Raw genomic sequence first — 72,089 nt, 5'->3', positions numbered from 1 at the left:
TTAATCTGGTCCCATAGCCCAGAAGGATAAAGAGAATCTGATGCTTCGCGTGCATATTCACCGCTACCAGGACGTGCTGCGCTGTCTGGCCTTGTATCATTTATAAGATCAGGATTAATACCTCCGGAAACCGTTGGAGATACTGCTACCGTCCCTCCTGTGGTGACAATGCTGCCTCGACCGTCGTAATGGTTCGTCGTATAAGGAATATCATTTGATCGAGGTGGTTTAATTACTGAATTACATTTTTGATCATCATAATTTGGAGATTCTTGTCTATTTGCTAAAACTGCTACATGCGGTCTATCCGTAACAGTTGGGTGCACTTCATTTCCAGATACGACTCGATCTAAGGTATTTGGTGTTTTACTCTCACACACTGGTGTAGGCCGAAAGCGAACAAACATAATAAGTAATCCCAATGAAATAACAATAACGACTAAGAACAATGCCGCCCCCAAACTAGCAATTTGAGCGCTACCTAAAGACGCCATTCCAGCTGCCATCTGAGTGACGTGGACTGTAAAATTAGCCTCGGCACTCCCGCCTTTATTGTCTGCGACACAATAAAACTCCGATGAGTCCGATTCTTGTGTATTAGTCAAAACTAAAGATGATTTCTTTTTAATATCACCGGCTTCATAAATATATATTCTTTGATGGGAATTGAAATGACTTCCATTTTGCAATAGTCGACCGTTCCAATACCAATTAATGTTAGCACTTGGCACAGCTTCTGTTTTACATACAACCGTCGTATTTTCTCCAACAGTTGCCTCAACGTGTCTGCTGATGGGTAAAATTTCTGGCTTACAAGCAAATTCGTCTAGCGAAAGATCTGAAAAGGCTTTTTCTGCTAATCTAGGTGGTGATGCACAAGATGGACTTGAGAATAACTTATGATTCGATAGCCACATTTTAAGGTCTCGTAAGCGACAGTCGCAAATCCATGGGTTGTCGGATAAATCGATTACCCTTAATTTGTCAAGCTTTTCCAAAGAACTTAACGGTAAATCTCGAAGATTGTTGCCATTTAACTTTAAGGATTCCAACGAATGTAAGTTTCTAAACACGTCAGCTGCTATATCTCTGATTTCACATCGTGATAGGTCAAGTTTGACTGCGCTGCCAAGGTTACTAAGAGCGTCAGAATGTATTTTTAAAATGGGATTATTTGACAGGGTGAGATCCCTGAGAAATGGAGCATCCTTAAAACTACTAGAAGGTATTTGTGTTAGCAAATTATTTGAAAGATCCAATTCTACTAAATTGGTTAGACCTTTAAACGCTCGGTCATTTATTTGACCTATATTACAGCTTCTTAAATACACTCTTTGTAAGTTTACAAGTCCCGTTCTTGCAAAAGCCTCCTGCGGAAGTATTTGCAAATTATTTCCCGAAAGGTCGAGCACTTGAGTAGCTGGGTCGACAGGTTCGGGCACAGTGATTAGAGCCCGATCCACACACTCCACAGTTTGTTTACCACCCTTCCATTTACATACACAGACAGCAGGACACGATCCAGGGGGCGCAAAAGCAGCCGAAATCGTTTTTAACATAATCACAGTCACAACCACTATTAGCCACTTCATTTTTATTTTATTTTAAAATCCCACTATAAATCATTCTTTAAACGTTTATATTCACTTAACTAATCACTGTTGTTGTATTTATTTTAAAATCCTGAAGGTCCAAAACTTAGATACCTAATGTACAGATATCGTATAAAACCGTATCACATCACTACTCGTGAAAGTTGGTGAGCGCCGCATCACGACACAATGCGTTCTCACGAAGGTTGTGAATCAACTGAGAGGGAGGTATCGTCTGTAACGCTTCACGCATGCGCGCCGATAGCACCCCACGCCCCGCTCTGCGGCTTATCCACGGCCACTGAGTTGAGTAGCCATACTCAGCGTGTTGAAAGAATTCCAAAAGTGTAATTTTCTACCTGGCTGTGGCTGCGGCCGACAATCCCACTCGCCAGACCGTCACGTTCATTCATAAATACCTGAGTCTGTGTGGCTGTTGGTGGGAGCGATAGTTACAATAAAGAGCGAGAATGTAACAATGCCACGCTAGGTCCGTTTAGACGCAAACCGTTTCGATTGTTATGCTGTACACATTTTTTTGTTAAACTCACGTCGAGGCTTACCTTCAGGTAGAGAACTAATTATTAATAATGGATAAGGACAGCAGGTGGTAGAGAACTAATTATTAATAATGGATAAGGACAAACGGCACAGGATGTGACACAATAGACACTTTAGAGGCTATTTCATTCACAATATTCTTGAAAGGAATTTATTTTGTTAATTTGAGGACACGTAGGGATTTCTCGGTAAATATGCAGTACCTACATATATTCAAGATTTGGTTGCATATTCAAACGTACAATAAAGGTAGTTAGAACATTATCATAAAATAATTTTCGTTGTTGGAAACTATATACGTCATATAATTATATATATAGTTGCTGGTTTAGTACGGTTATCTTTTAAATTGTTATGAGTAATAATCACACATGCAGCTATTAGAAAAACAATGCACCGGGCTATGGCACGCGGCTGGCACGCTTCGCCATGTGTCCTTATGTGGCCCGTCAGCTGTCTCTGCACCTGGATAGGCAGACTCGTGGCGAATACCTATCATCCAGATGGCATTTTAGTACGGCTTCCGTCATTACCGTCACTTAGAAAAACAACAATGGCATATGTATTGCGCTTAAGAAAAAAACATTTCACCAAATGCATTACATACAATTCGTAAACAAGTTATAATAAAAGCAAACTGTAAACAATTAAATACAAAAATAAACTAAAACGCTTGGACGATCTCATAGCTGTTTGGATGATCGTTATAACAACAACCATTGAAGAAAACGGAAGCAGAATAATAAACTGAATCATTTATCGGTATTGTGAATTCAGATTTTTAAATATTAAACTCAAAACATTTATAAGAAACGTAAATTAAATCTTACATTTATATTTCACGAAAATTTAACTGAGTAGAATTATTATTTAAAGCTACCATCTGTATTGTCTTAAGCTTTTAAATGAGTAAAGCGTCAACAATATAATTAACAAACGGGCACAGGCGTCCCAATTTAATGCTTATGAGCTAGTTCCGGCGGTCACCGCTCGCGACAATGCCCATTATCAGCTTTACCTTGATTTTATTTTGAACAATTTGGTAATAAAAAAATATCCGAAATTGCTTCAATGAAAAACAAAAACTAAATTGACTTCAAAGATTTAGAATGAAGTTTTATCTTATCGCTGGCAATAAATAAAATGTGTACCTGGCGCACCAATTTATTTGTTTGTTTTTACCAACGAGCGGCTGATACTGATCTTTGAAGACGTTGAAACCCCATTAATTAACAGCTGGAGAGCACAAACCCAAATGCACACCGATCGTATTCTAACGTGTTGTGTATAATCTAAATAAGGTCATTTAAGATTAGCCCAACCATTGGAATGGAAAACTGACTGCCCGATACAATCAGCTACGGCGCCACTAGGTATGTGGATAAAAAAATAAAACCATAGACTATGGCCTCATACAATTGCTTTTAAATATCGAAGTAGTGGTATTCCCTAGAACGGAACTCATCCATCTTGCTGACCATTAAAGTATCATGATCGATAGAGTATAATATGAAATATACACTATAACACTTACTAGGTGCATTAGGATGCATAAATTATATTAAAATAGTATCGCTACGTTCCTCTTGAAACTAAAACGATGCCAATTAGGTAATCTTGCAGAGACCAGATACAAACACTGACGAGACAAAAAAATCGGCATTTGTTCCATTCAAATAAATATTCCTGTCTTCTGTAACGCTTGATTGTTTATATTTGCACACGTGATAATTTAAATAATTCAGCGCCAGATTTGATGTAAAATATATTATACTAATTACAGCGTTTCAAAAGTTACAAAGTGCTAAAGTCATGCTAACTTTTAATTGTAGGTACCTATTTATTATATAGGTATTTCAGAGTAAATGAATATGAACACAGTTTTAGGTATAAGTTTATTAATGACTGGTGAATTGTGTCATACTCTAATTCATCTTTTTAATGAACGAGTGACTAATGTCACTTGTTAAAATTTTATTTTATAGGATGTGGGTTGAATCATCACAACATATTTTATTACTCTAAAATGTTACGAACTATATATCTATGCAATTTCGTTAAAATCCATGTTACAAAGCGCATTGAATAAAAATTAGGTAAAGGCAATATACAAGTAGGGTGAAAGAGAAATATTTGCAATTCTCAGCACAAAAGGTATACAAGGTACCGATGCAGAGAACAAAATCAACATCCTTCGTCTCACGTCACGTATTTATAATCCCCTATCCGCTTCCTGCTTTTTGTACTTTTCGGTCGGCGCGGCGGTTAATAAAAGAAATGAGCCCGAACTGGCATCTATTGTTAATTTCAAAAACAAATAAAGTAGTGAATCACATTTTATTATCAAATTCAACATAAAGATATTGCGGGCAAGTGACCATACTAATTATGGAAACAAAGCATTTTAACTCATATGAAACAAAATCGTGTCTAGTATAATAAATGGCAAAATTTATTTATTAGTTTTTTTTTATTATTAATCATATTAATATTATGTTATAGCAAATTTTATTATTTTAACAAAATATTTTCTCATATACAGTTAACATAGAATTTATCTCTTAATGTTTCTTATTTATACTAATTCGTGAAATTTCATACACACACTACATAAAAAAAGTTTATTAAGATACCCGGCTACCGTGGCTCGGGTAAAATTGCGCTCCAGTCCTCAGTTGGTACATTAAGCGGGAAAATGAGTCGCATTTTTGGTGAACAAATGCTGTCACTATAGTCCACTTTAAATATTCGCAAATTTCTCCCTAACCGCGTGTAAACTTTAAACTACACTAACAGAGAAAATGTTGGTAGCATCCGTGTCTCATGCAAATCACGCCACATTCTATTCCCACGCGCAATTTCAACTAATAATAATATGCACGCGGTAAATTTGAGATTGTTTAAATCAACCCACGTCTTTTATTAAATTCTGTATCAAAAATAATCCTCTTCGTTACGTACTTCCCAAAAGTTAGAGATCCCATTGAAGCCAATGAAAATGAATTTCTAATTCGGCGATATTCGCACTGAGTCGTATAAATTTCCACCCTCTTCTTTCTATATTGATCTGCAGAAGCGACTTGAAACACATACTTTTCATGAAGGGATATTTTATAGATATTTACTTTTGCTTATGCGAACATTAAGTCGACGTTATCGTTGAATTTTGTATGAAGTGACGAAAACGTGGTCTAGATTGCTGCTCCCTAGTGACCTTATTGAACCTTTAAGAAGGTTCAAATAAAATTCGATCTCTGAAGGAACTTTTTAGTAAGCATTAGGTACTATTTATTTTAAATGAACGGTACAATTTAGTGATAACTTACATTTATTTTCTATTGAAGAAAAGTATTGTTATTATCTATGGTTATGGGACTAAAAATGGTGCTCTACATTTTTCCCTGTTAACTACATACTTTAAAAAATAAGAGCGTGTTTGCCGAGCATATGTGTTAGAAGTGAAACTTCTTTGGCAAGATTTAAAGATACCAAAATCGTCGCCTTATTCCATGACGTGACGATAATGCCATGACGCGACCTTGAAATTTTACTCTCAACGCACCTAAAGAAGTTTCACTTCAAAATTAAAATTCTACACGTCCCAATTTTTTGGTACCCTTTATAGGGGAATCTATTTTGTTTTTTTATAATGTTCCAAGTACATAATACATATATGGAGATTGTAGAGTAATGGGATACATCATATAGACATACTAAGTTTTTCAATTTGTACGTTCTATAATAATATGTCCTCGCTATCGCACTTGTTACCTACTTAGGGGAGTTAAAACATATTATTCATGTTATGTTATGACACACTATTCAAGACTTATCTGCATTTAAAACGGGTTCTACACTCACCGGCACGGAATCTTGGCCACTTACAAATTTGCCGATAAAAAAAGTTTGAAGTGTTTTTCACGATTTTTTTTGTATGCAGATATGTTAACATATTATTTGTTTAATTTTATGGTAAGAAATCATTGAGTTTGAGAATAATCTTTTACCACTTTTGAAGAGTTATTCGAAATTTGTGATTTGTGCGGTTAAGCCGAAGTTACGAATTGTTCGTTTTAAACTTTTTTCGATATCTTTTATGCCGTTTTAAGATATTGTTATTGTTGTACTGTAGTCAATGATCATAACAAACAATTAAAAATGCCATTAACATCTGAACAACCTACTCAGGCCATCACAATGTTAGACCAATGACTGCCGCAACGTAAAGTACCTAATGTACAGTACGTACCTCGTTCAGCGATGCACTATGCATGGAGAAGATACCAAGAGACTGGCAGCCACATGTGCAGACCAGGAAATGAAGGTGTGAGGTGCACATCAGCTCGAGAAGACCCGTTTATTATTCAAGAGATACTCAGAAATGGCTTTCTGACAGTTTTTAGGATACGCCACCGGCTCTAAAACACCAGGATAATAAATGTGAGTGAGAAATCGGTGAGAAGACTAATGAAAGAAGTTAATTTGAAGGTTTTCAGACCAGCACGCCGTCCAGAACTCCTCAGACATCACAGAGAAGCACGTCTTCGTTTTGCACGAGAACATGAAAACTGGACCCACAGCCAGTGCGCTCGTGAGGTGTTCACAGATGGCTGCTAAGGCACTTTACGAGCTTCTGATAGCCAACAGTCAGTATAGAGGAGACGAGAAGAGAGGTTTTCACACATCACCACACTCAAAATGCGATCTTTCATGGAGGGTCAATAATGGTATGGGGAGGTATAAGTTTCGATGCTCGCACGGAGTTATTTATCGTAGATAATGGCTTAAATTTGATCAGGTACATCGAGGAAATTCTCCAGGAACATTTTCAGCCCTATTACAGGTTTATCAGTGAAGAAAATTTGCTACTTATACACTATAACGCACGTCCGCGTGTCGTACGATACGTATAAGAGTACCTTCAAGAGGTTATTATTGAAAAATTGGAGTGGCCAGCTCGTAGCCCGGATCTTAATCCAATAGAACACATCTGGGACATGCTTAAAAGAAACATAAAGTTCGATTCCAACCCAGCACTAATGTTAGATGAGCTTAGAAATACAGCTGGGGCCGTTTGGTACACTATAGCTCAAGTGGTCTCCAAAAATGTCTTCTAGAGTATGCCAGACTGGATGCAAACAGTGTTTAAGGCAAGAGAAGGAAACACCCTTTATTAAAAGGTTCAATTTTTTTTATGGAAACGTTCTTTCTAATTTTTTAGCATTTTTTAAGAAATCATTTAAATTTCACAGGAAAAACGTAAATTCTTGTTTAATTCATATCTACTCGGTAGTACTTCTTATTAACTTCCAATTATTACTTAAAGTTAGTAAAAACATTAAAGTAACTAGTTTTGATTAAATTTTTATTGAATTTTGTAGTAGAAAAGAAATAGTGTTATTTTACGCAAAAATTTGCAGTGGCCAAGATTCCGTGCCGGTGAGTGTATTTACATACGCCCATTTTTATTATGACTCAGTGATATCGCCACAAAGCCGGCACAATGATAAACCGCAAAGGTAGGTAGGTTGAATAGACAGGTTGATACAAGTTTTAACAAGAACTGATATGAAACTTATACGTTGACTCACACGGACTAGAGCTTACGACAGGATGTCTCTTGTGTTTATGCTAAATAAAACTCGTATTCGTTCCTTTAGCGAATTAGTCTCATTAATTATAGAAATATTTTTAAAACTTTAATAATCTTATGCATATGGTATAACATCACTGAAATAATTATTTATCAATATAATTTCATATATTATAGATATAGAGTAAACTGAATAGTAGAGCTTACAATTCTTTTTTACAAAATTATTTAAACTCAACCTGCACTCTTGTTAATCACTAAAATTTTGATATGGAAAAGATAGCCGACTGCATAATACCTTAATATAATATTTTTTAATTTTCATGAACAACATTTTTCCCCGCGCATTTATCAGGAACGATAATCTATATGCAATATAATCAAAAAATACTTTAAATGCTTAATTTTTCAAAGCTAATTTAGTATAAGTATGAAAAATAAATATCTCCACAATAGTAATAGGTTGTTTGATAACATATTAAAATTAATTAATGTTATTTTTCATTTCTTGGCGGTACTCTTTCAATTAATTATTACTCTCTACCAGTAACGCGATACATAGTTGTGACCTTGTCATTTGTCAAGCCTCATGAAATAAAAACCTATTGAATACTTGGGTGCTTAGATACGCCCGTAATAGTATCGATCCACGGTTCATTCATAAATTAAGATTCTTTTAAATGAAGTTAAAAGGGAAATGGTGTTGGAATGTCAGTCGCGGCATTAAGTCCTTTTCAAAGCTTCGCTCGGCGCTCGGTCGCAGGAAACCGGTGCTTACTAACAACAAAACCAGCCAGTCACCCATTTTGTGAGAAAAAATGCATACAAATTTTAGAATTAAGCAATCAGAGTTATACAATGCATAATAAATTCCTTATAAAGTGTTTGTAAAAAGTAAAAACCTCTCGTTCCCTACGTTTTCGATGAGGTAAGACCAAAATATTAATGCACTGTCGTTTTAAATTTTATATTAGGTATATTAATAAAATTTCCTTTAAAAAATATACTTTAACTACAGCCCGACAGTCAAACATTTAATTCAGTTGACTTCAATTGTATTGGCTCAAAACAATTCGATGTAGGAAATAGACAAATAGTTCGTCACTTAGTAGAAACGGAAATAACTAATCAGACACAGTTTTGCTGTTCCCTACCGATTAATTAATAGAACTAGTCTATGCTTCTCCCAAGTTCCCAACGATACACACAAAAAATATACAGCTTCGACTCGCTTATGACAAGCTTGTGCCATCATGCGCACTATGAGACACCAAGATTATTCGTGGATTTGGAGCAGGTAATATTGCGAGGGATGCACCCTAGTAACAATATTTCTTTCATATCGATGTTTTGCCGTATATTTTTCAATTACACATCACAAAATATTTCATTTTTATACTGATGCACATATCCTACCACTGAATGTAAGGAATTACGTCTTCAAACATGAAAGGCTTACATTAAGCGAAAGAGTATAATAAAAAAGATGTTTTACATTCCATAAATCATCATAACTGCGCAGTAGAGAGTTTAAGGCACGTCATTCATAACAGCATCGATAAAAATAACAGAAATCTCTAACGAGTGAGCAATATCGCAGCGCCGGTATGTGATTGGCGCGTGGCGTGGGCGGCTGCATAATGAACCGGAGGCAGAGGGAGGGCGGGGGACAGGTTGGGGGGCGAGGGAGGCCTGAGGATGCCGTCGCGTCATGCGGACTCCGCTTACCGCTAGATTGGAATTCGCGCCAACCTCGTGCCTTCAAACCCGTCAACGTCTGTTACAGGATATTGTTTGTCGTCAAACATATTACGTGCAACGTAGGGCCTAAATTAATTTCTTTTTAAGCCCCCTTTATCATTCATAGATTAAAAAATATGAAAAAATTCAAAACAATAAAAAACTTACTAATTATGTTATATGGAAGCAGGTATTGAAAATTAGTAGTATAGCAGATATTATAGTATTACACGTCCTTATCTTTAATTGAAGATAAAAAATACCTACCTACCATCATAGACAAAGGTAAGGAAGTTATACCTATCTAGATACAAAATTGATTTCCAAAATTATCCGCCTCTACAATTTATATTTGAACTAGATTTCCGCCCGCGGCTTCGCCCACGTTTGCAAAGGAAAACCCGCATAGTTCCCGTTCCCGTGGGATTTCCGGGATAAAAACTATCCTATGTGTTAATCCAAGTTACCCTCTATATGTGTGCTAAATTTCATTGTAATCGGTTCAGTAGTTTTTACGTGAAAGAGTAACAAACATCCATACATCCATACAAACTTTCGCATTTATAATATTAGTAGGATCTAATACTACGGACTACCCAATATACTACCTGTCTTCGTGGACACGTGGGAGAGCAATGTCTTGCTGCAGTGTGTGTGAGTGAGAAAGAAATTAGAATCCATGTCGCAAGATAAATTATAAACTAATGTTAATTCAAATTATAAAATTATTAATTGTGTAATTGATACTAACACTTTTAAAGACTATACTAACAAAATATGGATGTGTATTATCTAAATTAAAATACATACCTAAATGAAATAAATATACAACAGACTATTTCCAATCTTCGCTTGGTAATAGTTACCAGTTAACTGAAACTTAATTTCGTGTCAAACAGTTGAATCTGAGCAGTATAAAATAAAAACAGAAAATGAAGAAGTTTCGATTTTACGAATGGCCAGTCAAAGGAGGGTTCTGTGCGAGGTACCTACTTTTCTCCTCGATTGCGGCGCCGTTTCCGACCGCCTTCCGCCGAGCTTCCTCACACAACTCAATATATCTGAATGAACGTTATCATTTATGTATTCCGTTGAAATATTTAATATTGACGCTTAAATAACGTTTTACCAGGTGCTCAGGACAATTTCTAATAATAATTAATGGAATTCCCTTTACATATTAATTTAATGTTATTATGTATATTATGATGCTCGTGGAACAATCGCTATATATGTAACTTATGTAACCGAATTGTATCGCAGATCTTTACATAATCTAACAGGCTTGGCATTACTCATGATAGCTATGCGATGATCATGCACGCGTTAGGGTAAACCGCATAGAAATCAATGACAATATATTCCAGTTAACGTTATAGTCTGTGGTATGCTATATGATTGCAAAGTGTCACTGGCTATGATTACATTTGAATTTACACTGACAAATTCAACTGGGCTAGCTCTATTATCGACTGGAGTATAAATTATGTTATCAAAGTGGATTTTCGACCTGAATGCATGTGTAACTTTAGTAAAAAATGATAAAAATATATATTTTATTATGAAACTTTTATATTGACTTGTAATGCGATTCTTTTCAAAAAATTCTATAGATAGGTACATTTCTTCGCATTTTTTCTAAGAGCGGCATAATTGAATGACACAAATATTTCCATTAACATTGTTACACTGTTACATTTCGTTCATTCATTTTTTTTAAATCCTGACAACTTTAATTTTTTGCTGCTTGATGATGACATGATATCATTTGTATTTACAACCACACGTAGTCATATGAAAAACACTCCCAAATATCAACTAATATTGAAACATGATACCCAGCAAGTTATAAAATTCGTAATGAGAACGAATTCTCGAATTATAAGCCCCTCTCCAAAAATAATTTAGAAAATGGAGAAATAAATACTTCATGACAATAGTAATTAAATAAAGTACAGTCGCACAATTTCAACATCGTTTAGGTGAAATCGTTCTGTGAAGCCAAATGTTGTAGGCATCGGAGCGAAGAAATGATTTGCAAATATATCCATAATATTTACAAATAATTTGCGTTGCTTCAAAGCAAATTCAATAAGAGTATGAGTATCAGTAAGAAAAATGGTACACGGTATGAATAAGATATGAATGAATGAATTAATGAAAGATATATAAGATAAGAATGATAATGAGATATGTGTGTTACTTCTATCGACTATCCTGAAAAATCTTCGGCTCTTTATTAAATATGTTATGGAATCATATATTTTCCGAAGTATATATGTAATATTGTAGCTAGATTCAATAAGACTGAAATTAATAAAAATGTTTATGAGGTGTACAAATGGTCCAGAATAAAAAGTCCTTACAAAACATTTGCATTTTAAGTTGTTTTAAGATTTATCTTAATAGCTCACCACAACATTTACCCAAGAAACGAAATGAGATGGTAATCTTAACTCGACAATAATTAGAATTTGGCAATTTCGGTAGTTCTTTTAATCTGCAGCGACTTCCGTAAAGTCCACTGTCCAATTTTGCAAACAACTGCGCTTTTTCTGAATATACCGCGTATATATATATAGTTACCGCGTGAAATCTGTTATTTTATATAAAATATTTTCAGTGTTATATAACCTGATGTACAATTAACTATAAAAGTACATAGGTATACATAACGTTAATAAAAAAAACTGAATTTACTGCATTTGACATGTTTAAAGTTACTTTAAATAATATAAGAATTACTTTCTGAATACGGACATGGAAGATTTAGTCAACGAATTAAAAATGTGATAATATTTTAAACAGAAAAAAAAATTCAATTAGAAGTTTTCTTTGGAACATCTCACCTCTTGCGTGTTCTCAGACAATCTGAAAAAAGGAGGTTAAAATAAAATATTAAAATACGTTTTGATAGACGCTTCAAAGGGAATGTTTCATATCGAACAGCTAGAATTCTCGGTGCCCATGGGACTTATTTGCAACATCTTCGTTCCGCAAACACGATTACAACACCATCTAGGGAATAACTTCCCTGATAACACTTCTGTACCTCATTCATAATGTCAAGATATTGAAATTGAAGCTTAAGTAACCCTAAAATTTGTTGTATGATTTTGGCTTACCATTCATGATTTTTTATATTATTTTAGGTGTATAGTTGATCACCAATGTAGGTATACAACTCTTATACAATGTGTAATACGGTATCCATTAATTCACCCAATCAACAGTGAGAGCAAAATAAAGTAATAACCGGGTCTAATTGTATAAAATAAAAACGTAATATAATTAACAGCGGGTGCGATAAAGGGTTCCTCTTATCAGAAAGCGTTAGGATACTCTCGGGTATCACTTTCATTTTCACTTAGAACCTCCAACGGCTCCATAACCATTAAATCCTCTTATTTACTGCTACCGTTGGAAGAGAACCTACATTTTGTTCACCTCACTTTCTAACTTATTCACTGAGTTAACTAAATGTCAAATGGCAATCCGTTTGTGGGAACTTTATTTTGTTACAATAAACTATTATAAATAAAGTTTTTATGCTTTATATGCACTCAGTGTTATTAATAACCATAGGAAGTGTTAGCTAAGCTAGATGCCTTTCAACGTAAATATGACACATGATTTAATTTTAATTCAGTTATCTTATATATTTATATTTATAAGCTATCATCCGTTTTTACTATTCGAAATCTCTATTAGGTACACTTATTAGGTTTAGTGGTTTAGACATAGAAAGCTAACTCACTAAGTAAAGAGAGATTAACAACGTAACTGCTTGTTATGTCCACTTAAAGTTTAACTTTGAATAGATTCTTCAAACAGTCTTGAAACAAGAGTGATATTACAAAATCAACTCTCTTTATATTTTCGTTGATTACTCAATTCCACGGCTTTCTAAAAGTTAATAGAAAGCATGAATTTTGGTTAATTTAGATAATGATGCTTAAAATAGCACATTTAGCAAAAAGTAAACATGAATTGCACATTTAATGTTCACGGAAAATTCAAAGGAAACTTTGAAAAGACTGAAAACAGCTCGTACGATCCTCATTAAATTTTGCCGGCGACAGCTCTAAATAACCCTCACACGCTATAATCCATAGTAGGTCACATTGAATGGTACCCAAAAGGACGGGAAATTCAAAAATCTGCCTTATAAAACACATATTTTCTGTAATTGTGCTCTTTGTGACGGGAATAAACATAAAACGGTATCCTTATCTCGTTCCAAACATCGGGCACGTACCAAACTCATAATTTCACGATGAAGTACCGCATGGGCAAAAGCGCCCTTTGCAGTGCTGATTCACTGTTGCGATTACCCGTATGTTCCGGAACTCTGACTGAGTCGCACCTTCCTATACAATAGACAGGCGAGTCATAGTTAAAGCTTAGACAGCTTAAAATGTGCCATCCATAAAATAGAAACGGAAATGGATTTAACAACGTAAACACAGTATGCATTTAACGATTTCATCGACATGATATAATATCGAGATAGATTTTAGGATATAGATTAAGTTACAAACTCGTTATATGATAACACTAGATTTCCGCCCGCGGCTTCGCCCGCGTTTGCAAAGGAAAACCCGCATAGTTCCCGTTCCCGTGGGATTTCCGGGATAAAAACTATCCTATGTGTTAATCCAAGTTACCCTCTATATGTGTGCTAAATTTCATTGTTATCGGTTCAGTAGTTTTTACGTGAAAGAGTAACAAACATCCATACATCCATACAAACTTTCGCCTTTATAATATATATATTAGATATTAGCTGATATATTAGATTTATGTGCTCTAAATAATTTAGAAATGGACTGAAATATTCATAGTTATTCATTGTACCTTATAGTAATAATATTATTAAACTCTGAAATTCGCTTTAAATCTGACAAAGCTATCTATATATATATAAGGAATTTATTTTGATAAAGGAATAATATTTGAGTGAATATTTTGTTGTTTTATTTCCTTTTAACATTCGAGAATAACAGAAAACGGATCTGCTTTGTACTCTAAATTAAATAAAAAATATTTTAACAAAACTCTTTCTAAGACAAAATGTAGCCTAAAATTAAACAAATAAATATAAACGTAAAGAGACAGTGAGACGTGTACTCCTCGTCCTCTTGATTATTCAGGTCCTTTATTAATTTTATAACTAAATTTTTAAGTACTCCTTCAGTGTTAAAAGTCCATTTTATGAAAAAGGGAAAAATCGGCTCTTGAAACAAAAGTGTCGACAAATTAAAACGCTTTCAAGGCACGAGCTTCAGTAGCCGTCACGCAGTAAATAATTAATTAGCTTATTGCTGGGATGTTAATATTTTATGATACTATTAGAAATTCTTTTTCAAGAATAAAATTATTTTTGCATTATGGTTGAGCTTGGAGTTTCGTGGTTATACTCTGCATTAAATCTTTAATGAAAATTAAGTATCCTTATGGATAATATTTCGTTCCGCTTTAGAAGGATCAAAAGTAAATCCGCTAGATACAAAATTAATGAATAAATGAATACGACTCGTCATACGTTAAGGTATTATCATTTTTTATACAGATAATGAATTCAATTAAGCAAAAATAAAAATCAGTTTATTTGAGTTTGATTCTCTACTTAGGTTGATAATTCTCTTTCGTTCGTTTTTATGTTTTCCTTTTACGGCTATATGTGTATATTGAATATATAAATATAAATAATTAAATACATAGTTATATAGGTACATATTGTGGTTGTTTACCCACCGGAAGTTTAAAAGGTGTCTTATTATTTATCACTCTGAAACAGCTTTTGCAGAAGCTACTAAGTTTTAATTTATTCAGGAAAACTTGAGAACGAAAACAATAAAACAAATACCCACCCACATAGATTGCTATTTTCTCATGAACTTCACTTGAAACTGAAAATAAAAATAAATAGCTAGGCTTTTAATTGGATTTAAATTTAAACTATTAAAAAATAGCTTTACACGAAGACATGCACTATTTAATTTAGTATTTAATCACACGGCCGCGGAGTGCAAGTCGGACTCGCGCAACGAGGGCTCTTTCAAACCTCGAAATTTGCAGCATATAAACCGCTGTATCTTTTGATTGTGTTGGCTTACAAGTTTGTTTTTTTCTCAGGTTTAACGGCGGTTTGACTAATTCGAATATACAATATTAATTTCAGCTTGATACCTCTACGCGTTCCTGAAAAAAGGGTCTTGACATAAGATAGATAAGAGATTAAGTAGTAACGAAGTGAAATGGTTTAATTTAGATATTCTAAAATGCATCTGATTGTACTGACAATAACACAATAATTAATATTTTGCATTTCAATTGGATGGTAAGACAAAACCGCTGGCTCTGCGCCCACTCCGTTGCGGCTGGCGACAGTCTCAACACATTACAACGATTTATTAAACAAGAAACCAACATTGTTTCGACCACGAAACAGTCACTATATCTGCTGTTAAAACGACGATTCGTTTTTAAAGAAATTACTACTGCTGTTTGTATCGCGCTCTATATATTGTCTCGTAGTTTCATTATAAATAGTTTTGATACCCAACTAAACATATATTAATGCTACGATCAAATGAAATCTGTCTAATAAAGTACATATTAAACTCGACATAAGTCCAAATACACTTTTCAAATGGAGAGCAAAAAATAAAATCGTAATTACAATCGATATTTACATTCGTAATATTGAAAGGTCCAAATTGAAAGGTGGTCTCACAATTTTGGTATCGTTTCTCTATCTATATTATTTTGTTAAAAGTAAAACCTTATTACAATTACATAATTAAATAACATATTACTCTATGTAAAATATTATATATAGCTGCCATATAGTAGGTAGGCATCTAAAAAATTAAATGGTTATGTACTATAAGTACATCATAAATGTGCGAATTTTACGTACGGTAATTTCTTGAAATTATTTGTAGTTGCAAAATTATAAGCTGGTCCAAAGCAAAATAGCACCAATTGGCCGGTTGCCAGAGCGAGAAAATGCATTTGTTACAAAAGTGAATATGAGTCCACTTATTGTGAACATAGCAGCGCTAATTCGAATAATTAACAAAATAGTTTCAACGGTACTGCGAGATATTGTTAAAGGTAAAATAATGTTGGTACGCTTTCAAATGGTATATTTGAAAAGGAATTTCATATAGCCTGATACAAAGTAACCGTATACAGTTACGGTCCTACAGGCAATAATTCATGCTACTCAGTGAAATATAATGCGGATGTTCTCATAATGTACGACGTGCAACTTAATCCCGACGCGACTTTTTCCGCCTCAGCTACGTATTTATACAAATGGTCCGCAATAAAAGTAATAAAAGCATCTCTGTAAACCACGCGCACATACTTATCCGAGGATAGAAGAGAATTATTGTTTTCCGTTGTTCACTTACTGACTATATGACCCCCGCCTGCCCTGACGGTTAGTTATTAGTCTAAGGGTTCATACGCACTATGCGGGTAGCCGCATTGCGGGTAGCCGTCCGGCTGACCGCAGGATGCGGTTGCGAATGCGGCCAGCCGGACGGCTATCCGCAATGCGGCTACCCGCATAGTGCGGTTGAAGAACCGTTGCGATTTGCGGTCATGTCGATCCATTTCAAAGATGGAAATGGAAGAAGTTGCAGCTATTTACTATATTTACACACGTTACGTAAAGAAGAAAAGCAAAGAAAGAAGTACTGGGTGCATCCTTATTCGCAAACACGAGATGTGTGCAAGCATTTTGCAACCACGTGCACACACTCACTCAATGGCGGGCAGCCGCAGACTGAACCGCACAGTGCGTATAGCAACCGTCCGGCTGGCCGTCACTCGGGCCGCAGCTCTCCGAGCAACCGGAGCGGTCTGCGGGTAGCCGCATCGTAGTGCGCATAGAAATGAATATTACGTACATAATTGTGCTTGCGGTCAGCCGGACGGCTACCCGCAACGCGGCTACCCGCATAGTGCGTATGAACCCTAAGATGGTACGTAGCCTGTTTTCATGTAATTTTCACAAGATTTCAAGTGTTGAGCGAACATTAATAAATAGCCCGATAGCTATTTGGGCTATTTGTTAGTTTCTTCTCTGCTCTTCTTATACACCAAAAGAGTAGTAGTGATACAACTATAATACATATACCTACACTCTATAAATATTAATAGGTACACTCTTGTTTAAATTTATTAGTTTATTTCAGCAAAATAAGCAAATAAATTTATTGAGACTATTGAGTGTAAACTACATAACTAAACGAAGTGTCTGACAGTCTGTGTTACTTTATCTACTTAACTAGAAAATCTGGATTTAAAACAAATAACATGATTTAGAGATTTATGAAAACTATAAGCTTTAATTGATCCATAAGTATTGTTTAGGCTAGCACTAAAATTAAGGCCAGTAAATTAGTAATTCATTGGGGCTGAGGGCTGAGGATTTAAAGCGTTTTACAGTTTAAGGGCAACGATATAGAATTAAATAGCGGGAAACGGTTAAGCTTTTAAGATAAGTGTCATCTAGAATAATCACTTACCGGTAGTGTCTATTTTCACAGAGGTATTACAACCCTTATCTACTACCATAATGGAGACTTAAAATAATTATTTAATATTTCCTTCATTATCTACCTACTTGTAAATTGTAAAACTTAATTATGTATATTACAAATATGATATTCTACAAAATAGAAGATAGAATCTGTGAAAATACTCAGAAAATAAAACTAAATGTGCTAAAAAACACAAATAATTGTAGTATTTTGGTACGACACTTATCATATTTAAGAACCAACTTAATCTACATGTAGCTAATTATACTTCAACAAAAACATTAGTTCACGGAAATAAAATATAATTAAATGGAATAGATTAAACTTTAAAGAATAAAAAGCCATGAAACAATGGGTCGTTAAATATAAGAGGCAGAATACATAAGTATAAAGCAGGCCGGACGCGTCTCCTTCGTATTTCATACAAGATCCGGCGCAAAAACATCGCATCGCTACCGGACAACAGGGCCACAAGTGCGACAAAGCGCGCTAGTGTATCTCGCTATATTTATAACTAGACCGTTTCCGACAATCGTTTTACGCCTGGGAGTTTCATATAAATTAAATTCATTATAGTTTGTATATGTAATAGTTGAAAAGTTGGACACAGATTTTCAATTAATATGTGTCCAACTTTACAACTATTCCCGACGTAATTACTATAATTACTAAACTTGGTTGAAGTTAGATGCTTTTTTAATTGTTTTTTTTTCTGTTAATGTAGTATGAATACATAATATATTACTTAATATTTTAAGTATTAATACTCAATAGGCTAATATATTGGTCATATAGAACAAATAAACAAACCTGAAAACAAACGATGAAGCTCAGAATATCTTAAGCATTATATATTAGACTCGTGGTAACAGTACCTCTAATCTATAGAAGGTACCTATTATATTATCTATGTGACCTAGTCTATTTTGAATAACGCTTTAACACGAGGTACCTAAGCAATTAACAAGGTTGCAGTCATTACATGCAATCAAATTTGAATAGAGGGTCTACACTATAAAATCTTCAATAGCTACGATCCTGTAGCCATAACTAATACTTGTTACACAGTTAATTCCTAAACGACTAAAACTTACTTATAAATTTCTAATTTAAACTTAATACACTTTTACTTAGTGTACAACAAGTTCAATTATTCTAAAACAACTGTTCGAATAACATCTGCCCACATCCCGATAATGATTCCTCGCGTGTATCTATTAGCTACATCTCCAAGTCTGAAATACAAAATGCTGTTCGACGTCTTAAACCACGCTCATCTGCAGGACCCGATGGCATTCCTCCTTATCTCATTAAGGACTGCATATCTGTTTTTTTACAGCCACTTCACTTCTTATTCAACATGTCGCTTTCGTCCGACACATATCCCAATGAATGGAAAAAGTTGAGCATTACACCAATACCCAAAAGTGGCTGTAAGTCTCAAATTAATAACTATCGCCCTATAGCTGTAGCTTCTTGTTTTGGAAAATTATTAGAGATAATTTTAAATAATAATTTGACGAATCAGATTCGATCACTCTTGTGCGATCCTCAGCATGGATTCCGGTCGAAACGTTCTACGACAACAAATCTCATCAATTTTGTCGATTATACTGCAAAAGCACTCGATAAAAAAAGACAGGTTGACGTAGCTTATTTTGATTTTAAAAAGGCTTTCGATTGCGTAAATAATGATGTTCTTTTATCGAAATTTTCTAAATTTGGTTTTACACCCAAGTTGATAAAATACTTCGCTAACTATTTTGACGGTCGCGTCCAATACGTCCAACTCGGACGTCTACGTTCCGATCCTTATTCCGTGCATTCTGGCGTAAGTCAGGGCAGCACTTTAGGACCTACTCATTTCTTGGTCATGGTAAATGACCTTCCTAATGTACTAAGATCAGCCCAATGTCTCATGTTCGCCGATGACTTAAAACTATTCTTAACTATCGAATCTCATTCCGATTGCTTATCTTTACAAAATGACATAATAAATTTGACTTCTTGGTACCACGAAAATCAATTAGAATTTAATATTTCAAAATGCAACATAATGACATACACTCGCTCGCGTTCACCTATTGTATATCCATACAGCTTAGAAGGCACAACGCTGCGCAGAGTCGACCACATCCGCGATTTAGGAATACTTTTTGATAAAACTTTAACGTTTAATGAACATATTGAGGCTCTGTGTCAAAAAGCGTACAAATCCCTCGGCTTTATCGTACGGCAATCGGCGAGGTTTCAGGATAGAAAAACTGTCGTCGTATTGTACTCGGCCTACGTACGCAGTATATTGGAATACAACGCAATAATATGGAGCCCTCACGAAAAGAAATACACACTACTGCTCGAGAGGGTTCAAAGAAAGTTTGCTCGTTATTTGTATTTAAAACTTTACGGATATTATCCTTACATGTATCCATCTCTTTTTGTAATAGGCATGGTTGGCTTAAATACACTTGAATTGAGACGAAAACTTGCTCTCATAATTCACTATTACTTATTCATCCTGTCGCTTTGGGTATGTGCGGGTTGTGGGCGCCGCCTCCCGGCGTGTCGCTGCGCCGGGCGGTGCCGGCCGCTGTTCGCGGAGGCCTGTGTGCGGACGCAGGCGGCCGGCACCGCTCCGACACACTCGGCCCTTCATCTGTTAAATCGTGTGCTGGCCTCCGATGCCACAATTGACATTTTTGCTAGTAGTATAAATACTGTCCTAGACCTCTGTATCAGGTACTTGGATGCACATTGAATGTAACTCCATTTTGTTTGTATTTTTGTTAACATATTGTTACTAAATTCTATGTATGCTTTGGTATTATTACTGTAAGTACAAAGAATGATTCTGTGTCAATAAATAAATAAATAAATAAACTGTCACAAGATTAATTTTGAGAATTCTGAAAAAAATATATTATGATAATTAAAAAAAAAGAAAACTTCCAAAATCAAGCCTGAAGGAATTGCTGCTAGTATTATTATTTTTAAAATTCGTTTTATTACCAAAATAACGACTAGTAAATGATGGTCATTAATAATAATTAACCATAATAATGTTAAAAAACAAAACTTTCTTATTCATCTGCAATATAAATAGTTACTAGTTTCCACCTACGTGTCTTGATGTATTAGTCTGCATTTGAAAGACTGCTATGAGCAATGGGTACGGTAAGTAATTAGTTCTAAAAGTTTAAACTGATAAAGTTTCGCTTGTGCGGCACATTGCTGGCTTCGCCCTGAAGTAAGTTTTTCTTATTATTCTCAGATTAGAACATAAAATAGAGAAGATTGATTCAGAAACAAAAATATTTATATTTCTCATATTATGATCTATGCCTTTTTCCAGTTTCAGGCACAACCTAATCTTAATACATAATATATTATGTTCCTTACATAATACCAACTTATTCTTAATTTTAACCTATACTTTGCTTATTACTTTATTGTATACTAGGTTTCCACCCGCGGCTTCTCCCGCGCAGTGATAGAAAAACCCACATAGTTTCCGTTCCCGTGGGATTTCCGGGATTGCGTCATTTTCTCGAGATAAAAAGTAGCCTATGTCCTTTCTCGGGTATCAAAATATCTCCATACCAAATTTCATGAAAATTGGTTCACTATTTTAGGCGTGATTGAGTAACAGACAGACAGACAGACAGAGTTACTTTCGCATTTATAATATTAGTATGGATTTACCAGGAATCAAAATGAAATGACCACGCAAACTTGAAAAGTATAGAATAGGCGGCCTTTTTGATTTACTTTATTTAATCGAAGCACAGACTTATTATGTAGGTAGATGATTAATTTGCTCAATTCATATCAATCTTGTACAAAATTCCACCTAAATGTGACCTAAATTATAATAATTTTATACTTAACGTACGTACTAGTTGATATTGTTAGTATGGCGAGACCGAAGACTTAATATCCTGTATGGCTGCTTCCTGATGTCAACGTTTCCTTTTCAAACCCGCTAATATTGATATTTCTTAGACACAAAATTGTTTATACGCACATTTTTCTTAAATAAAAATGACGAAGTTAGAAAGATTTACGATTGTAGGGAAAGAATATTGTGTATTTAACGACATACACGTACTAACTTATCTAGTTTAGTTTGGATTAACTATTTTTCCCATATCAACTTGAAACGAGTCAAGCAAAATGACTTGTAAAACTTTTTATTTAGGAACATACTACTAAATCTTTTCCATTCAGTCAACAGAAACAAACATAACAATCTCAGAAATAAATACTGAGCATATAGATATATTATGTACTAGGTTTCCGCCCGCGGCTTCGCCCGCGCAGTTAAAGAAAAAACCGCATAGTTCCGGTTCCCGTGGGATTTCCGGGATTGCGTCATTTTCCCGGGATAAAAAGTAGCCTATGTCCTTTCTCGGGTATCAAAATATCTCCATACCAAATTTCATGAAAATTGGTTCAGTAGTTTAGGCGTGATTGAGTAACAGACAGACAGACAGAGTTACTTTCGCATTTATAATATTAGTATGGATAAGAAGCGCTTGCAGTCGTGTGAATAGAATTCTGTATTGTAAGTAGGTCGGTTTCTATATCTCTATAATTATTCAGTGTGAAATGCGAATAAGCGTCTTGCAATTCCATAAGCTTTTTATGGACGCCCAGGACGAGTTATAGCTTGCTATCAGGTATATATACCTAAATTCAGACTCTACGAAGAAAAATACATTTTCTTTTGTTACATTTTCCATGAAACATACTTATTCTGATATACCTAACTTAATAAACTACATGAAGGATATAAACGCGAATGATACCTAACTCGAATCACAAAAATTCTCAACTCATATTGCATTTGAAACTCTGCAGCCTGGATCTCTGAGCTCTTTATCTGGTCTTATTAAAAGCGGCCCAAAGCTCCTATTCCGATCACGTAGACAATTATTCGAGTAAAGTGTGCGGGCTTGAATCACTAACCTCGATGAACGGCCAACTTTTACAATAAATCCATCTTGAGCTCGACAGTTAATCAGTCCCGCGATAAAAGCTTCAATCGGGCGAGTTACCTGAGGACGCTTCTCATTTTGTCATCATTATTCCCTTTTACAAAATTACCTTCGAACCATAACGTTGGTTTGTTTATTGGTCGATTTATCACAAATAAATTTTATTTATAGGTATCAGTATCGGATAAACATAAATTTTATTGAAAGCATCCGTGTATAAAATTGCAATTTTTTCTTGTTTAGTACGCGAATTAATAGAGTAGGAATTTACGTGGATTTCATCTGCATGATTAATAACTATATGTATAGATAGTTATTAAGAATGTACATTGTTATTTATAATAAAAAAAATATAAATATACAAAATTTTAATAATCAGCTTATGTTTTTCATTATATTCATAAAAAATCCGTTATGTGCACTTGTTGCATATTTTTGAAACTCGTTAAATGTCTAGCTTCGTTTTATTGATACTCAATTTTATGATATTACTAGCGGTCCGCCCCGGCTTCGCCCGTGGTACATATTAACGTTTTCTCTACATAAGAACCATCCTCGTACTTCAAGGAATATAATAAAAAAAGAATTATCGAAATCGGTTCAGCCGTTCTCGAGTTATGGAATTACAACGAAAAGTGGCATTGATTTTTATATATTAGACTAGCGGTCCGCCCCGGCTTCGCCCGTGGTACATATTAACGTTTTCTCTACATAAGAACCATCCTCGTACTTCAAGGAATATAATAAAAAAAGAATTATCGAAATCGGTTCAGCCGTTCTCGAGTTATGGAATTACAACGAAAAGTGGCATTGATTTTTATATATTAGATGTATAAAGAACCGCCTAATCAACTGTCAGTGGATAAAGTAAATCGATGACCTGACCAAGGCTAAGTCTCTTCTTAAGCGGATTTCTCGCAGTTAATTTCATTTAACAGAGATAATTTGTTCTAAGGGTCCTTTAAGCTCACGAAGATTGAGTTCAAGCACCCAAAAATAAATATTAAGAAGAGGAAATTCAGAAATAAAACAGTGTGATTAACGGAATTAGGATAGTCTAAAAATAGTTTGGAAAATCCAAAAGTGCACGCCTCATAATCTCATCCTTTACAACAAAATTGATTATTTATAAAGAGTACACTATAAATATAAAAAAGAAATAAAATAAAACAGTTGGAAAAGTAAAGAAAGCGGTACCGTAATAATTGAGCTATTTTTCTTGTGGCCCCACCTAGATGTGAAACTGCGCAGGTTTAAGGGACTGACTACCAACTTATTTTTTTAAACCTTGGCTTATACATAGTATAAAGAATCGAGTTTATAATGGTGAATTTTGAGTACACTATAAATATAAAAAATAAAATAAAATAAAGAATATAAATATATTATGGAGAATATACTAAAATTATGGAGAACAGTCGATATTTTTTTTGGTTTATTTAATAACAATTAAACCACATCGAATCAGACCCTGAAAAATGAAAGGGTTCTATTCCTGAGCATACTCAAGCGTAAGAGAAAAAAAAAAGACTCGATTAGTAAAGTATTTCGGTCGCTATCGTGTTAACAAGAAAATCCTCCGCACATACAGACACACGGACGTCCAAGACAGAACTTTTTTAAACTGTTTTTTAACTAGTTTAAATAACAAAAATGACATCAAAAATATCATGAATGTTAAAAATAGTGTTTTTTCTTAATATGTGTGTGTATGTATTATCTTACAAGTGCAATGTATGATAAATAAAGACATTTTAAGTTTGAAAAATCAGATGTTTTGCGCGAAGTGACAGTAGTACCCACCTCAACGCTTCGCTTATGAGGCGTGCAATATTAAAATAAGTGGGAATTCAATAATTTCTCATGACAGTTGTAGCTCTTACAAAACTCAGAACTTGTGCCCGTCGTTCACCCAGATAAGTTTTACTGAAAACGCGGTCCAGTGCTTTGTTTACGAACAAAGCAAAATCTCGTTCTTGATTCAAGATCGAACGTAGAACGGCTTCACCGTTCGTCTCCAACTTATCTTTGTTCGGCCCTATTGATGCTTGCACTAACTCGCACAATATAATATTACTTGTAAACTCGCTTATTATACTTCCTCAATATTGTTTTTCTGTGTTTCTATAATCATTTAATGTATAATAACGTATTTCTAATACATTTTAGTAAACTTGACAATATTTTATTCAGAGCAATTTTGTACATAATATTGATAACTAAGGGGCTGTCCAGTGTCCATTAATCACGTAAGGCTCGAAAGGGGGGGAAGGGGACAAAGTAATATATTACGTGTATTTATTTTTAGTCAAACGCGTACAACTTTTTCGTATATCTTTCATTATTATTATGTCATTCAAAAACAAACTGCAATCTTTCTGTCTACCTCTGAACGTTTAATATAGAAGTCTTTAATTTTCTATAATAAAATTAGATGATACTTATACCAGTATTTTTTATAAATAAAAAATATATGATTCTTTGCAGGTACGAAAAAATATACGTGATATAGGGGGGAGGGGGAGGGGTAGTCTTAAACCTCACCACGTATCACCAAGGGGGAGGGAGGGTCAAAAAATGCCAAAAAACATCACGTGATTAATGGATGGCACCTAACAAATGTAGAAACATCCAAAATGAAAATACCTTTATAAAAAATTAAAGTTAAGTAGGTATAAAATCTATAATTAATTTATAAGAAACAAAAAGCAACAAAAAAATGCAAGACATCTTCGTGTAATGTATAAATAAGTATTATGTTACCGGGAATGTGTGAAATTAAGGAATTGAATCGAATACATAAATATCCTGACAAAATAGACATTGTTTAGGATTAGGCAAAGAATGCCCATATCGTTTTAAAAAAAATCTATCTACTTAAAACGATGCTTTCTTTAAATAAAATACGACGTTAAACTGAGAATCAAAGAAATCATAAAGTTTACTTTTAAGAGCATATGATTACTAAGTCATTGTATAACCTAAATATATTTTTTGTTAGTTTAGGAAACGGCCTAACGTTATTTTTTGGCATTTAACACCGCGCCGCTAGCGGAATACGCTGGCTTCGCTCGCTAAGCTTGTGCGCTAGATTAACAACCTAACCTAACACGCTCGTTATAGACTAAAATTTATATACATTTTTGTTTGCTGTTTTAAAAAAATGTTTAGTTTTCCTGTAAATTTTTTGTTTCCTACAAATAATATACATACTTAGCTTTTTAGTTACAGTTCCGAGCGATTTTAGAAATTATAGAGCAGTGGTGGCTCAGTGGTGAGACCTCGGACTTCGAATCGATAAGTCCGGGGTTCGAGTCCAGGCGAGCGAGCAGGAATTAAATTGATTTTTCAATTTATCTGCGCATGTTGTAACATCACCACTGCTCGAACGGTGAAGGAAAACATCGTGAGGAAACCGACATGTCGAAGAATTAAAAAAGTTCGACGACATGTGTCATCCGCCAACACGCACTTGGCCAGCGTGGTGGATTATGGCCTGTACCCTCATAGGAGGCCCGTGTCCCTGCAGTGGGAACGTATATGGGCTGATGATGATGATGATGATGATATGTACCTACATTTCGTATGCATTTCGTAGGAATCTTTAACAATGATGGATTTAATACATTTCCGGACTCCATTTTGTTAAATTTTTTAAAAGTTGAGAATAGAGGTATTGCAAGGAGGTAGCTTGTTACCACATCAAAAAGTCACTAAGTACTAGGAACTGTATTGTGTGACGTGTCACGTGTGTAAAGTGTATGTGCGCTGTGTGCTGTGTGTAACTCCGTACGTCTTATGAAACAGTTCATTATGACCATGACGCGTTGAAGGTAATATACGTTTTCTATAAGCAGCCCTCATGCGAACAGATGAGTCTTGAGAGACGTGATTCAATTTGCATGCCGTGATGGACAGATTACCCAGTATGAGCATCCGGGCCTTCTCAATCGCAAATACATTAATCTTAGTATGATTCCATTTCAATTAATGCGAGTCCAGGGAAGTTTAGTAAAGATATAGACGCACTCAATATAGCTAACTAGCGGTCCGCCCCGGCTTCGCCCGTGGTACATATTAACGTTTTCTCTACATAAGAACCATCCTCGTACTTCAAGGAATATAATAAAAAAAGAATTATCGAAATCGGTTCAGCCGTTCTCGAGTTATGGAATTACAACGAAAAGTGGCATTGATTTTTATATATTAGAAGATTAGCTAAGAGCATATTTAAAATATATTTTATTATTTTTTTATTGTAGATAGATAGGGAAGCGCTTGACCACAATCTCGCCTGATGTAAAGCTAAGATGTGGTTGAAGATTTAAGCTATTAAGGAAGTCGCAAGTGTGCTTATTCACGTCATAAATAAAGTACATATTTATTGGAATTATTTTTTTCTTTCTTTCAACCTGTGTTCGTCCACTGTTGGACGTAGGTCTCCTGTGGTCTCACCCATGGCACGCCACTTAGCCCTATTGTTGGTTTCTTGCCGGCTGCCGCCAGTTTTTGCCTGCTATCTTACGCAAGTCATCGCTCCATCGTGTCATGGGGCGTTCTACACTACGTTTGCTATGGACATTAACCAAACATTATTTTTTTTCATATAATTTAATTATAATTAAAATTCTTATCTTATCTTTTTTTTCATTTGATAATTGTATTTGTAACGTTCATTAAATTGCGTATAATAAAAGTTCGAAACTTAAAAGAAAAACCATTTGCCTTGTTTTAGAACCAAAAATGTTCCATAGTTAAGACTACAACCTTACGTCGGTTCTAATGAACGGGCTACTCGATTGAACTTCTGGTACTACATGGCGCGTCGTCTCCATTAATATTAGATTAGATTAATTTTAGATTTTGTTTAAGAAACACTAAATATTTAATTGATAGCTACATTGTACAAGTAGCTACAATAAATATCTATTAAACTTAACTAACTTAATTTAACAATATAATTAAACGTACGGCTGTGTAATTAATAAACTTTATCAAAGTATTGTATAATGGAATAATTCTATAATGCAATGTAAAGTATTATTTATCATAACTCCTTGATAAACGATAAAATACCATCTTAGAGAATATATCCTACAGAATTACGGTTATCATTTGTGACCTCATCAAATAATTAAGTTCATCTTCCAACATAATACAAATATGAACACGTAATTGGCAATACAAATTTTAAAAGAAAAGCATATTGGTGATCATTATTTAAATAGTTTAATTAAAAAGAATTAAAAAAAAGCTCCATGTAACCGTAGCCATGTTTCAGTCGCTAATGAAGCGAGCGATGAACATCGTAGTAAAGACTTTGGAGTGATCTTGGGGTGGATTTTTTGAGCGCACCTTCTTCGCTTGTTCATTAGTGTAATTAACTTACGCCGCTCTTTCACAATTCATTGCTACCCGATATAATCAAAACCGTCCTTAAACAAAATATATAAGTACATTGTAGAATTGAGATATTGAAATGAGATGCTTAATTTTTAAAATAGACTAATAAATAGGAACCTATGTGACTTTGCACTTACCGGACGCTATTGATTTATTAAATAAGGAAATAATCAAATAATAACAAAGAAGATTGCTATAAAATACTTGTTTATTTGTGTGATGGGTCTCCACCCGTCTATAACATATTTTATTAGCAATTTTGTGGAAGATTTAGGTGAATTTTATACATATATAATTTCTGTTCTACAAAATATATAACTCTAAACTCAATTTCTTTTTAAGTTTTGTAAACGGTAAACATACGGAGAAAAGAGATAAAACGAAGAATGTATTTGTCAAAAGAACTTGCCTTTTTTTAACAAAAACAAAAATAAATTAACGCGAAAAGTTAACATACCAGTCCTTATTTCGGGAACAAAAAATTCAGCTGCGCTATGCACAGCACTTGATTTAAAATGTAGAGCGTAAAACACGACAACGGCGACGTGAGGTTTGCCAAATTATTAAAATTTTATACAAAATAGTTAAAACAAAGTAATGCAAAGTCACGCTCACGCACAAAGCCTGCACTTCCGTGTACTAAGCAAACTCTCCCTTCGAGCTATGAATAGAGAGAACATTGTCCTGCTCCACTAAACATCACGTAAGTACATTTTATACCAGAAATGTTAGTTCGTAAAAGAATAATTAAACATCGTTTACTTACATTTGTTGTGAAGTTTTTTTTTTTTTTTTTGTAAATAAAATACTGAAAATAAACCGTTAAAAGAAATGTAAGGTTTTTGAGATAAGAAGTAGCCCCTAACCTATATATATCTTTCAGTGAATTCCAAATAAAATATTTTATTTATTATTTATTTATTTCATAATATATCAATTACCTTTACAGGATTAACCTGATACGGTTCTGACTAAAACTATAGATCTTTATACAAATACTAAGACTAATGCTAATACTACCAACATAAACTAATAAATTTCCAATCTACAAAATAAACACATACATAAAATGATTATATACTCTCAGGATTATAGTCTAAATAATAAAAAAAGGATTTCGATTTATCTGCCCATTTTATAACATCACCACTGCTCGAACGGTGAAAAAAAATATCGTGAAGAAACTGACATGTCAAAGAATCAAAAGTTCGACGACATGTGACCAGCCAGCGTGGTGGATAATGGCCTGTACCCTGTACTCATAGGAGGCCCGTGTCCGTGCAATGGGAACAAATATGGGCTTATATGACGACGAATAATAGAAAATAAAATTAATAACTAATGATATGAAGAAGAACCTTTGCTAACTCACCCAACGTGATGGGCACGTAAATACGTTATACGACCACCCTATGAATAGCCGCTCCTGATATTAGCTCAAAAAACAGAAAGACAGATATATTAAAAACGATCTGAATTTTACTTCATAACGTGTAAATATCTAACTAGACTAAAAATATACTAGACTAAAAATACATACTTCGGACGATACAAAACTCATTTATTTTGTCTATTTCTATATTTTCTAATTTTTTCTAAGACATTTTAAGAAAATGCAGTTTTCCAAATTTTTCATCACAGACAGAATTTCCATATTTATTCATAATGGCATAGGAGATCTTCTCTGTAAAAGAACTCAATACTTTAATATTTCTATGAGTTTGACTATAGTTTTAAGAGTTCAAATATTCAGAAGTTGAATGTAGCTCATAATAAAATCATCTCATAAGAAAAAAAAATATACAGCCAGACAAATGAATACTTTTTATCGAAACGTAATACATATATGTGAATAGAATCGCATTCAATAAGAACGCAAAGGATAGAAAACACATAGAAAATGTAAAAATTGTATTATTCATAAAATCAATTACTTACCTATAAATACTTTTTTGCTGACAATATTATGTCCACACCGTCACTTCCGTCGCACCTTCGTAAATAAATATAGGCGTATCAATAGGTCTTAAATAAATAATCACAAACAAGGGTGGAAGGGCCTAAGTGCGGGACATTAACAAGGGTCCAGTCCAATTTTCGTCCTGTCTACGTTGATATATTGAGGACCGAAGTGAAGCCGTTCCGCAGTCCGCCTTTCGACGACACAACTTATTTACTTTTTCTAATGTCATTCAAATTTAATAATTACTAGCGATCCGCCCCGGCTTCGCCCGTGGTACATGTTTATGTTTTCTTTCCTTAAGAACCATCCTCATACTTCAAGGAATATTTAAAAAAAAAGAATTATCGAAATCGGTCCACCCGTTCACGTGTGATGCCGTGAACAAGGAAAACGGGTTTCAGTTTTATATATACATATATAGATAATATTAGGCTACATGCCTTGCCTGTATTATATATAAGTATGACAAACAAATATTGAAGGAGGTGGTTATTTAGGCTATATTATGATAGGAAAAAAAAATATAAATTGTACGTACAACTAACTAATAGCGCACGCCGCACACCACATTTTTCCCACGCCAACGATTTAGAAAGTAACTCCAGTAAAATACTAGTTAACTACTATTATATTATAGTACTAGCTTCCGCCCGCGACTCCGTCCGCGCGGAAAAATTAAGAAAAAATAAGATTTATATTTTTTCTACGTATTTTTCCGGGATAAAAAGTATTCTATTTTATGCCCAGGATAATAAGGTATAATTATACCAAGTTTCATCAAAATCGAACCGTTAGTTTTCACGTGATGCCTTCACATACAGACAGACAGACAGACAAACAGGCGGACAGACAGACAGACAAAAAATTTTTTAATCACATAATTGGGTTTGGTATCGATCCAGTAACACCCCCTGCTATTTATTTTTTCAATATTTTCAATGTACAGAATTGACCCTTCTACAGATTTATTATATGTATGTATATAGCTATACTAATGTAAATTTGCTTTAAATACACTTCTTTAAGAATTTGCTTTTAAGCAGCTATTATATGAAGTGGTTACTTAGCGAGTCCGCACACTATAAGTAAAAAGCTTTGACAGGAAAAGCTGGCGAGAGTGAAAGCACAGGAGCTACGAGTATTTCTTGTTGGATAAAACGAATAGATAGAGGTCTTTAATATAAACGAAGCAGACTTTAGTACTCTCGAAAAATGCAAGCATGGCGGTTGGATACACGCTGAATTTTTAAACGGCAAGGTTTGCGGCTTTCCGGCGTGTGTAGAGCAAAACTTTGTATTTGCTCGATCTTTTTAACTTTCTATTTATGTATTTAGCATAAACACGTAGATACATATTATATATTTTCGCAGTTAAAATTGGTTTGATGACCGTTATGACGATTTCACAAAGAATTTATGATTTATTTAATATTTTCGAAAATTTTTCATATATAAGTAGGTATTTTTTTTGACATACTTAAATAATAAGTTTCTCGCGAGATTAAGATTGATCTCTGTGGAAATTGTCCGTCTCTTATATAAGAAAATATTTAGCCATCAGTAATATAATAATATTTTATTGTACATATTATCTACCAAACTAGTAATAAAGCATCAAAGCAAAAATAGAGATGTGAAATTGTGAACTTTAAGTATATGTCGCAGTCAACGAGCTTAATCAGCGGTTTTATTATATCCGTTTAATTTATCGTCTGAATGAAATTCAAGAGTTTAATCAAACAGCTAGGCAAGACACTCAAATACATATTTATCGTCAACCGTAAGGCGGAAAGGTTAACTTGAGGTTAACAAGCACTCGATAATAAATTACGGATATATTAGATATGTACAATATACACATTATTCAATTTTTAAGTATTTGATTGTACGACATTCAGAATTCAGACATGGGTTTACGCCAGCAATTATTTTATCTCGTAGGAAAACGCACCAGCTGCAGCGCGGTAGACAAAAAACTATTCTCAAATAATTAATACCCACATGATGCTGCCTTCTGTATTTTTTTCCATAACTATCGACCCACCCCGGCTTCGCACGGGTGCAATGCTGATACTAGATACTACCTACATATCTGGTGCTGGCCGATTCTTTATAAGCGTGCTATATAGTGTGATTTTATTTTGCGGTTAACATTATTATAGTTTATTTGATTTTTAATATTGTTGTCTAATTTATTTATTAAACGGGGAATTATGTATGAACATGTTCTTTCGCCATAGCGGTTTTTTGCTCCAGTAATACGTAATTTATTTTGTGTTACTTTTCGTGTGCCAAGGTTGTGAGATGTTACATTTTGAGTTAATTCTGTATTAAAAAATTGTTCTTTTAGGAGGTGTACTTCTACTTTTTCAGAGATAGGTAAAACATTGCAATGCTTAAAAAGTTTGTTAGCATCGTTTTCGTATTTCTTTTTTATTCTTGCGGGGACTATTTGTTTTAGGCACTTAGGATACGAATTTGAAGGTTGATTATGTTTTGTAAATAGGTTTTATATGTTCTGCCATAGCTACTGAGGCCGTACGATATAATTATTTACGACATCACATTGGAAACCTAAAAATTAGGTAGTTAATAGTAAGTATTTCACCACTATTTAATAGATTTTACTATGTAACATACAAACTTTTCAATCATCTTCATCTATTAAAAAAACCGCTTTTATTATATTATTATGTTTGTATGTATTATTATGATGACGCTATCCAAGCGCTCGCACTCGATAATAAGGAAAAGAACAGCTGAAAAGCGTAAGCATATTAAGGTCTTATTTTGAGGTGTTCCTCTTCTACTACTTGACAAAAACATTATAAACACGGTATAAGATGGATTTATACTATGCTCCTATGTTTTTCTATATATCGAACATAAGGGCTTAAATAAGAAGTAAAATATCGCTGTGGGGACAAGCCCTATGCATCTGTTAACGCTTGTCCGGTAATTGGTGTTGGGCGTTGGCGGATTTCATAAGAAATTTTGATCATATGTATTTTGTTCTAGTAATGCTATTATAAGCAAATACTTTAAGTATAAGTGCCCTTACGCACTAGCGGTTAACCGCGGGGGCGGCTAACCGCGCGGTTAGCCGCTTTCCCATTTTAATATGCAACCGCTTATGATTGTACCAAAGATAATGTATATATATAGGGCAGATTGTACGCACTAATCATAAAAGCGGTTGCATATTAAAATAGGGAAAATGGGAAAGCGGCTAACCGCTAGTGCGTAAGGGCACTAAATAGAAAAGAAAACACAGAAAAGTAGATCAAGTAGATGATCAATCCTCTGAAAAAAAAATTCTTTATGAACACTTTCCAATAAGGCCACCGCTTGTACATATTTTCCTCTTGTCTGTTCATTATGTGTCTCTATTTCTTTTGTGTGTGCAATAAAGAATTTAATGAATAAATACAATAAATATCCAAGGAAAAACAGCACTATTGGGCGTTTACGTATGAAGGAAATACCGACCGCATTTGGTGTGAAATTGAGCTTAGCTAAAAATGAAAGTTAGCTAACGCAAAAAATCTCTTTTTTTAACATTTTTTAAAGAGAATTTCAAAAAGGCGTTATAAACTAACTAAATTTTTAGGAAACACGTGGGAACTTCGTGGGAAACACTCTTCAATTTTCTGATGTAATCTGTAGTGTAGACTGTCGTTGTCTGTAGGCTACTGTCAGTTGAGTTGATATGTCAACCTCATAGAGGAAGGTCAACCTGACGTTTATCGTTATTAAATTTACGTATTATTTTTCGGTACCGGTTACAATTTATTCGTAAAAGTTTTAGTATATCTTAAGAAAAGTAGTGTCTTTATTATGTATTAATTGCCGAGCAACCAATAACTTGTTAAAATGCAGGAAAATATCCCAACATTGATATCTTGTAAGCCCTTAAAAAATCAATACAATGGCTTAAATGAAATCAAAGTAACCGACGAAGAAGTAAGATCAATAAATATCTCGTATTTTATTAAATATGTTTTGAATGAAACTATTTTACTCTTATATTATTTTTACAGTTCACAGTAGGCCGAGGCTTAAAAAGTTCCGTTGTTATACCATCTCTATACATCTCTAGAAGCCACTGTAGTTTTAAAAAACATGAAAATGATTGGATTATTATGGATCATAGTACTTGTGGTATTGAAGTAAATGGAACAAAAATAGGTAAAGGTATGTCCCGGAAACTCCTGTGTAATGACATAATTAAACTGGAACCTTCTCAGGAATTTATGTACAAGTTTGTTTGGGAAGAAGATTGCCCTCCAACAAAACGAATCAAGCTAGAAATAAATGATGATGATGATGACTTAAATCTTAATGATGTTAAAATCAAATTTGAAGAGTCACAAAACTGTGAAATAAAACATTTAGAAGACAAAATATATAAACAGAAACAAATACAGAAAACGAATGAACTTTTAAAAAAACAAATTCACCAATCAATGAACCGAAAAATGGAACAGCTGAACAATGATTTTGCATTGCAAATCGAAAATTTAAAGGGTGAAAAAATCGAGGTGGAAAAACAAAAGTCTCTACTGCTTGCAGAAAGGAATTCACAAGTTTCAGCTATAAAGAAGGAAATGGATGAAAAAATTAAAGAACTAATGGTACTAATTTAAATATTAAAAGTATATTAATATTTAAATTATAAGTTGACATATTAGAAAATTATAATATGATGAATTTGTTCAATATGAAAAAAACTGAGGGCAACTTCATTGTTCAATTCTTGTCCTATAAATTTGTGTAATTTATAGTTTTTTTCTGATTTACTTTAGGACCTATTGATTTATTCAATAGTTTCCTTGCAATAGTTTTAATGTATTAAATGGGAGCTAACATTTCATAAACAGTATTTTATTGTTTTAGGAACAAATAAAGAAACACAACGAAATTGAATCTGAATTGGTAATTGAAAATAATTCTTTAAAAGAGAAATTACTCAAGGAGAGGGAAGACTTTTTGTCTGAATTAAGCAGAGAGAGTTCATCAAAACAAGATCTACTTGAAAAATTAGAAGGCAAAATGAAAGAACAAGAAGAATTACGCTTGAAAGAGAAAATGGAATTAGAAGAATTATTACAAAAGGAATTGGAGCAACTGAGACTAGCTAAAGAAAGAGTAAGTATTAACTTGATTTAAACAATACTACAGACTGGATTTTTAACCATTCAAACTAGTATGAAATAGAAGGATTTCAAATTAATCAAAATTATAAATCTGAATTGATCTGTAATAATATTTTTTTAATAATATTTTTTTTTATTGGAAAGCTTTTTATACTATATTTTAACACGAGCAGCCTTAGTCTATTAGTACTTAGTACATAAGCATGGGGATTTTTTAGGTCTTGACAAATACTTAATGAAAACTCTATATTCCTTTTACAGGAGTTGAATGAGCTAGCTGAACAGCAGAAGCAGAGAGAGTTAGAGTTAATGGAGGAACACAATAAAATCAGGGAAAATCTTGAAAAGCAAATTGAGATCACTGCAAAACAAAAACAAGAAACAGAACAACAACTGAGTAACCAAGTAGAACAAATGAAGAAACTCTCTGATGAAGACAAATTGAAAATGGAACAATTGGTATGAACTATGTTATTAAATAAGATTTTTATGCCTCAATGTTGTGACGGAGCACATAATCAAGAATAATTAGCCAGTTTTGTAGGATAATACATATCCTGAACATAGTATTATTGTGTAATAAAATCATATAATTGTTGTTTTTCAGATTCAAGAAAGAGAAGAAATTCAGAAGTGTCTATTGGCAGCTAAAGAAGATGCAAAAAGATCAGTTGAAGCTTTACAGGTAAATTTATAGATTTAGTTTATGCTTATCACCATAGAACCTTTTTTATACAATATTTAAGTAAAGTTTTCTCTTTTGATAATATATTAAGCAAAAAATTCGTAATTGTAAATTCTAAAATTATAAAATTTGCACAAACTAAATAGTAAATATCATAATTCATAAGTGAGTATATTGAATATTTGTAGTCTCGAGTAGAAGCCAGAGAAGTGCAGTTGGCTGTTCTGGCTGCGCAAAGAATACATCAGCAATCTGAACAATCTGGCCAAGTCATAAACAATTTACAAGTACAACTTGAAAAGGTTTGTATCTTACTATTTTAACATTAGATTTAAAAGATTGTGTGTGTATAAATATACAGAAAACTGTAATGGAAAAGGTTAAAACAATTATTTAACTTATATTTTCTATTAAACCACTTTTTGTGTTTCTGTAAACTTACATTTTTTCTAAGATTAAAACCAAACTACGAGATGTGGAGTGTGAAAAGGAGAAGTTGTTGGAAAATGCGTCAGATCAAACTGAACACAAGGCTAGCTCATCGAAACAGGAAACATTAACGGAAGTTGGTGAAATAATGGAGAGTGAATTGCAATGCAGTATTTGCGCGGAATTATTTGTATCAGCCACTACGCTTAACTGCTCTCACACATTCTGTAAATACTGTATCACTACATGGAAGAAGAAGAAGAAGGACTGTCCAATCTGTAGGTGAGTATTTATATGTACTGTGATTTTATAAAGATATGAGTAAGTAGATAATGCATTGCGATCATAGGAATATAATTGCATATGCTCGCTTTGCGACCTTATTTTATTTGTTTTTGCTCTATCAGTAATTATATACTAGCTGCTCCGCGCGGTTTCACCCCCGTGGCACTCCTGTTAGTAGGAGCTTCATGATGAGGCCTATAGCCTTCCTCGATAAATGAGCTATCTAACAACAAAAGAATTTTTTAAATTGGACCAGTAGTTCCCGAGATTAGTGCGTTCAAACAAACAAACTCTTCATCTAATATTAGTATTAGATACACGTACTTTTATGCCATGTATTTTTTAGTTTGAGTCAGATAGTTTAGGTAAATTATGGTAATTATAATTTATGTTTCAATAGTGAGATCAAATTATTATGAAAAATTTAAATTAAATAACTGACATGGTCTGTATATGTTATGTCCTAAACAGCTTGATACTTTACAGGGCGCCAATCACATCGGAATGTAGAAGCTTAGTATTAGACTCGTTTATTGATAAAATGGTACAGAACCTCACAGTTGAAATGAAAAAGAAACGTGAAGATATGTTGAAAAATAGAGAAGGTAATAAATATAATAATATATATATTCAGCATTTTTTACACTTCGTGAACAAGATGGCTTCATAAATGTTTTTACTAAAATTAATTCTTACAAATTTTATAAAATTAATTTAAATTAACAGTTCATTACACATCCACAAAAACAGTATTCATTAAATTATCATTTGTGACGTTCATTGTCTGTATTGTATTTAGTTTTGCTAGCATATTATTTGATATCAGTAGGTTTTCGTAATATATATAATATAATATTTTGAGTTTCGTAATTAAAAGTTGTTCATTTTATATTTTATGTTACACATATACACATAATCAGTGTATAAAAGATAAATATTACAATTATAAGTATATTGTATTTAAATAAAGTAAGAACTTTATGAAGCTGTGTTGTTCACAGAAGTGGAGCTTGATCCTGTGACACAGCCCAGCCAAATGAGCAGCCGGTATGCGCTTTATTATATTTCACATTTATGTTTCTGGTTATGCTTTTTAATATTAACTAAGTCATTAACATTACGCATTACTTGACAATCTAATGCATACGCCATTAAAAAAAGCTATTGCGGTTTTGGATTACGTTTAGATACAAAATTCTACAACGTGAAGCATAATATTTATGTTCACTGGTATTTCTCTTGTCGTAGTTATAGCTTACTTAAAATCAAATAATTAAACAAAATAACTATCGACACTAGACGTGAAGGAAACTCCTCACAACATACACAAAACATAAATAATTTTCATATACTATTATGTACTTTTAAACCTGTGTTTGAATTAGAATTAAACTTGCCAAAATGATGTTAATAAATTACTGGCATAATCTTCCAACAATTAACGTGTCATTTCAATTATTTAATAACTAGCTGTGCCTTGCGGTTTCACCCGCAATGGTTCTGCTCCTGTTGGTCTTAGCGTGATGATAAATGGGCTATCTAACACCGAAATAATTTTTCAAATCGGACCAGTAGTTCCCGAGATTAGCGCGTTCAAACAAACAAACAAACTCTTCAGCTTTATAATATTAGTATAGATATAAAACATTGAATTTTCCCTATCATCTATTTATTCGTTAACTTAATATGAATATTGTAGAAGAAACTCGTTTGAAAGCGACTGGGACACCGCGGCGAGTGACTCCGCGCTCGAGGAGGGGCAGGAGGAGGAATACTACGACGACGAGTTCTACTACGACAACAACCCAGCTAACTTCGACAGCTACGACTAGTAAGGAATAATTTGTATTCAATTACATTAAAGCACCTTATACACGGTCCATTTGGCTGTACGTCCCGCTAAGGTCATACACGATGCACGACGCAAAACGACAGTGAATAGTTTTAATAAGGAAGTAAATCCATTAAATCACTCATCATATTAACTGACGTTTGATATGTTATCTGTGGATTTTGCATTTGCCTCTGCCATGGTTCTATAATAATCTACTACCTAGCTGCTAGAGTCTGTCTAAAAAGTCAGTTTACATGGGTAATTTAAGTAGAAATTTAAAAACTTATACTGGTAACCCTGCAGGTGCTGTCAAAATTGTAAATTATAACCTAGCTTTTCTCAATTTTATTTAGATTTTCCTGTTTAATATTCGTATAAAATGCCAAAACCTTTGAGCAGTAGTGCGAGGGATATAATTAACAAGGTTATTAAGTTTTGTCAGCGTAAAAAAGCAGAACAAAGAGATTTGGTGAACAAAAACAAAGTTACAGAAAGAGTATCCGCCATGACCGGTATGTAACACTAGTTGATACTTGTATTTATTTAATTTTTTTTTCTTGTAATTTATATGTAATTAAGTACTAAAATGTGCAAAGGTGTGATCGTTTGTTTATTTGTTTCCTTACACAGAATATGATTTTTCAGGTGTTTCAAGCGTGACTTTGGCTCGTATTAAAAAAGAAGCTAGCGTAAATAACGGAGTATGGCGCACGCCTGGAAAAGGTCGTGGTTCAAAAAATGGACGCCCTTTGAAAATCAATTTGGATGACTTTGATAAATTCAATTCAATTTCTAATTGCATTGACTCTGCTTTGTTTTGTTTATGCAAGTCAAAGTTAATAAATGTATGTACATTATGTTCTGAAGTGTTTTTTTATTTGTTGACTTTTCCTGTAATCCTGTACCTACCTCAAATATTTTTTTAATCACTTATCATTTTTAATATTTTTATCAAATTTTAATATAAATATTTTTATTCTAATGTATCTAGTTTGTACGTATAAACTATACATTATTTGCAGTGTTGCTAGGTTGAGTTTTAAAATTACCCTTTAAATTACCCATGTAAACTGACTTTTTAGACAGACTATAGCCCCGGAGTTGTGTTTTTATTACAAGTTTAAAAAGTTATTCGAAGCTATCTATTATCCTGATCAAGGCGAAGACAAATCCATCAACTCATCAATTTCAGTTCAATCAATCCTTTTTTATAAGAGGTGTAACAAATATCAATCCAATTTTTAAAATAATACGTATATTGTATAAGTTATATTTCATTGATGTATATTTAATTAAAAAATACGTTATATTTATGTCGCTAATATAACTTTTTTCTTTCAGTCCCATCAGTTTCATCATCGCTGTTCACACGTACCCCAGACGTTCAGGCGATTCCAATAGTGGACTTGACAACAATACCGATCCTGCCAACGCTAATGGTTTGTATTAAATATCATTTTCTGAATACATAACTTACTAATTTAAAAAAACGGATCGCAACATCGTATTTTATCTGAAAGAGTCTATATATGTGTATGATAATTTGCTATTTCAAACTATCACAGACATATATAGATCAGTACCTAGTAAATAATTAATAGGAACATTTTGGAAGCGAAATGTATTTATATAATATACCTATATTATATGATTCTACTTCAGGTCTGAATCAAAATTGGGAATCACCACTGGTAATATATCAATCCATTATAAATTCAATATCTTTCAAATACCCTCAATTTACTTTAAGAATGTTTATAGCTACAGGTTTAATAGGGACAACAATCCGCGTAGGTTCCGTTTCAGAGATTTAAGTGTCAAGATAACACTTTTACTATTTATGGGTCGCAATTAGCAATATACGAGGGCGATTCAATAAATACTTAGCCTAGAAAAAGTATACGAAAATTTTGGAAAAGTAGCAATTTATTTATCAACATAGTCTCCTTTTAGTTCGATATACTTAGTCCAGCGATGCTCCAACTTTTTTAACCCGTCCGAAAAATATGTTTTCTCAAACTCTGTAAAATAGGCCTCCGCTATAACCTCTTCATTTGATCCATATCTATTCCCGGCGAGGGATTTTTTCAGATTAGGAAACAGAAAGAAGTCACCAGGGGCTAAATCTGGAGAATACGGTGGATAAAGCAGCAATTCGAAGCATAATTCGACCAATTTGGCCATGGCAACGGCAGACATGTAAACCAGTGCGTTGTCGTGGTGAAACAACACCTTTTTCTTCGCCAGATGGGGTCGTTTTTTCTTTAATTCGGCGTCGAATCGGTCCAATAAATTGGCATAGTAAAGCCCTGTAATTGGTTTACCCTTGTCGAGGTAATCGATGTAGACAACTCCTTGTGAATCCCAGAAAATGGTGGCCATAACTTTTGTGGCCGAATTTACAGTTTTCGCCTTCTTTGGAGTACGTTCCCCGGTCTGGATCCATTATTTTGATTGCTTCTTGGTCTCTGGTGTGTACCAGTGAATCCAGGTTTCATCGACTGTCACAAAACGACGCAAAAACTCCCCTGGATTCCGCTTAAACAACGCCAAACACGTCTCCGACGTGGGCTCACTGTTGCGCTTGTTTTCCGGTGTGAGTAAATGCGGCACCCATCGCGCCGACAGCTTTCTCATGCCGAGTTCCTCGTGAAGAATATGATTGACTGTTCCTTCTGAAATGCCTACAGTCTCAGCTAGCTCCCGAACCTTCAATCGGCGATTTGTCAATACGAGATCATGGATTTTTTTAATGTTTTCCTCCGTAGCAGCTGTTTTTGGTGCACCTGGACGTGGTTCATCAAAAACCGACGTACGGCCACGTGCAAACTCGTTGAACCAATTCTTGAGGGTGGCTATCGATGGAGAAGAGTCACCGTACACAGCATCCAAGCGGCCTTTGATTTCGATATGCTCTTTCCCGTCCAAAAATAGGAATCAAATCACCGAACGATATTGCTCTTTTTCCATTTTTGTAAAACCGATCGATACGTTCGCTTCCATAGGTTGTCAAATTAAAACAAATGAAGGGATTGGAATGAAAATTAAAAAAAATACTTAAAAAAGAATGAGCTACATTGTGGTAAACCTATTTTGAAACAATAGCGCCCCCTGGTGATGAGGCTAGGTACTTATTGAATGCACCAGGTATGTATATCCATACTAAATTGCATGTCATTTAACGATATGCCACACAATATAACCAAAAAACACATAAAAAAGCTAAAAAAACAAGAAAGAACTTAAAAACTAATTGACCCTTAAATTATATAATATTTTTACAAATACACACATAAAAAAAGAAGGGAGAAAATAGGGCAAATCAGCTTACTGCGCGGCTCGTTGGTTGCTGACAATAAACTTGCGTGTGTAAACATGATGTGTTTCAGCATTTCCCATTGCGGAAATTCTTCCACGAGTTGTAATTATAGTAATAAAGTATCTATTGAAAATTAACGCCCTCTGTTGTCTGAAAAGCCGATTTTTTTCGTATTGGAGCAAAAAGAAACAAAACCTCTCATGTACTTATACATGTAGAGATGTTATTTTAAAATAAACCGTAAATTCGTGCGTTAGGATTCATATTATTTAAAAGCTGAGTTTAATATTTAAGTTAGTTTTCACTACAATCAAGCTGTCCAATAAAAGGCATAGTTTACATATTGTGTGTACTGTTTAGCTATCGGTTTAAATGTGTTGATTTTGGCGATTTGTGGTTTTCATATTATTTAGATTTCTTCATAGAAACCGTAACCGTAACCAACGAAATACATCAAATATTTCACTTTATTAGATTTCATAAAGTCTTATTTAAAAAAATAATAGCAATAAAGTGTTTAAAAAACTAATGACCTTCATCCAAAGTAATCGATGACATTGAAATTATTATTGGAAATGTGATCTTAAAATTAGGTTAAAAAAACTCGCTTCAATGCAGATAGGATCAACTAAATGAAAAAATAACTTTTTTTTTTTGTATTCTTTTTATTATTGAGTAAGGAATTATAAGATAAACGAAACTATTGAATACAAATTAATCGGTACTGATAAATATAATATTACTTATGTGTATGATTTTTTAAAGTTTATTTACTTCGACAATTACTCAGACCAATGAAAAAGTACCTACTTTGTTTATAAAAGTAGATTTTTTTATGGTCATTTCTTTTTAAAAATTTAGAATTTGAGCTGTCTGATTGATACCACACTTAAAATCCATATCGATCATGCGTTGGCGAGGAATCTAACTTCTACATAAAATGTTTAAACGTATGCTTTTTTGATACGCAGGTACTACCGCAGGAGGTAATAGAAGTGGCAGACGAAGACGAGAGTATGTCCCGGGCGTCCCCGGCTCGTACTACGGAGGCTACGGCCACTGCTACCGATGCGGAGCCTTCGGCCACTGGGCACCAGGCTGCCCCCGCGTGTAATTAAGCAATTAAAATAATTAAAGATATATTTTATGAATTAATTGTTTATTTCTTTCTTCAGTAATTAATGTATGTTATGTAGTATCTACTATAATATGTGTTGTTACGATAAGTATTTAAGAAAGAAGTTAAATAAATATATAGATAAATAAATGAGGACTTTCTTATCCCAAACGTTTGCAACAACCAACCTAAGATACATAAACGAAATATATTGCAATTATTATAGGGGCCGAACTAAATACAGACCAGCGCCGATAGCCAGACACCATAAGTGAGTCTTCAGTATTCTAGAAATTTCAACAAATTAAAAAAACACAATGATGTGATATGTTTTAACGCATGTTTTTTGTTTAAATCTATACTAATATTATAAAGCTGAAGAATTATTTGTTTTTTTGAACGCGCTAATCTCAGAAACTACTGGTTCGATTTGAAAAATTCTATCGGTGATAGCTCATTTATTGAGAAAGGCTATATTATAGGCTATTTAGCATCACGCTAAGACCAATAAATTATAGGAGTGGAGCCATGCGGGTGAAACCGCGCGGCGCAGCTTGTCAAGAAATACAAAACATTTACAATAATCGTACTTACCTAGTTCATTTTGTGAATGCCAATATAATTATTATAGTATGGAATGTGTTGTAATCAGGTAAATTATGTACAAAAAATGCTACATGATATGCTTAAATGATACACCGTAATTGTTAATTAATTTTATTTCACGGAACAAATACAAATAACACCTTAAAATGAATTTCAAATAGATCAATAATTCAAAGATCAAAATGCATAATCAAATATGTACTTACAACTGGTCTATCTTGGTACATATATTATACTAAAACAATCAAAGTAGGTAATAAAATTGTAACTTTTAATTAACATTACGTATGTAATAACAATCATTCTCTATTCGAATATTTGAATTAAATTATTTAGGTACCTAGGTACTATATTACAAAAAATGCAAAATTTTCATAAATTTATAGTGCGAAGCGATAATAAAATTTTATTGAAGTATTTTACTTAACAGGAAGACAAAAACGTTTCGATATTGAAAAATAAAGAATCAAGTACCTAGCTTGCCATAAAAGTTGTTATTTAAAATACAACAAATTTGAGTAAATTGTAATTTTAAGGTCATAATTTAGTACAAGTCAAAAATTAATCCGTCATAGATATTATGAATAAATACTATTGCAATATGGATCAAGTCTGATCCCAGTGACACAATATATTATATACCGCAACCAATAAGAGTATCATAAAATATAAAAAAAAACATAGGGAACTTACTATTCTATAAATTATAATATACAATATTGATTTGATTGTATTTTAATTGATGCATCTATTTTTATGGACTATATTTTAAGGTTGGGTTAACTTTGAACATTTCGCATAGTCGGATATACATAACTTGGACACATACAAGTAGATTTAAATGAAATAACAATCCGAAAATATCTATTAATTATTTTTGTGTCGAAATTATCTATTTTCTTGAATCCATAGTAATAATACAAAAACATTGCATAAACTAATGCTGCAGAGCCTGCAGATAATATTCTATAACTCATTAAATATGTACCTAACATATTTATTTTCAATAAATAAAACATTGTTAATAATACACACACAGCCACAATTTTATTTCTTATGTGAAAGGAAAATTTTTAAGCAAAAAGCAATACTGAAACCATTTTGAGCTTTCAAAATTGTGTATATTATATAAATATTTATTAATCAATTGTCTTTTAAAATAAATTAATAAGTATCATTATTAAATATTAAATACAATTTTATCTACTATATAAGCTTTGTTCACAATCACTTTTTGGTTGGTGTTTATCTAATAAAATTGTTTATTATTAGCAAACAAGAGTAAATGCCAGAAAATGATCCTCATTGATTGATCATATTTATTATTATTTTAAATTTAAATTCATGCTTCACCACATACAACTATCAAATACCTATAGCCACTCCAAAAAATCCAGCACACACAACAGAATTTAGTGATTACACTTAAGTGGTTCATTACATTAATTAACAAACATTTCTCTAATGCCTTATTCAACTATCTATATGAATTGGAACATGGTAAACATTTTAATCATTCTTTTTATCAGTTGCTTCTGGTTGATTTGTAATAGCAAGATTTTCATTTTGCGATTGTTTTTGTTGCTGCTCCATTTCACCAGAGAAACCAAATTCATTGACACGCTTGTGATCAACTTTGTAAATCCAACGCTGGTACAAGAAAATGAAGAACACAATATCTGTAACAAAATACTCTTATTAGTTTATCTTATCTCATTTATCATTGACATAGATCAACAAGACTTATATAGAAGAATACATACCATCTCTGAAACATCCCAAGCGGTACATTGTTGGCATTTTAATAACAAATGCAAATATATCATCAATGAATGTGTTTAAGAATTTGTAAGTCATCATACGCCAAGGTAAATGAGCTACAGACTTTAATTTGTAATTAATGAATAACTGAGGTGTCATCATAATGAAACCAAAAGTTAAAAGGTATCCATACATCATGTTGAGAATAAATGAATACCATCCTTTATGCTCCAAGTACAATAAGGAATAAATTCCATATCCAACTAGAAGCGGGAAGCACGCCCAACTTAGGTATCTAAAAGCTAGCATATCATATTGCTTTGTGCTTGATTCAACATAAGAACCTTTATCAGTGAATGACAATTTTGGAAAACCAAATATCCTATCTTCTCTATTCAACTTGACATCCATAACTTTATTTATCTTCCATATCTCAATCATCAAACCAATGAAGCAAGATATTCTGACCATGACATTTGTTTCATTATCTAGAACATAGAGCAGCACAACTGTAGATTGGAAGACATTGAAGAAGACTGATCTAACAGAAAGACCTTCAAGTGATTGTCTATTGTTCCAGAATTGAATGTCATTTTTGAATGCTAAAAGCTCAAAAATTGAATGTAGAATGGAAACAGATATTGTTAAACCCAACAAGTATGGAGACGTATCAAGAAGCAATTCTTTAACAGTATCTTGCTCCTCATCTTGCTCTTCAGCACCTAAAGCAGAAAATACACTCAATTTATCCCTCATCACTTGTGCTGTGTACAACTGCCATTTAAAAAGACTCAGTGGTTGATATGTGAGTTCAAGTTGAAGAGTAGTTGTTGTCTTATTTAAGGGAAAATAGTCTCGCATCATGTTCCAATAATCATTTAAAAATACAGCTGGTTTATACTTTTTACCATCAGGTAAAAAGTAAATAAACTCATCTAACGGTGGAGGCACACTCCCTTGCATCCAATTAGTTTGATCTGTAACTAAATTGATTGTTAAATTTGGATGCCAATGGGATACTATTTCTTCTTGCATTGTTTCCGCTTTCTTCAGCTCTTCTTCAGATTTTTCACTCTGCCCAGTTAGAAGATTGTGCGTTTTTAGATATTTCAACTTCTTGTATTTATTCAACATTTTTCTCCCATAGGTAACATATTGCCCAGCATTATTAGTCTTATCTCTTGGATCTGGTGATTTCCCAGAAGGTACAATATAAACATGCAGATATATAGACCCATTATTTTTCAGTGATTCTGATGCTTCAATACTTGTTGAATAAGTATATGTTCCATCATTATTGGGGCCTCCTGACCAGTCACCATAAATAAGTCCAGACTGTTTCCAAATCAATTGTGCATTTTCAAAATTGTTAAATTCACGTTCAGAAATGTAAGAATACATATCTAAAACTGTTCCATTGTCAAACATATTTATTGCAGGTACTCTAGGAGCACCTGTGGCACTGTTCACATCAATTTTTGGTGCCGATGGTTGGCGAAACATTGATGTAATAAAATATACAACTAGTGCCCTTATGATAAGAGACTTGGTAATGGCAAAAAATGATTCCATTTTAGTTGGTTGCATTCGACGACGTTGTTCGTCAATTTGGGCATTAATCTGAAAATTGGGAAAGTCATATTTAACAAAATTAAGAAAATATCGGAAAAATCATCAAAAATCAATTTAGAATTTATCACTTACATCCACATTTTCATTTTCAGCACCCGTGGTTTCTATGTTCGATCCACTCGGCACTAATTTATCTGAGGCTGTTTCACCAGATGAATTTTCTTCAGTAATATTAACCATCTTTATATCTTTAGGATATTTTATCGATTTTAAAAAGAATTATTGTAGGTAATGTAATTCACGACATGTCACACACCATAGAGTCCTGGACAATGACAATGGTGAATAGACAAAAGACTCAAGGCGAAGAGCAGTGTTGCCAACCCCAATTCTAGAAAATTAGTAGATTATGTGCCAAAATATATTGGTAGAAGTTGGTAGAATGTAAAATGCAAAATTGATAGATCTACCACCTCAATTAAGAAGGTTTTTTGAGTTTAAAAATGCATGAACTGTTCTTAAAATGTTAATTTTTTAAAATTATACATATTTTTATTAAAAAGTTTTAAATGTTCTGCACTAGGCTGCCCATTGTTTGTTATAAATCTTTTAGTACGCAAAAATCCCTTTAGAAGGAATTTAAAAATCCCTTTTTTTCTCTGGAAGGTTTTCATATTATTAATTGCAGAAAACAATGTAATGTAATGGTAAATGTTAAGTAGCCTACTCACGATTCAATTCCAGTAACAATCTGTTGACACAATCTGCAGTGAGCTGACGGATTGTGTCGTCAATAGTATAGTTGAGGGCACGTTGGGGGCGTAACCCAACATGTTGCGTATTGCATCGGCGCGGAAGCAACCAGACAAATTGTCTCAGCAGATTGTGTGCGTGTTGAAACGTGAGTATTGTGATTGCTCCAATCTCGGCTCAATCGTGCAATATGGCAATATCAATAATCGCAAAATGGCGGTTTTGAGATAAACGCGGGAAAGACATTTTTACATATTTGAGGAAGATGTTTATATTTTATAGCCCTTGAAATCTATCAATCAAATTGGAAAAAATACAAGCTTTACAAAGATAATTATCTTATATTTCATAAATTAGTATATCCATTAATAATGCGTATTATTGCGTTGAGGTTTAGCATCAGGCAAGGCATCAACGTGACGTGCACACGTTGTGGCAAGCAATCGCGGAATGAAATTGTGTCATCAGATTGAGGGTTGGATGAATCGTGAGTAGAGAACGATCAATCGCGACTGAAGGGCGTATTCAGAAAGAAAGCTTGAAACTTATAAGCTCTTCTTTTTAAGCGCTTTAATTATGTAAAGAAAAAGGTAACAAAAATCATGCATTCAAACATCTATCCTCACATTTTCGCGTATACACGCATCTCGCCGTTTCACCCGCGTTAATCCCAGTGGGAATATCGTATAAAGTAGCCATCCTCATTGTTCAGTTTATTTTCATACCAAGTTTCATCAAAATCTGCTCAGTTTTCCTAAGGTTCAAATTTTACTAAGGAAGCCGAAATGTATAGCCGATTATACAAATAATTTTACTAAGGAAGCCGAAACTATGTAGCGGACTATACATAACATTTAAGTCACGATTTTCACAACAAAAACACAATCATTTGTAAAATATTTTACCACAGGCTTTGCAAAATATAAAAAAGAAACAAAATGTTGTGTACACACACATTTTGCACGAAAATAAACTATAAATTAATAAGCAACTTTATAAATAACTACTTAAACTAAAATTAATAAATAACTTTCGGACGCAACTCGCTAACGCTCCATTTTTTCTACAATGATCTTATCAAACGATTCTCAATCAATGATTACCAAAGCTTACCAAACTTGGCCCCCGCAATTTTTTTTATTTTTTATTGTTCAATTTTTATTATTGCTTAACGTTAGTTCATTGTGGTTCATGGTTTGTTTTTGATTGTTCGCTATAAATAATTGTTTGTTCCTTACTTGTTTCTTTAAAAATAATTAATTAAAAACGTACCATTTGGTTAGCCCCATCAATTAATATTTTTCCTTATCATTAGTCCATAAAATATATAGATTAACGTTTGTTCTTCAATAAATTACGTTTGTTCGAATATAATTGCATTTTTATTGTTTACTGACTGTTAAAGGGGTGACAGACGTACGAGTAAGTACGCGAACTTGTGGCTCGACGACCTTTTTCGCTCGTGTGTCACCCCAAGTACGCGTACTTAAAAACCGTCGAGTAAGTTCGTTGACGATCCAACATGTTTGAAATTTTACTCGAAGCCCGCCTTGGCTCGCACGTCTGTCACCGCCGCGAGCCGAGTAAGTACGCGAACTTTAAAACCGCGACTTTAAAGTTCGTACGTCTATCAGCCCTTTAAAGTTCGTACGTCTATCAGCCCTTTTACTTTCACAGACTTTACCTACTCGTTACTCTGTGCTCGTTTGGATTAGGCTTGCTGTACAAAGCCGCAGTTTTAGGGCGTATTCAGAAAGAAAGCTTGAAACTTATAAGCGCTTATCGGCGCTTGTCAGCGCTGATAACCTGCGCAGGAAAATATATGAACATGCGCCTATAAGCGCTGATCGGCGCCGACAAGTTCCGACAAGCTTCAACAATGCTGGTGGCTGCCATATAAAATTTGTGTAGAACGAACCAGCATTGACAAGCGCCGATAAGCGCTTACAAGTTTCAAGCTTTCTTTCTGAATACGCCCTTACCCGCATCGCTCCACTCCTATTTATCTATAGTACTCTATAGCATGAGCTTAGAAGCATGAGGATATAATATATTATTTGCTCTGTGATATATGATTCCAGAAATTCTTTCAGTGTTAGATAGCCCATTTATAGAGGAAGGCTATATTATATCATCACACTAAGGCCAACAGGAGCTGAGAAATGCGGATAAAACCACGTGGTACAGCCAGTAATCTATACATATAATAAATCTGTAGAAGGGTCAATTCTGTACATTGAAAATATTGAAAAAATTAATAGAAGGTTGAATAGAAGGGGGTGTTACTAGATCGATAACAAACCCAAATATGTGATTAAAATTTTTTTTGTCTGTCTGTATATGCAGAAATCACGTGAAAACTAACGGTTCGATTTCGATGAAATTTGGTATAACTTGGATACTTTATTATCCTGGGCATAAAAAAGGATACTTTTTATCCTGGAAACATACGTAGAAAAAAAATCTTAATTTTTCAGTTTTATCCATAGTCGTTACTCGTTGTTCTGTAGAACCGCGAACACACGTTGCGTTACCCGCAGTGGATTCAGCGCCGTAACCTGTAGCGCCGATAGTTGGATTTGGCTTGAACCGTTTGCGGAACACGCGGGCCGCACGACGCCACGCCTCCCCGACTCCTAGATAAGGACGGCCGCGGCGTTCCGCGCCGCGTGATGAATATAATTTATGAATAATTTTGATGCCAGCGGACGTGTCCAGTGTGGCGAGCGAGAGTGATCGTCTAATATTAATTTAGTGAGAAACGTCTTCCCAGTTCAAAATGGAGAAATAAACCATCCACGCGAAGACCGACATCCCCGCGGACGGAGTCGCGGGCGTAAGTTAGTATAATTTTATTTATATTTTATATTATTGTTTTTAATTTTCTTCTTTTGCACTATCCCATTAACTTCATACATTTCCTTTCCCATCAGGTTGCCTGGTAGAGATTGCTGCTTAGCAATAAGGCCAGGCGGCTTGTACAAACTATGCATTTCTTTTGTATTAATGTTATTTTTGTCATAATTCAGTTTGCGCGATAAATTGTTATAAATAATATATGCCTGATTATAGCCTATGTGTATACCTGACCTGTTGAGTAATGTTCCACATCCACGCAGTACTTTTGCACGCCTCATAAGCGAAGCGTTGAGGTGGGTACTACTGTCACTTCGCGCAAAACATCTGATTTTTCAAACTTAAAATGTCTTTATGTATCATACATTGCACTTGTAAGATAATACATACACACACATATTAAGAAAAAACACTATTTTTAACATTCATGATATTTTTGATGTCATTTTTGTTATTTAAACTAGTTAAAAAACAGTTTAAAAAAGTTCTGTCTTGGACGTCCGTGTGTCTGTATGTGCGGAGGATTTTCTTGTTAACACGATAGCGACCGAAATACTTTACTAATCCAGTCTTTTTTTTTTCTCTTACGCTTGAGTATGCTCAGGAATAGAACCCTTTCATTTTTCAGGGTCTGATTCGATGTGGTTTAATTGTTATTAAATAAACAAAAATAATAATTAATAAATAATTATTAAAAAAAATTATTTTATAAAATTGAACATGTAGAAAATAAAAAAACTTTCATGTGCAATTTTGAAAAAAAAAATTTTTTTAGTGATTTTTTGTTTAAAAAAAAATTCAAAAATTATTAGATGTTGGCTAACTTTAGAATCATATAATTAGGATATATTTATTAATCCTTCATGTTTGTTTACATATGTCTTGCAGTATTCACGGGTATATTCATTATTCATTTCACCTCAACCGTATATTCAAACCCCTCCCTATTTCCAGTTCTGCCAACAGATATATTTCCCCTTAATTATGAATTTCCCCTTAACTATGACAATACCGACAACAAACATACCGACACAGATCTATGAAAAAGGACACTGGGGGCGCTGGCATGCAAAGGTGGATATATTTACTACTAGCTTCCGCCCGCGACTCCGTCCGCGCGGATGTCGGTCTTCGCGTGGATGGTTTATTTCTTCATTTTGAGTAACTCTGACAATGATATCTTATAAATATATATTGGACCCAAATACGGCTAGGCCTATAATAATACGCAACGTGTGTTCGCGGTTCTACAGAACAACGTCTATGGATAAAACTGAAAAGATTAATTTTTTTCTACGTATTTTATTTAAAAAGTATCCTATTATACGCCCAGGATAATAAGGTATAATTATACCAAGTTTCATCGAAATCGAACCGTTAGTTTTCACGTGATGCAGACAGACAGACAGACAGACAGACAAAAAATTTTTTAAACACATATTTGGGTTTGGTATCGATCCAGTAACACCCCCTGGTATTTATTTTTTCAATATTTTCAACTTATTTTCAATGTACAGAATTGACCCTTCTACAGATTTATTATAATATGTATAGTTACAAATACAATGAAATGAGATGACAGAGAGAATTATGAGTTTAATGAATAAACCAATTTACGGTGAAAACAATATTAATATGTTAATTATTATTATTATGCATACAATATATTTTATTCCAATAAGAACGACCGCTCGCCACACTGGACACGTCCGCTCGCATCAAAATTCATAAATTTTATGCGTCGCGCGGCTTTTTTTTTTTTTTTTTTTTTTTTGTGTGGTGTTTCTCAATGTTAGCCAGAAGGGCTTCTACATTTTAACGCGGACGCGGGGGTGAACTGAAGGTTCACCCTGGTAGCGACATGCACAAGGGCGTCCCCCCTTGACGGGGACCACGAACCTCGGCTTGAGCTGTCGCTTGAGTGGAGGAGGCCAGAAGGGCCCTAATCGGACGGGCGCTCACCCGGGTGGGCGCGGGAACGCGGAACAAGGGACCTCGTCTTCGCCGGCGAAGACGGTGTACGCTTTCTGCTGTGGTGTGTGCGGTGTCGCGGTTTGTTCGACGTTGGGCTTCAATCGCCGAGTCTAGCCGTGCGTTAGCTTTGGTAATATCATCGTCGGAGTCGTCCAAGACATGTCTCGGCCGCCTACGACGATGAGTGGGATCGGGTTTCGCGACGTATGCGATGGCCTTTGTCACCAATGGGTTAGGGTGGTTTTTAGCCTTGTCGAAGTAGCGCTTAGACGCTTGCTTCATCCATTGGGCTATGGTGGGGAGTTCTAAGTCCCTATGTAGGTCCACGTTACGCACGAACCAGGGCGCTCCAGTCGCTGTTCTCATGAACCGCGACTGAATCGTCTGGAGCTTGTGTATGGAGCTGGGAGCGCAATGCGCGAAAACTACACTACTATACGTGAGGATTGGACGGACCACCGTTTTGTAAAGTGTCACCTTATTTCTAAGGGACATTTTACTGCGTCTGTTAATAAGGTAATAGAGCCGGCTCAGAACAAAGCTGGCTTTCTTACGGACTGCCTTAATGTGGGCGCTAAATGTCATGTTTGCGTCTAGAGTGACGCCTAAGAATTTGGTGTGCTTTTGCCACGGAATGACTTGGCCATAGAGTTTGACACTATCTATGGCCTCGGGGCCGCCGCGCCTGAAGAGCACGGCGGCGCTCTTGTCGGGGTTCACAGTGATACCCCATTTGCGGAACCATCTGCCTAATGCATCGGTCGCGGATTGTAGGAGTGGAGCGTCGCGCGGCGCGGATCGCAGTCCTTATATAGGAGTCGTGGCAGGCGTGGCATCGTGCGGCTCTCGTGTGACGCAAACGGTTCAAGCCAAATCCGACTTTCGGAGCTACATGTTACGGCGCTGAATCCACTGCGGTATAGAACAACGTCTATGGATAAAACTGAAAATTTGAGTTTATTTTTTTTTCTACGTATTTTTCCAGGATAAAAAGTATCCTATTTTACGCCCAGGATAATAAGGTATAATTATACCAAGTTTCATCGAAATCGAACCGTTAGTTTTCACGTGATGTCTTCACATACAGACAGACAGACAGACAGACAGACAGACAGACAGACAGACAGACAGACAAAAATTTTTTTAATCACATATTTGGGTTTGGTATCAATCCAGTAACACCCCCTGCTATTTATTTTTTCAATATTTTCAATGTACAGAATTGACCCTTCTACAGATTTATTATATGTATAGATTCAGATCCTATAGTTTATGTAAATGAAAGACAACGCACTCTCGTGTGTAAAAGCGGAAGCCGCGTCGTAATTTTTTTTAAACTGTAGTATCCTATCTACTTCTGAGATAACTATATGTGATCATATTTTTTTTTATAGTCTGTGCCCGTCCGCTTTTTACATGAAAAAAAGCCAAGATCTAAAAATCGGGGGTACTATAGTTTGAGCTAATAAATAATATTCATTAAAAATAGAGTTTATTATAAAAATATTATAAAAATTGGTCAGTAACGATGGATATACTTTATTTAAGTGTATATTTTGACATAAATTGATATTTGAGTGAAAAAAAATTTTTGGGAAAAAAATAAATTTTACAACCTCAAAATACCGTTCTGATTACGGTATAGAGACTCGAAGAGCTGGCGCACACGTGCTACGCACATGTGTTGAACGGTACTTGGCGCCAGGCTCTATCGAGCCTGTTAATTTTCAATTTAAATTACCATCTAATTTAACAGTAGTGACACCTTGAAATATCTTGAGACAGTACAAGAGCATTGGCACATGAGAACAAGTGTATCTACATACTTATATTATAAACACCTTTATAAATAATCAATTTTATTGTAAAGGATGAGATTATGAGGCGTGCACTTTTGGATTTTCCAAACTTTATTTAAGTTTATCCCGCACATAACTAGGTTCATACAGACAGTGCCGGCGTTAGGGGGGGGCGAGAGGGGGCGATGGCCCAGGGCGACAAATTCTGGGGGGCGCCAAGGTCTGAAGTTGGAGTCTCTTGCCTCTCCTGGTGCAAACCTTCAGAACACCTCAAGTGGGCGCCACAATATTTTCGCCCGGAGTGTCAGTGGACCTTACACCAGCACTGCATACAGACAAAAATTTAAAAAACGATATTTTTGACTTCTATGTCGATTGTTGATCTTGGCCTAGTAAAATAAAAAAAATGATTCAATGTAACTAGATAGGTACCTAAAGTTTCGAGTTTTGTCTTTCCTACAATTTTATTATCTATACATATAATAAATCTGTAGAAGGGTCAATTCTGTACATTGAAAATATTGAAAAAATAAATAGCAGGGGGTGTTACTGGATCGATACCAAACCCAAATATGTGATTAAAAAAATTTTTGTCTGTCTGTCTGTCTGTCTGTCTGTCTGTATGTGAAGACATCACGTGAAAACTAGCTGTTCAATTTCGATGAAACTTGGTATAATTATACCTTATTATCCTGGGCGTAAAATAGGATACTTTTATCCTGGAAAAATACGTAGAAAAAAAATAAACTAAAATTTTCAGTTTTATCCATAGACGTTGTTCTATACCGCAGTGGATTCAGCGCCGTAACATGTAGCTCCGAAAGTCGGATTTGGCTTGAACCGTTTGCGTCACACGAGAGCCGCACGATGCCACGCCTGCCACGACTCCTATATAAGGACTGCGATCCGCGCCGCGCGACGCATCGCATACGTCGCGAAACCCGATCCCACTCATCGTCGTAGGCGGCCGAGACATGTCTTGGACGACTCCGACGATGATACCACAGCAGAAAGCGTACACCGTCTTCGCCGGCGAAGACGAGGTCCCTTGTTCCGCGTTCCCGCGCCCACCCGGGTGAGCGCCCGTCCGATTAGGGCCCTTCTGGCCTCCTCCACTCAAGCGACAGCTCAAGCCGAGGTTCGTGGTCCCCGTCAAGGGGGGACGCCCTTGTGCATGTCGCTACCAGGGTGAACCTTCAGTTCACCCCCGCGTCCGCGTTAAAATGTAGTAGCCCTTCTGGCTAACATTGAGAAACACCATACAAAAAAAAAAAAAAAAAAAGCCGCGCGACGCATAAAATTTATGAATTTTGATGCGAGCGGACGTGTCCAGTGTGGCGAGCGGTCGTTCTTATTGGAATAAAATATATTGTATGCATAATAATAATAATTAACATATTAATATTGTTTTCACCGTAAATTGGTTTATTCATTAAACTCATAATTCTCTCTGTCATCTCATTTCATTGTATTTGTAACTATACATATTATAATAAATATTGAAAAAATAAATACCAGGGGGTGTTACTGGATCGATACCAAACCCAAATATGTGTTTAAAAAATTTTTTGTCTGTCTGTCTGTCTGTCTGCATCACGTGAAAACTAACGGTTCGATTTCGATGAAACTTGGTATAATTATACCTTATTATCCTGGGCGTATAATAGGATACCTACTTTTTAAATAAAATACGTAGAAAAAAATTAATCTTTTCAGTTTTATCCATAGACGTTGTTCTGTAGAACCGCGAACACACGTTGCGTATTATTATAGGCCTAGCCGTATTTGGGTCCAATATATATTTATAAGATATCATTGTCAGAGTTACTCAAAATGAAGAAATAAACCATCCACGCGAAGACCGACATCCGCGCGGACGGAGTCGCGGGCGGAAGCTAGTATATAATATAGACAATAGACAATAAAACGTTCTAAGAATAACAAAAACAAAAAATACGTAAATAACAAGGTAAATAACAACGCTCCAAAACGTGCGCATGGATCGCGAGCGGCACGTCCACACCGCCTGCATCTTTGGATCGCGCGGCTGCAGCGCGCGTGCAATTGGCGGCATTATTGCATAGAGCAATGTCTTCTTCGTCAAAATCGATTCCCAATTCGATTCCATAAAATGTTTTAACCTACTTAGTTTCTATTTATTTTTTAGACTTACAGTAGCGATGGGATTTAATATGACATGAAATACGCTCTAAAACTAAATTATATTCTACCTTCTATCTCGATATAGTTCGGTGCTTAGAACCACCGCTTCTAATGTCATTGTTTATTATTGACACCAGCCTTAAAATTTCTAAACAAAACGGATGACTAAAATTTAGTTAGGTAGATAGTAAGAAACTAAATTATATTCTAGGTACTCTGGGCAGAATTAAGAATATAAATCTAAATTATATTCTACTATGGGTAGAATATAAATATAGTATAATATCTATTATTCATAGTCCTGCATTTTTGTGTATGCACCTTCTAATTGGACCTTTTCTTTGTTTAGATTGTAGAGTAGATTAATTATTATTATATCGGCCGTAATAAGATTGTAAACATTCCATAATTTAGTCCTACAGTAGTCAGTAACCTAGCGGAAAAACTTTTTAATAATTAAGTACTTACATAGTAAATGTAAGTATGTACTTAATTATTAATAGGTAGGTACGTTTTACTGTCATACTTACATAATATATTTGATAAAAATAGATAATCCTTGCATAAATAATAATAAAAAAACAGTCTGGTTACATTTATCTGTTTATTTCAAACACAAAATTGAAAGACTTCACAGTTAATCAGGCCCAAAACGAATTCGGAAACCTAGTCAGAAGTTTCAGATTCCCAAACCATTAAGAAGTTAGTTCTGACAACATTAAACAAAACATAAAGTTACTAACAGTTTACTTTTAAAAGTTTCCCTAGAATCTACTCATAATACTTAGATTCCATAGCGCACATGTTGAACATCCGACACTGGATTCCATCACAGAGATTTCATTACCTACCAAGGTTAAGTGAAAAATGAATATTCTATTGCAGGGTTTTATTTGCTAGCAATGTAAAGTGTTGCATGATTTCCTTCTTACAGATAAAAAAGGCCATACTCTAATAATTATTCCTTGTGCTCGCAAAATATACCTTATCTAGAAAGGTTTGCAAATTCAACCTTATCACTTGCATTCATCATCTTACATTTACCAGACGACCCTTTGTACAAACTAACAAAACAAGGTAATATTTAACCTGAGCACAAGTTTTATAGCAGTCATGACAACAGTTCACTGGTACAATAAAAGCTTAATATTTATTTTCCATGCCCATACAGTTAACGTAAAATGCAAATAATATATTAAATATATAATTTTTTGAAATAATCAAATGTTTATTCACATTTGTGTGATGTCCATTCACATTTTATTATGACTTATATTTACAAAAACAAATTAAATATGAGGTGTAAAATATTGTTGCATAAACCTACATACAATATACCAGCTTTGAAAAGTGAACTGTTATCATAAATTACATAATTAATTATTAATCTTGCATTTCTTCTGGGAGCTCATGAGGATTTATGATACCAGGAACAGATAGTTGAACCCTTCGCTTTTCCTCTTGGGCCTGACGCAAGGCAAAAAGTCGTTCTTCCAGGTATAGATCACTATCATCTTCTCCTGTGTATTCCTGAAATATTTTAGTAATAACTTAATTGCGTCTAGTACAGACAGACAGACTGGGCAGCTTTGGACTATAATTCAAATTTACATTGCACAAAAAAAACAAATTATACAATCGATTTTGATTTTTTATGCAATTTTTATGGCCTCCAGAATTATTTTACTATATATTTTTTAGAATAAATACACTAATCCCTACTAACCCTACTAATAGACTACAGGCCCGTATTGAAAAAATTATGGGTCATTTGACCCACCAGGTGACCTATCTAGAACGGTATAAGAGCATAAAATAATAAGATTCAGCATTATGACGTCACTTGTAAGCTGTCCACCTGAGTGCAGATGAGAATTCGAAAGTTCAGGTTCATTTTCTCCCCTTGTCTCCATGATTTTTGTACGGAATAATGGAATAATGGATTAAAAGCAGTATAGAAATATTATGACACAGATGCCGTACAAAAATGGTGGTCCACAAAGTCGGAATTTATTTTTATTTTTCGACAGTTGCCGGGGTAAATTTGGTCATTTGATTTTGTACGCATCTGTGTCATATTATTTCTATACTGCTTTTAATCAATACTATGATTTATGATAATTACTATTCAACTCCATATGACCAAATTGGTCTGAGAATATACAAAAGAAGTTTGTTGTTCAGTGAAAGGCAGACGTGCTAACAGCCAGTACAATTTGCGAAACTGTACACTAAGAGCTTTCCTTTTTCTGAATATATGTTTCTTCCATGTAAGACGTCTGTCCAAGTATATTATACCCAAGTACGGGAGCTAGCAACGTTTAAAAAAAAGTCATTTTAGTATAGTTGGGTTTTTGATATACTGTTTCTCTTGCTATTTCGGTTAGAGTCCGGGCTGTCTGGCTGGCCGCAGTGGTTGCTTTTATTAGTGCGCATCTTATCTGCACAGGAAAATATCCTTAATTTAAAGTCATTTTTTAACGCGTAATTTTTAATCTTTTGCCTTTAGATAGATCCATCAGACATAATTTTTTTATTGCAAGACGTTTTTTTCGTTGTAAAATAGGTGCCATACGCAATTTTTATTTCAAAATAACTAAAATGTCATCGAAATAAGTGGAAATTACATCAACATGAGTCCGCTTAAAAGGTAAGTAATAACTTTATTATTTATATTATATTATCCTTTTTTAATACTTATATTGAATAATTAGTAAACTAATATTTTTAATAGATGGTTTCATATTTATTACACTTTTAGGTATAAATATGAATTTGATGATATTTGTATTTTCTAGTGTTTGATTTTACGCGAGTATTATACATTTTGAAATTAAAGACTTGGGAAAATAATACAATGAATAAATTGCGTTTAAAATCCGTTAAAAAGTCTTTAATTTCTTGATGATATTTGGTTTTTATCAAGTTTACATTAACGTCCTATTTGAGGTTCGTTGGGATAAAGGAGGCGATATGGTAGATTGTTGCAAAAAAACTGTAAATAGTAAAATGAATATTATATATAGTATAAGTAACACAGTGATTACTTATCCTTCACTGGGACTCATGTTGATGGAATTTCACTTATTTTGATGATATTTTAATTATTTTGAAATAAAAATTGCGTCTGGCACCTATTTAACAACGAAAAAAACGTCTTGCAATAAAAAATGTATGTCTAATGGATCTATCTAAAGGCAAACGATTAAAAATTACACGTTAAAAAATGACTTTAAATTAAGGATATTTTCCTGTGCAGATAAGATGCGCACTAATAAACGCAACCACTGCGGCCAGCCAGACAGCCCGGACTGTAACCGAAATAGCAAGAGGAACAGCATATCAAAGAACCAACTATACTAAAATGCTCACTTGTCAATGTTGCTACCTCCTAGAATACAAGTAACACACATTTTCTGACTGAAGAATTGTTATTCCGTTAAGTCAAATAGTCCATTGAAAAGTTACATTTGGGGTCGCATTTCTTAGAGGACGCAATTTTATTTTTTTGATGTGTAGAGGGGGTTAGTGTGAAGCTATCACCTAGTTTGTGGGGTCGCCACCCTTGTCCCACGGCCGCAATCTTGAAAATAGCGGAAGATATGGTTTATACGATATATTATCTCTTAAACTGTTTATCTGACAAAAAAAACTTGTTAACTTTTACATACAACATTTTTTCATAAAGTCAATAGCTAAGGTTTTAAAGCGCTCCGAAATTAGTACTATTTTTCAGTACTCTTAGCTATAGGTTATACATAATATATTATGTGTGTACTAATAATTATTTGTCATCAGTTATTGTTTTTTTTTTTGTTATTATAATATTAATATTTAATTATTGACTCTTTTCCCCACCACCCAGGAGGTAGAGTCTGGAAGCACGTTTTTTTTACGTCGAAAAGCAGGGCTGAAATGTTCTGTTCTTGCAGTGCTGCATGGGAAAAGAGCCAATAGCCAATATATGTATAGTTAAGAGTACTGAAAAATAGTACTCACTTCAGAGCGCTGTAAAACCTTAGCTATTGACGTAATGAAAAAATGTTGTGTGTAAAAGTTGTTCCTCGAAAAACAATCTACAAAAATGGTCTGATAGTATTTCTTCGTAAAATGATAAAAAACAATTTTATCGAAACATTTAAATAGCTCTAATTTCTGAACATTTTCGCTTATAAATTTTTTATTTATAGTTCTACGACAAAAAGTTACTGGACCAAAGTTGTAGAGAATTTAATTTGCAACAAATAATGTTAACGAATTTTTTTTATCAGATAAATAGTTTAAGAGATATATTGTAAAAACCATTTCAACCACTATTTTCAAGATGGCGGCCGTGGGACAAGGGTGGCGACCCCATAAACTTGGTTTTAGCTTCACATTGAATTCCCCTACACATCCAAAAAATAAAATTGCGTCCTCTAAAAAACGCAAGGTTAGGCCAAAAAAATGTAACATTTCAATGGACTAAAACGGTTGGACAAGTAGGTATCGCGTCGAAGGGGAAATGTCACTTGCACCGACTTAAACCGGCATATTAAATAGAATTTAAATATTTTAACGGATCCCAAATCCCTACGTGGTTCTAAGTGGGTCAAAATTGAGTCTAAAAGAGTTGTTTATGTACAAAAATAAAAATGGCTGTTTAAATTGGCTACTGTTAATAGAAATCTATAAAAATAAAATAAAACTTACTCTTATCTGAACTAAAAAGTCTCTTAGGTGATCCTTGAATGCGGGAATATCTTGATCCAAGTTAAACAGACCCTGAACAGTTATTTTTACTTGATTATCAGTCAAATGTGGGAATGCCGTTTTGAGGAGATTTGCCACATATTCCTGAAAAAGAAAAATGTTTGAATAGAAACAAAAATTTTCAAAGGTATCTTATAATAGATGTAATTTAACTTATTTAAGGATCAGTTTCACCACTTCTTGATAAAATCTCTGATAGCCTATTTTTTTCCTCATATTTTTAGTAACAGAAAAGCTAACCAGAATATATACTAAAAATTAAAATATATTATATAAATGAACAAAATAATTATTCTTACCTGAATATAAAGAACATTATCAGGTGTACGTCCAAGTGGCACTGTAACACGACCAGTCTCCACCAAAGTAAATATGTGTGCTAATATAGTAGCGTGCATCGTTAAACCTGCTCCATGAGAAGTGTCAGTGACTACACTGAAGACATGTTCAAGAATATCACATAAGTATGTCTGGTAGAAACTCTGTGCTGCCTGTGGATGCTGTTCCACATTATGCAACATTCTGTATAATATTTGTAAACCAGTATCGGCTACATTCCTCATTGTATGTTTAAATGCCCAAATTATGGAATCCAACACTAACTTAAACTGTGCTGGTGGTATGCTAAGGAATGCTTTGAAACAATGAGTGTTTACAGCCTGTAATAAAAGGAAGAATTCTGTCCTGTGTTCAGGATATTCTTCAAAGTCCTTATTAATCATTTCTAGAGTACACTCAAAAACAGCATCAAATATTTTTGGTACTTCTGATGTTATATGTCCTCCAAGTTTGTACACGATAGCACCCATACAAGACAACACTTCTGGCTCTCGTGCATCAGGAACAGCAGTTCTTTGGTAATCCAACAGGACGGCATCAAGAAGTGGAGGAATGAAGTTTTCCAAAACCATGCTGTTATCGGTAGATCGTGATACCCAACAAGCAATCAACTTCAGAGTTTCTTTCTTTATTATTCTCATATTTTTTATAAGTGGTTGTTTTGTAACAGCAACACCATTTAAAGCAATTGCTTGGCTTATATTTTCAGACATGACTTTGTAAACATTTAACATGTCCAAATATATTCTTCCAAGTTGCACAACATATGGGTGTCCCAGTGCTCTACAAGCACTAACATTTGTTTTCAGAATGCTGACAAGTTGCTTAACAGCTTCAGGGTCCTTGAGAATATCCACATTATGAGATGCTTGAGATATTATGTCATCCCACACTTGGTTTGGTAACAACATGTACTTTTCAATGAGTTGTTCCTGAGCCACTTGATCTACTTGTGCGCTTATCATATAACCAACTGCTTCATAGAAAGTGTGGACTTGTAGTGTTTGTAAGTCACAGATAATCGAACTGATTGTACTCAAAATTTCTTCAATGAAAGGACATGCTTCACCAACTTGTGTAGTGACGAAGTGACGACGACATTTGAGTGCAATTTTAATAAAAGTATCACAAGCCATGTCTTGGACACCATCATGGGTTTCATGCATGAATTCAAACAGTTTATTAACAACAGTTTTTAAAAATTTCCAATGAGCTCTTAAAAAGCGAGGATATTGTCCAACAACATACATTATATTACTAGCGATAATAGCTTTATTGTCCTTGCCTTTTTTCTGTTCACATAAACCCAACAGATCTTTTATGACAATAACCAAAAACCTTTTTTCATCCTCTTCCATCATTGCTCCTGATATAGATCCTATAGCCCAACAAAGTGTATTCAAATTTTTCCAGGACCACTCAGAACCATTAACTTGATTTTGTAATTTATCAGTCATTATACGTTCTGTATCACCATAGTCCAAATGAGTTAAATACACTAATGTCTCTCTCATGTTTTTATAAAGGTTTATTGAATCAGTGTCTTTCATGAATTCCCTGACTACTTCCCCATTTTCATTTTCTACAACCAACACTTCTTCAGGTTTAGCCATCCTGGATATCATTATGTACCGTACGCTACTAAGTACATCTGCATATAACGCTTTCCTCCCAATACTCTTACCTAAGCTGCTATATAGGGCTGTTGAGTGAGCACAAGGTGCTATTTTATATAGATCGGCTGCTAATGCATTCCAAAACTCTAAACAGATCTTGAAAATTTCAACTTCTTCCACTTCTGATATTAAAACCAAATAACGAAGTGCATTCATCAAGGTGTTTGTTAATCCACGTCTTTCAATCAATTGACCATGTTCTTTTAAATATGTACAAAGGAATAATGCAAGGTTTTGAATGAATACCTGTTCTTGATCCCTTCCAGCTGCATAGGCTTCTCTAATGTTAGTAGTAAGAGGCAACATAACCTCCAACTGCTCCATAGTTTGTACGAGAAGGGCAACAAATTGGTCTTCATAATTACTAACTGTTACACCAGCAATTTCAGTTAAACAACTTAATGTAACGTTTCGGAACATTGGAACATTAAGAAACTTAAAAATGAGAGTACTTATCAATTTCATTTCAAAAATGTAACCCAAGGGGATCCAATTTAAAAATCTCAAGAGGGTGTGAAGAGTTGCATCAACTAACGGAGCATTTTGGGAATTTTCAAGCACAAACTGACAAAGTTGAAAAATTTGACTGAATTCAGAACACATGGTATCCTTCAAATGTTTAGCTTTTGTTTGTGTAAGTTGACCAGTACTGAAAACAAATACTTCCTCACTAAGAAGTTTAAGAATCACCATATTATTTTGGCAAAGACTCTCATTTGTTTTTGAAGCTCCAACAATGTCACTGATAAATGTTTCCCAATTATGAGGCCATTCTCTCTTTAATACTTGAATTAATATCATATTAAGTTTTTTCAAGTACACCTTATTGTTTTCCATGGTAACCGGATCTGATGAGTTTTTAATAATGAGACCAACAATGTATTTTTTAATACCTTCACATTGGTTTCTTGGTAATATTTTCCATCTTGTTTGAATTACTTGTTCCAAAATTTGTAAAGCATAGTATTTAGTTTCCTGATTCTGAGAAAACTCTAAAATTGTGTCCACCCTTGTCCAAGCATCAGGGTGTTCTTTTAAAGCTGTTAGAATATCCTGAGCTATACGCTGTTGATCTCCGACAGTAGAATACAAACATCCAACTATATTGTCAAGCAGGTTGATGTCTAACTTTTGATTAAAATCCAAAAGCTTGGAAGCTTGTTGCTCCAAAGTTGCCATTCTGATGTTGCTTTTTGGTACAAAATTATTATTAACTTGATCCCCGTAATTAACAATTAAGCATAAAGGTTTTATTCACATTCATTCCTCATCAAACGCCACACTGAAAGAAATAAATGCACAATTAGAAAGCTCCAAGTTATAACCTCTTTAATAAAAGGTAAATAATAATGAGATCGCATTTGGCGGCATTGGCGTTTAAGTTCACATATATCTACTGTTTGGTTTTTAATAGCGAAACTTACATGGTGTTCTTACATTCAATGGGATAGAAACATATAGCACACACCCCGTAATATTATAATGTCATTTTCCGTGTTAACTAAAGATCTCAACACTACAATTTTGTCGTAGGTATCGAATGTACATGTTTTTAAATATATTGGTTATTTTCATTAAACACTGTTTTTATCTACTCACCCGGGTATATAAACTGCGGCGCAATCGGTCAAACGCACTTCCATACACACTAACCCGTTGTTTTCGTCGTTTTAGCGATGCTTGAAAATCTAGTGTAGGTACCTATCTACATGTCGTTATGTCTATGCCCAATCTCCAGTGCTAGAACAAGAAATTAAAAACCAAAAACAATAAAATACAGATCATTTACAAACGCATAGTAAAAAATATAAATGACTTTTTAATTTATCTGTTGTGATACAATAACACATAAAACATAAAAATAATAAAATATTAATACATATATATAAACACAAAAAAAAACCCAAGTGCCCGAGCAAGTGCCCCATATTAAATACTAGCTTCCGCCCGCGACTCCGTCCGCGCGGATGTCGGTCTTCGCGTGGATGGTTATTTCTCCATTTTGAGTACCTCTGTCAATAACATCTTATAAATATCTATTGGACCCAATTCCCAAATACGGCTAGGCCTATAATAATACGCAACGTGTGTTCGCGGTTCTACGGAACAACGTCTATGGATAAAACTGAAAAATTAAGATTAATTTTTTTCTACGCATTTTTCCAGGATAAAAAGTATCCTATTTCACGCCCAGGATAATAAGGTATAATTATACCAAGTTACATCGAAATCGAACCGCTAGTTTTCACGTGATGCCTTCACATACAGACAGACAGACAGACAGACAGACAAAAATTTTTTTAATCACATATTTGGGTTTGGTATCGATCCAGTAACACCTCCTGCTATTTATTTCTTCAATATTTTCAATGTACAGAATTGACCCTTCTACAGATTTATTATATGTATAGATATAGATAAAAAAAAATTACAGGTTCACATTTTTTTTAAGCAACAAAATCTAAAAATATTTTAATATATTGAGAGCGTTTTCACCTTAGCTGTTTTCCTTAGTAGTTTTCACATTATCCATGGTGGTCATGGCCATCCACATGGTCTAAGACACGTCGACATGGTCCGTTATCGGTATCGGACTCCGATCCGAAATTTTCCACAATTTTTTAGTCTATGCAAATAAATAATGTTCGTTTTGGATTTATTAAGGGTTTATTGCTCTTAGTTTTGGATAGTCAAGGTTTTATTACCTACAACATAACCTACAAATAGATGAATTTGTCAAAAATGTCAGGTCACAGGTGTTTAGGTGTCATCTGTAAATTATTGTAAATTGTAATTTGTAATAGTAATGTTTTGGAGATGGAGAATTTAAAATTAATTTATTTGAATAAAGACAAATAATAAAATAATCTGTGAATGTCTGAAAAATAGAAATTGTTCACGAAAAGACGTCATGTTAAGGGGCCATTGCTATTACAAATGTTTACATTTCATTTTATGTGCATAATAATCATTAGTTACATTAATACTAATATTCAATAAGTACCTACAGCAGTACATATATCTCGATGACCTACATCTACTTTTTAACCATCATAGAAAAATCCATTTGAATTTTGTATAAGTCAAGAATACAATATCTTTTACTCCAATTAGAATATTGATTAAAGAAATAAAGAAGTATGAGCGAAATTAACCTCATAGAGTTACCTCCAGAAATTTTAGTCAACATATTTAGAAGACTTAAAATAACTGATCTTCGGAATTTAATGTTATCATGTAAATATTTACGGGAGTATATAGAAAATGAAGGCAGTTTATGGAAATTCGTATGTCGAGGAAGACTTATCATGTCAACAAATGAAAAAAGGTTTGAAATAACATTAATGGCATAGCAAAATAGATTATAGTCAAATATTTTCATTACTTCTATATATTTTATTTACAGATTTCCTATAACTTGGTATAATAGAAGTCGGATATCATATAACTGGTGTAAAGGAATTTTTAAATCAAAGGTATGTTAATAATTAATCATAATTTTTGTTTTATATGAGTTAAGCACATGGATCTTTGTCATCATCTCTCATGTTCAACAAAATTTATTTATTTTATAGTTTATCAATAAGTGCCTATTATTTTATAACATTAATTATAAGTTTTATAAGTTGTGAAGGGATGAATATCTTGAAATGGAGTAGATTTAAATTTTAGCTAATAAATAATACAGTTACTTAATATATATAATACTAGCTTTCCGCCTGCGGCTTCACCCACATTTCCAAAGAAAAACCCGCAAAGTTCCCGTTCCCAGGGGTTTCCAGCATAAAACCTATTCTATGTGTTAATCCAAGTTACCCTCTATATTTGTACTAAAACTCATTGTAATTGGTTCAGTAGTATTTGCGTGAAAGAGAAACAAACATACATACACATACGTCCAATGTCACAAACTTTCGCATTTATAATATTATGTAGGACTAGTGGTCCGCCCCGGCTTCGCCCGTGGTACATATTTCGCAATAAAAGGTTAAAGGTAGTCTGTGCCAAATTTCATCAAAATCGGTCCAGTAGTTAAATGCGTGAAAACCATACATACGTATACATACATAATTACAAACCTTTCCTACCTATATTATTTTATAATAATAGTATAGCTATATATTCGCAGTTTACGCGGTTGATACCGCGTGGCGCAGCTAGTATGAGAGTAGGTAGGTACTTAATTATTTTTTACGTTTCAAAACCGCGAACGAAAACGAATATATTTCCTACTAGCTTCCGCCCGCGTCTCCGTCCCCGCGGAAAAATGAAGATTTATTTTTTTCTACGTATTTTTCCGGGATAAAAAGTATCCTATTTTATGCCCAGGATAATAAGGTATAATTATACCAAGTTTCATCGAAATCGAACCGTTAGTTTTCACGTGATGCCTGAACATACAGACAGACAGACAGACAAAAAAATTTTTAATCACATATTTGGGTTTGGTATCGATCCAGTAACACCCCCTGCTATTTATTTTTTCAATATTTTCAATGTACAGAATTGACCCTTCTACAGATTTATTGTATAGACTAGCTTCCGCCCGCGACTCCGTCCGCGCGGATTCTGGTCTTCGCGTGGATGGTTTATTTCTCCATTTTGAGTACCTAACTCTGACAATGACATCTTATAAATATCTATTGGACCCAAATACGGCTAGGCCTATAATAATACGCAACGTGTGTTCGCGGTTCTACAAAACAACGTCTATGGATAAAACACAAAAATTAAGATTTTTTTTTTCTGCGTATTTTTCCAGGATAAAAAGTATCCTATTTTACGCCCAGGATAATAAGGTATAATTATACCAAGTTTCATCGAAATCGAACCGTTAGTTTTCACGTGATGTCTTCACATACAGACAGACAGACAGACAGACAGACAGAGAGACAAAAAATTTTTTAATCACATATTTGGGTTTAGTATCGATCCAATAACACCCCCTGCTATTTATTTTTTCAATATTTTCAATGTACAGAATTGACCCTTCTACAGATTTATTATATGTATATATAGGTATGTATAGATTAATTATTAAAAATTTATTTCCAGTTAATAGTGCAACATTCAATAAATTATATACCTTGGATGCAACTATTTTCCGATGTGTTAATTTTGTCCATTGGGTCTGAACTTAAATGCTTTGCCATTGATAAAACTGGTTTTAACCGTGGGCTATTATGGAGTATTCATGTTCCTATTATGCAGAGATATGATGTGCGTACTAATGATGTGTCGAGATTCATTTTAAGAGAAAATTTAATTGTTTGTGGCAATAGGTAAAAAAATATTAAGTGTATATTTTACTTAAATTATATTATACATCATTTATCATAAAATTTTATTTTTGAACAACAACAAATAGAAATTTGCTATTTAATTTCAGGGATGGTAGCACAGTTGTTTATCAATTTAATGATATTCGAAAAAAGCCTAGGTTGTTGCATTATATTGAGAATTGTCATGAAAATGGCCAAGTTGAGGTAACAGCAGTAGAACTATTCAATAACTCTGTAATAACATGTTCAAATATAAGTCAAAATGTATGTTTATGGTCAATGGATGAAGACATTTCTAATGAAAGATTTGTTAACAATACAAATAGTATCAGTAAGTATAAACCCACCTTTATCATTTTATTTAATGATGTTATATGCTCAAAAAATATTGTCAACAATTTACTAGTGGTGCCAATAGTCAATTAGCGAATAAAATATAATGAATTGGTAGCTTACAGCATTTGTAAAAGTTTATATTAAAACATATTTTAAGTTGGGTTTGAAGTATTCATGGCACACATTGTTCAGAAATACAGATTTTGAATGATTAACAATATAATAAATGTTATTTTTAATTGATTGAGTTGTGAATTAATCCCATAATATTTGTCCTTTTAGGCATGAGCAAGTTCATTATTCCAGAATGTGTCGGCAGTAGATCCCTTGCTGTTGATCCAACAAAATCTAAATTGGCTATTGGTCCCAATGGAAACAGTAAGCCTATTTTGCTAGATATCAATACGTAGGTAGTTTTTTTCAAGAATATTAATTTTATATGTTACTAGCTGTTCTGGCAGACATTTTCCTGTCTGCAAATTTTTTAACCCGTGAGTTTACATGGCCGGTATTTTTTCACAATTTCTTAATTTTGTGGTGCAAATTACTTGAGTTTATCGTCAGAAGATCCTTCTGAATATAATGAAAACATCAATATATTATTGAAATCGGTCCAGCCGTTCACGCGTGATGCCGTGACTAAGGGAAATAGGGATTCATTTTTATATATAGAGATTTTTAGATTGTCAAAGTAAAATAGAATAAAAGAGATTAATATACAATAATAGTTAAAATTAATAACGAGATAATATACTTTGAATTTTGTATCTCCTAAGATAATGTCTGATTGATGATAAAATCTAAGTAAACTAATGAATTTATTTTCATAGTTTTCTTTCCTTTCTAAGTATGTAGTTTGTTCAGGAGTGCAATTTCAAATTTATTTATTTTTATTTACACTTATTACCAAAGTGTTATAATGAGAAGTAGGTACTATTGAGAGCAAACAAAAGAGCCGTTTTTCCATACAAACTTAGTCCCCTGTTTCCTCCCTGGATTGTGCCACTGGAGCAATATATTTTTTACTATTAATCTATGGTAGCTTTAGCCATGTTCCTATGATTTCCTTTTTGTCATATCTTAATTATTAATAATGATATGAATCTTTCAAAACGTAAGAAATAGGGCAGATTTTCCGTTATGTTCCGTCTTCCATAAAACTAATTTTTGAACATTATATAAAAATAAATAAAAAAATGAAAAATTATTATAACATAGAGCTGATTTGATGATGGAATCGGAAGGTGGCCATAGGAACTCGGTAATTAATTGAATGAACTTTATCGAGATTGGACTCGTTTGATTTGTGCTGAAAAATACACTAAAAAGTATTAAATAAAAATAACTAGTACGCAATTTCTGGATTCGGTCCCCGCGCTCAAGGTTCGCGATAGAAGCTATACAATAGCTTAATAACTTCTATTATCTTAAGGCATAGCGCGACAGCAATAGATAATAGGAAAACCTAATTTCACTCACTCGTTTTGTTGGCTCATAACGGTTTTGTATAAAATTATTTTAGAGGGAACTATCTACTGACGTCGAAAGAAACAAAGGATTTAAGGCATGTCATCAGGGATATACAATGGCACAATGAAAATGGACTTATCTATGTGTCTCATTCAGGGAAGCTGCAATATATTGATATCAGGACAAATAATGTGGTAATTATTAGTATAGTATAATAATTTTATCTGTGGAATTTATGAAGTAATATAAAGTTTTGCAAAAATTGCCTCCACATAGGTACCTACTTACCTACTTTCGATCGTGACTCAAAAATATAGTTAAATAAATTAATGAACTAAGTATGTTGTTATATTGTTATGATTATGTACTTCCTTCAATTGTATATTTCTTCATAGGTTTACGACGCCCGAGACCCTTTCCAATCATCACTATATTGTGTTAAATCAGATGGAGATAGAGCCCTTATTGTTGGATCATCGGAGTATTCACGATGCGTATTATTTGATTTACATTCTTCACATCATGTACAGGTAATTTACAGAAAAACAAACTCAACACAATAAGGTAAAATATAAGTAGTTAAAATTTATAATAGATTTATAAACTCAGAGATAACAAGTTAATTGTACGTAAATTTTGATTATGTAGGTATATGTAAAAAAAGTAATTAAGTATATAAATTTATAAAGAATAGAAAAAATTCGATCACGAGGCGGGACTCGAACCCGCATCCTTCGTGCCATTCCGGGGCGGATGCCTAACCAACTCAGCCACTCGTGACCAATGAATAAGGAATCACAGGATTCCTTAGTCATTGCTCGTGACCCGCCTGAGCAATCGAATTTATTCTATACTTTCAGTTTTATGTCTTATGGGACACACCGCGCGCCATCTATTGAAATGATTTAACAACCATCTCAACCAATATGAACTCGTGATCGAATTTTTTCTATTCTTTATAAATTTATATTTATAAAGCATTTGAATGCCATAAAAACAAAAAAATATAAATTCAAGTAATTAAGTACCTAACTATTATATTATGTAGGTATTTCGATTTTACAGATGTACTTTACACAAAAGAAGTCGTCCCCTATTTATAGCTTAGATTTTGATGCAAGAAAATTGGTAGCAGCTGCAGATCGATGCGTCGCTGTTGCGAATTTCAACGTCAACGCAAGCACTACAAAAAAGAAAGATTATTCTCATATATTCGAATTTGTTACATAACTTAGGAAATACATCTGAACAATAAATATTATTTATTAACATGCTTTTATTTGCTTCACCTGTATATTTGTATGACTAACGTTTCCTTTACTCGATTTTGACGGACAGATTTAATTAAAAACTCACAGAATCTAGGAAAGCGTAACCGCATTTATCAAGTTGGCATCGTAAATTCAGAAGGCAGAAAGAAGAAACCAGCTTTCTTCTGACTGAATCATTTAGAATCTGAAAACTTGGCGGTATTACTAATTATTAAAACTATTAACTTATTACTAGGTTCTAGTA

General features: G+C 33.9%; 5 protein-coding genes across 6 annotated transcripts in view; 2 read left to right on the top strand and 3 right to left on the bottom strand.

The window, feature by feature from the left end:
* Positions 1–1,836, bottom strand: part of LOC123693927 — a 2,717-nt gene extending 881 nt beyond the window's left edge. The window contains exon 1 of the mRNA XM_045639197.1: positions 1–1,836. This exon is cut by the window's left edge and continues 881 nt beyond it. Coding sequence (XP_045495153.1) covers positions 1–1,592 — 1,592 coding nt within the window. The 5' untranslated portion in view covers positions 1,593–1,836.
* Positions 1,837–34,107: 32,271 nt separating this feature from the next.
* Positions 34,108–43,385, top strand: LOC123693576 (E3 ubiquitin-protein ligase RNF8-like). Of its 2 annotated transcripts, XM_045638740.1 has the most exons (12): positions 34,108–34,373; positions 34,451–35,044; positions 35,307–35,558; positions 35,828–36,025; positions 36,174–36,251; positions 36,440–36,553; positions 36,706–36,962; positions 37,452–37,570; positions 37,967–38,012; positions 38,665–38,796; positions 40,141–40,238; positions 43,090–43,385. In XM_045638740.1, exons 1-12 carry the CDS (start codon positions 34,284–34,286, stop codon positions 43,230–43,232), a joined length of 2,121 nt encoding a protein of 706 aa, XP_045494696.1. In that variant the 5' UTR covers positions 34,108–34,283; the 3' UTR covers positions 43,233–43,385. The 2 variants fall into 2 exon arrangements, with proteins under 2 accessions (XP_045494696.1, XP_045494697.1); XM_045638741.1 differs by lacking the exon at positions 37,967–38,012.
* A 554-nt stretch (positions 43,386–43,939) lies between these two features.
* Positions 43,940–47,522, bottom strand: LOC123693577 (cleft lip and palate transmembrane protein 1 homolog). Its single transcript, XM_045638742.1, has 3 exons — positions 47,307–47,522; positions 45,605–47,222; positions 43,940–45,520 (listed from the first exon to the last, which is right to left on the bottom strand). The coding sequence occupies exons 1-3, from the start codon at positions 47,412–47,414 to the stop codon at positions 45,351–45,353; spliced, it is 1,896 nt and encodes a 631-aa protein (XP_045494698.1). The 5' UTR covers positions 47,415–47,522; the 3' UTR covers positions 43,940–45,350.
* Positions 47,523–57,309: 9,787 nt separating this feature from the next.
* On the bottom strand, positions 57,310–65,222 carry LOC123693605 (exportin-1). The gene is made up of 4 exons (XM_045638782.1): positions 65,086–65,222; positions 61,771–64,768; positions 61,412–61,555; positions 57,310–58,249 (listed from the first exon to the last, which is right to left on the bottom strand). The coding sequence occupies exons 2-4, from the start codon at positions 64,663–64,665 to the stop codon at positions 58,103–58,105; spliced, it is 3,186 nt and encodes a 1,061-aa protein (XP_045494738.1). The 5' UTR covers positions 64,666–64,768; positions 65,086–65,222; the 3' UTR covers positions 57,310–58,102.
* A 1,010-nt stretch (positions 65,223–66,232) lies between these two features.
* LOC123693961 lies at positions 66,233–71,843 on the top strand. The gene is made up of 8 exons (XM_045639227.1): positions 66,233–66,814; positions 66,893–66,962; positions 68,542–68,768; positions 68,876–69,099; positions 69,387–69,510; positions 70,627–70,768; positions 70,970–71,104; positions 71,640–71,843. Exons 1-8 carry the CDS (start codon positions 66,627–66,629, stop codon positions 71,802–71,804), a joined length of 1,275 nt encoding a protein of 424 aa, XP_045495183.1. The 5' UTR covers positions 66,233–66,626; the 3' UTR covers positions 71,805–71,843.
* The last annotated feature ends 246 nt before the right edge of the window (positions 71,844–72,089 follow it).

Source organism: Colias croceus, chromosome 8 (genome assembly GCF_905220415.1).
Source record: "Colias croceus chromosome 8, ilColCroc2.1".
In the NCBI taxonomy this organism is placed as follows: Eukaryota; Metazoa; Arthropoda; class Insecta; order Lepidoptera; family Pieridae; genus Colias; species Colias croceus.
This window is presented reverse-complemented; position numbering and strand designations above follow the sequence as displayed.

Coding starts and splice junctions, on each gene's coding strand:
- LOC123693605 (XM_045638782.1), bottom strand. CDS start 64,665: ATGGCAACTTTGGAGCAACAAGCTTCCAAGCTTTTGGATTTTAATCAA. Junction 61,556..61,770: donor ATAATGTTCTTTATATTCAG/GTAAGAATAATT, acceptor TTTCTTTTTCAG/GAATATGTGGCAAATCTCCT. Junction 58,250..61,411: donor ACTTTTTAGTTCAGATAAGA/GTAAGTTTTATT, acceptor AAAATATTTCAG/GAATACACAGGAGAAGATGA.
- LOC123693577 (XM_045638742.1), bottom strand. CDS start 47,414: ATGGTTAATATTACTGAAGAAAATTCATCTGGTGAAACAGCCTCAGAT. Junction 47,223..47,306: donor CTGAAAATGAAAATGTGGAT/GTAAGTGATAAA, acceptor CCCAATTTTCAG/ATTAATGCCCAAATTGACGA. Junction 45,521..45,604: donor CTTGGGATGTTTCAGAGATG/GTATGTATTCTT, acceptor ATTTTGTTACAG/ATATTGTGTTCTTCATTTTC.
- LOC123693961 (XM_045639227.1), top strand. CDS start 66,627: ATGAGCGAAATTAACCTCATAGAGTTACCTCCAGAAATTTTAGTCAAC. Junction 69,100..69,386: donor TAACAATACAAATAGTATCA/GTAAGTATAAAC, acceptor TTGTCCTTTTAG/GCATGAGCAAGTTCATTATT. Junction 70,769..70,969: donor ATATCAGGACAAATAATGTG/GTAATTATTAGT, acceptor ATTTCTTCATAG/GTTTACGACGCCCGAGACCC.
- LOC123693576 (XM_045638740.1), top strand. CDS start 34,284: ATGCAGGAAAATATCCCAACATTGATATCTTGTAAGCCCTTAAAAAAT. Junction 36,963..37,451: donor AAGGACTGTCCAATCTGTAG/GTGAGTATTTAT, acceptor GATACTTTACAG/GGCGCCAATCACATCGGAAT. Junction 38,013..38,664: donor CCCAGCCAAATGAGCAGCCG/GTATGCGCTTTA, acceptor TGAATATTGTAG/AAGAAACTCGTTTGAAAGCG.